Source organism: Cibotium barometz, chromosome 3 (assembly GCF_041138505.1).
Source record: "Cibotium barometz isolate CiBa-2024 chromosome 3, ASM4113850v1, whole genome shotgun sequence".
Taxonomy (NCBI): domain Eukaryota; kingdom Viridiplantae; phylum Streptophyta; class Polypodiopsida; order Cyatheales; family Cibotiaceae; genus Cibotium; species Cibotium barometz.
In genome coordinates, this window is record NC_141048.1 from 24584399 (window position 1) to 24656487 (window position 72089).

The 72089-nt window shown below is 40.5% G+C and overlaps 2 protein-coding genes across 3 annotated transcripts; both read right to left on the reverse strand.

Moving 5' to 3' along the window:
• Positions 1 to 25506: 25506 nt before the first annotated feature.
• Positions 25507 to 36498, reverse strand: LOC147639867 (ubiquitin-conjugating enzyme E2 8-like). The gene is made up of 4 exons (XM_086774879.1): positions 36301 to 36498; positions 35699 to 35826; positions 26083 to 26187; positions 25507 to 25982 (listed from the first exon to the last, which is right to left on the reverse strand). The coding sequence occupies exons 1-4, from the start codon at positions 36368 to 36370 to the stop codon at positions 25839 to 25841; spliced, it is 447 nt and encodes a 148-aa protein (XP_086631005.1). The 5' UTR covers positions 36371 to 36498; the 3' UTR covers positions 25507 to 25838.
• Positions 36499 to 46011: 9513 nt separating this feature from the next.
• LOC147639868 (uncharacterized) lies at positions 46012 to 48667 on the reverse strand. Of its 2 annotated transcripts, XM_086774897.1 has the most exons (5): positions 48481 to 48667; positions 47721 to 47809; positions 47404 to 47574; positions 46392 to 46530; positions 46012 to 46229 (listed from the first exon to the last, which is right to left on the reverse strand). In XM_086774897.1, the coding sequence occupies exons 1-4, from the start codon at positions 48584 to 48586 to the stop codon at positions 46408 to 46410; spliced, it is 489 nt and encodes a 162-aa protein (XP_086631023.1). In that variant the 5' UTR covers positions 48587 to 48667; the 3' UTR covers positions 46012 to 46229; positions 46392 to 46407. The 2 variants fall into 2 exon arrangements, with proteins under 2 accessions (XP_086631023.1, XP_086631016.1); XM_086774890.1 differs by having other exon boundaries at positions 46012 to 46530; positions 48481 to 48666.
• Between the last annotated feature and the right edge of the window lie 23422 nt (positions 48668 to 72089).

Here is a 72089-nt window from a genome sequence, read left to right on the forward strand (position 1 = left end):
ACATTGCACCATTTTCCTCCTTTTCATGAAGCACTTTACATGCTCAACCAATTTGAGCATTCCATACCGAACAACATACTTGTAGAAATACGTTGCTTCCCATTTAAGCACTCTCCAACTTGCTCAAATACATGGGCATCTTAATATAAATTGCAACCAAAATTACAACACTGAACTTGCACCATACCAAAAAATTATTTTTAGCACCAACTCCTTGATATTATTGATTATGGTAGCCCCCCCTTCTTCTTAGCATCCCAAATGATGTAGCCTCCACATGATAAAGAATGTGCCATTTTTTTATCTCCCTAAAAAACATAAGGAAAATACCAACCACCACAAATAACCTAGGCTTAGCTAAATCTTGCTTTGATACCATATCAAGAAAGTGAGATTGTGCTAAGCCTAGTCTAATCACATGATTAGCATATACTCAAAGAGGCTCAAAATAATCTAGAAATTCCATAATAATAATTAGCACACTAATGCAAAGTAGGCAAGATAGGCACTCAACTCAATCTCTATTGTAATGTGTTGTAAACCATATGATGAGAGGCTTCTAATATAGATAGCCTCTAGCCCGATCTCCTTTACATGTGTCATGCCATATGGCAACCCCTTTTCCACATTCTTTCATGTGGCTCTCACCATTCACATAATATCTCATGTGGCATTCTTATCTTTCCATAACACACAAGATAATATCTTACACCTCTAAGGTGTGTTCACACACTCAACCAAATAACCTGAGCTTACATATTTCAATAGGAACCATTGACCCTGCTCGAGCATATCTTAGACCCTATATAAAATACAACCCATGAGGGAACATCAAAGCCTACCAAAGGACTTATTTAAGCAGAACCATAAGCATTCACAAATGGTTTTAAGAAAGAGCTAAATCTTTGCCTCTAAAACCAATCCAACCAAACCCTGATTGTTGTAGATGGAGTGAGAGAGCTTAGTGTGGGAGGTGAAAGTTAGCCTTTTATGAGTCATCATAGCCACCATAATAATTTCTTCGAGGTAACACCTTCATTTCTCCCCCCCCCTTTAGAGGAACCACATCCTAAGGAAGATTAATGCACGTCCCAACTTCTTAGCATCATAGATGTGTCAATGAGCATCACTTCCATAGCACATTCCATTGCAAGAGGCATTTTGGAGAGAAGATTGGCACCTCTGAGTGAGTGCAGTGCAAATACTATCCACCACAAGACATTGTAGACCTCATAATTGTCTTATCCTGAGAAGTCTGAGTCATCTCAATAAGTTCTCCTTTTTGTAAGCGAATTCTCAACTTTGGAGAGACATGCAATTCAATGAATGGGAATCACCTCATAACTTTATTATCCTTAGAAGTCCAAGTCATGTTTTGCAAGGAAATTCTCAACTTTAGAGAGACTTATCCAACTAGATGAATGGGAATCTAAGAGCCCACATAACTTGACATGAATAGGAGAAGGATGAGCCATGCCCCCCATAGAGCACTCTCCTTTGATTGCTAAAACCAAAGTTTTATGGCTTACTTGCTTAGCCCAAAAACAAGGTGCTAAAAGAGCTAAATGGAACACATAATATGAGACCCTCATTACAAAACACACATGTAAGGGCAAGAGCAAAAGCATTGTATTCCTTCCATTCTCTCTAGCCACCCATTATATCCCATATAAAGGGCTTAAAATAGCCATGTCCATGTGACCCACTTCTTGCCCTACATCTCCACTCTCATATAACTCCCACACGTCTAACACATAACCACTTCTTTATTTGACATCTTGTAACTCCTATGGATAATGACATAATCCCACGCTTTGTTATGCGAAGTAAGCTATGTGCTAACCTTAGGAAAATATGACCATAGGATATGGATGGCTAACACACTCTTAAAAGAGATGTAGTGGCTAAGTTTAGCCAGTGGTCTTTGTTTCAAGCTCACTTTGATTTCATTTTGTGAAGGGTGCATCTACGGAAAAGCACACCATCCACACTTTCCACGATCCTCAACATTAACAACCCATCCCCTTCAATTAGTTCATTCAGATCTGTGTGGCCCCATGAGCACCCTCTCCATTACCCAACAATAGGTACTAAAGAGAATAGGTTTGAGTTCCTTGCAAGCAAAAACACACACACAAGACATAGCAATACATAAGAGAGAGACGAATGGCTGAATTGTCTTCTATCTTCTTCTCTTCTTTACAACTACTAACATAAAGAGATAAGATGACATACTATAATGGAAAGTGATCTCCTACTATAACTTATAAAGATCGGTCCATTGTGTGAACCCCACTAAATTAGTTGGTGTGCTATAACTATGCCATACTCTAGTAATCCAAATATGGATATCACATAGCTTGTCATCCACCACATTGGTGGTGGCATATCAACCATAATCTCACCAACCATGCTAGTGGCATAAGTGTGGAGTGTAGAGAGTAAGAAATTTAAGTCCTTACAAGGAGGTGCAATAAACCTCTTGTTGACATCAATGTTTGTAGCACTAGTTGAGCTCGATATCTTAAGACTTCCTATTGGCAGCTACCCAAGAGTGGACTGTCACCCCACCAAGCTTATCCATTAGGCAACAATAATAGATATTTCTTGTAACAAACTTGTAACTGTTCTTGCCAACGGGTAGTACAGAAGCGAATGTAAAAGAAAAGGAGAGTAGAGAGAGAGGGTGGGGGATATATGGGCTATGCCTTACTCAATAATACAAAAGATTTTTGGTGTCATCTTCATTGGTAGTTCTGTGCAACCTGTTTAATTCTCAAGTTGTGTCATTGCTCTCTCTATTTTGAACATGTCTTTTAACTCGTATATGTATTCACAGCCAATCCTATTTGGAAGTAATCCCTTCTGGAGACAGGATTGGGAGCTATGTTAAGACTCTCTCTAGGTGCAGGCGCATTGCAACCAACTCCCTTAACCTAAGCAGATCGGTGGCGCAATGTGTTAGTGTTGGCTTATCTTGTTGGGCATAGTAGCATTAGTCGGGTCTCCTCCGAAACCGACTAGGTGGTTCGAAACCATGCAAGTCCCAGGTCATGATCGGACACCGACACTTTTGGTAATCCTGTTAGGGAACGGCACACCAAGTAGGGAGTAGAAAGATAGAGGCTAGTATAGGTTAAGTCCTGCACGGTCAATAGGAAAGCACACACTAACTAGGAGTGGGAATGCTAACAAGAGAGGCATTGAAGAGCACAACGGAGCAGGAATGAAGAACGAAGGAAGCTCAAACAAGGAAATGTCGCCCATAGACAAGTTGAATCTGTACGACAAGAAGCACCACTGCACCACCCTTTACACCGACCAAGAAGGTTGGCAAATGGAATCCCATAGCGGTAGGAAAGACTCATTCTGAAACAACAAAGAAATCTGGAAGAAAATCATCAAGAACCGGACATGAATCCACATCCGCAGAGGAAAGATCGATTTCGAAACCGCAAAGGAATCAGGAAAAAGGTCGTCCAGATAGGGTGTCTCTCAAATATCCAAAATTCAAAGGCAAGAATGCGGAGGATACATATGCTCACATCTTTGCCTTTGAAACCACGTTCCTGGCAAACAGAGCTCCGTCGGGCCAAAAGATGAAATATTTCACCATAACATTGGGTGGCAAAGTCACTAGCTGATATGCCCAGTACGGTCTGGAACACTTCCAGACATTTGAAGAGATGAAGAAGGCTTTCTTGAAAAGATTCAGGAAAGACAAGACCATAATGGAGGTACTAGAAAAGCTGCAGAGGATGACACAGAAAAAGAGGCCGATAGAAGACTATGCGGCCGAATTCACAGAGCAATGCTGATGCACTTGGACCAGCCCAACCGTCCTACCCCAACCACATTGAGCGAGTAGTTTGTGAGAGGATTGAGGGAAGAACTCTAGATGGCACTAGCCTCATACGACCTGGAAGCCCTAACCTTCGAACAAGTGGTGGTGGCAGGACCGGAGTGGAAGGAGTCTTGAAGAAAACTAACAAAGATTCTAGAAAGAAAAAGAAGGACAAGAGGAAGAAACCTTAGAATCGAATTTCAGAGAAGGTGGACTCAAAATCCAGTTAGGAGTCAGATGCCCCGAAAAAACAAAGGCTGAAAGCAAGCAAAGAAATTTCAAGAAGAACTAAGGTCTGCCCTAGCCAAGATTGCCGGAGGACACACAGGATCCGGACTCAGAATAGATATCTGGTGCACGAGGTGTAACAATCAAGGGCACACAAAAGAGGAGTGACAGTTAAGAGGCACGCAGCAAGTATGCACAATCTATGTAAGGGACAATAACTTTGCAGAGACATGTTACTATAACATACAGAAACTAACCCAAGGGTGGTGGAAAGGCAGCAGCAGTAGCAAGCCCCCGCTATTAACCAAGTCACCACAGGACCTCAAATCAACAAACCATACAGAAGAGGAGGTGGAAGATTCGTTCCTAAGGGGAGCTTGTTTCTATTGCAATGACTTGGGACATAGGCAAAATGACTACCCGATATTTTAGCACCATCAACAAGGGCTAATGTAAAAGAAAAGGAGAGTAGAGAGAGAGGGTGGGGGATATATGGGCTACACCTTAATAATACAAAAGATTTTTGGTGTCATCTTCATTGGTAGTTTTGTGCAACCTGTTTAATTCTCAAGTTGTGTCATTGCTCTCTCTATTTTGAACATGTCTTTTAACTCGTATATGTATTCACAGGCCAATCCTATTTGGAAGTAATCCCTTCTAGAGACAGGATTGGGAGCTATGTTAAAACTCTCTCTAGGTGCACGCGCATTGCAACCAACTCCCTTAACCTAAGCAGATCGGTGGCGCAATGTGTTAGTGTTGGATTATCTTGTTGGGCATAGTAGCCGACTAGGTGGTTCGAAACCATGCAAGTCCCACGTCACGATCGGACACCGACACTTTTGGTAATCCTGTTAGGGAACGGCACACCAAGTAGGGAGTAGAAAGATAGAGGCTAGTATAGGTTAAGTCCTGCACAGTCAATAGGAAAGCACACACTAACTAGGAGTGGGAATGCTAACAAGAGAGGCATTGAAGAGCACAATGGAGTAGGAATGAAGAACGAAGGAAGCTCAAACAAGGAAATGTCGCCCACAGACAAGTTGAATCTGTAGGACAAGAAGCACCACTGCACCACCCTTTACACCGACCAAGAATGTTGGCAAATGGAATCCCATAGCGGTAGGAAAGACTCATTCTGAAATAACAGAGAAATCTAGAAGAAAATCATCAAGAACCGGACATGAATCCACATCAGCAGAGGAAAGATCAATTTCAAAACCGCAAAGGAATCAGGAAAAAGGTCGTCCAGACAGGGTGTCTCTCAAATACCCAAAATTCAAAGGTAAGAGTGCGGAGGATACATATGCTCACATCTTTGCCTTTGAAACCACGTTCTTGGCAAACAGAGCTCCGTTGGGGCAAAAGATGAAATATTTTACCATAACATTGGGTGGCAAAGTCACCAACTGATATGCCCAATACGGTCTGGAACACTTCCAGACATTTGAAGAGATGAAGAAGGCTTTCTTGAAAAGATTCAGGAAAGACAAGACCATAATGGAGGTACTAGAAAAGCTACGGAGGATGACACAGAAAAAGAGGCCGATAGAAGACTATGCGGCCAAATTCAGAGCAATGCTGATGCACTTGGACCAGCCCAACCGTCCCACCCCAACCACACTGAGCGAGTAGTTTGTGAGAGGACTGAGGGAAGAACTCTAGATGGCACTAGCCTCATATGACCTGGAAGCCCTAACCTTCGAACAAGTGGTGGGTGGCAGGACCGGAGTCGAAGGAGTCTTGAAGAAAACTAACAAAGATTCTAGAAAGAAAAAGAAGGACAAGAGGAAGAAACCTTAGAATCGGATTTCAGAGAAGGTGGACTCAAAATCCAGTTGGGAGTCAGATGCCCCGACGAAAAAACAAAGGCTGGAAGCAAGCAAAGAAATTTCAAGAAGAACTAAGGTCCGCCCTAGCCAAGATTGTCGGAGGTCACGCAGGATCCGGACTCAAAACAGATGTCTGGTGCACGAGGTGCAACAATCAAGGACACACAAAAGAGGAGTGACAGTTAAGAGGCACGCAGCAGGTATGCACAATCTATGTAAGGGACAATAACTTTGCAGAGACATGTTACTACTATAACATACAGAAACTAACCCAAGGGTGGTGGAAAGGCAGCAACAACAGCAAGCCCCCGCTATTAACCAAGTCACCATAGGACCTCAAATCAACAAACCATACAGAAAGAGGAGGTGGAAGATTCGTTCCTAAGGGGAGCTTGTTTCTATTGTAATGACTTGGGACATACGCAAAATGACTATCTGATATTTTACCTGAAACAAGGCCAGCAAGGGAGAAAAACATTGTAGGAAATGATGTGGCTGTGAACATGGTAACTGACAAGATCACAAGGACTTGCCGATTTGCTAATAGGAAGGAATGCCAAACATGAATAGAAACAGAAGTTAGAGCAGTGGGCAACTTAGCAGACAGTCCATGATTAGATAACTAACCTAGTACAAAGTGCACAAAGAAGAAGACCGTACAATAAGACCCATGCCTAGGGAATTCGGTGGGAAATCTGGACAGGCCAAACCTGATCAAAAAGGGAGAAGAGATTGCAGCAAGAAAGAAACCATCTTGCAAAGAAAGGGCAGCTAGAGGACATGCATTGAAGTGCCAATCAAGAGCAAGTGTAACCCAAAGCAGCAAAAGCGTTTGGACAGAAGAAAGAGGACATCCGAAAGAAATCCGGAGAGGAATACTGACAAGAGGAAGTCGGTGGTGGACGCTGCTCTTCCTTCTAGGGGACCAAACTCCAGAGTAGATTTGGAAATCAGGCGTTCGATGGAGAGGCATTCAGCCGTTGCTATGAGATGCACCCTTCCCAAAGGCGACCATAATTGCATATCTTCCCATGATTGTCCCAAATCTCCCTCATTTTTTGACCATCGATCCCTTTTGCGCTCTTTTGAGGTCATTAATGGCCTTTACACGTCCATGCTCCCCTTTTTTTATGGTGACAACCTCAACTTTCTCGTTTGCACCACATTGTTGCCACCTGGCTCCTTAGTATTTGTACACACTGTTATCATATTTACATATGGTGAACTAACTTTTGGGCCATTGGCATTTTCAAAATCTCAAAAATCCTACCCTTTTTCCTGATCCTAGCCGAACGTAGATCCTGGCATCAATTACCTCTGGATTTGGATTTCGATTCTCTTCTCGACAATTTCTCCCTTCTTCTGGCATCTTTCCATAGTAGGTCTTTAGCCTGTATCTTTTTACAAGTTTCTTGAGTTTTTTACCATCTAGACTTGCCAACTCAAAAGTTCCTGTCCCCATCTTCCTGATGATTCTATATGAGCCCGTCCATCTCATTTTTTATTTTCTTGGGTGGGTTCCCATTCTTGATGAAAACAGTAGTACTGCATCTCCTTCATCAAAGATCCTGAACCTTGTGTTCATGTCTACCTGTAGCTTCCTTCTTTCCTATACAATTTTTGCTGTCCATGCACTGTGGAGTCTTCTTTCATTAAGTTTCAAGAGCTGTTTAATCTTGTGCATCTCTAATTCTTCCGGAGAAAGCCTTTCGGCCACTACTATCCTGAGACTCTGTGTCAAGAACTCCATGGGTACCACTGCTTCCAGTCCATACACCACCCTCAATGGTGTAAGCCTTGTTGCATTCTTATAAGCTATCCGAAATGCCCATAATGTCGAGTGCAGTTTCGTTTCCCAATCGTTCATGTTCTCATTCACTGTCGTGATTAGGATTCCCTTGAGGATTTGGTTGGTGGACTCTGCTTGCCCATTGGCTTGTGGGTAGTAGATTGTTGACTTCTTGTGTATTATCATGTGCTGCTTTGTCAATTTCCTGATCACTTCATTGATAAAATGGGTTCCTTGATCACTGACTATCTCTATAGGGCATCGAATCTTGTCATTATGGTTTCATAAAGAAACTTCTCCACAGATTACACCTTGCAGTCTCTAAGGGCCTTGCAATCTACCCATTTAGTGCAATAATCAAAGTCCACCAAAATGTATCTATTTCCTATCATGTGAGCAGCTGGTTTGAATGGGCCCACAAAGTCCAGACCCCATTTCTGGAATGGCTTGAGTGGTAGGACTGGATTATGGGGCATTCTGTCTGCATTGCTTGGTTGCCCCATCCTCTGGATTCTGTCTGCATTGCTTGGTTGCTCCATCCTCTGGCAGATGTCACACTCTTTTGAGAACTTATGTGCATCTTTTAATGCTGTTGGCCACCACAAACCTGCCTGTAATATTTTTCATCCTGTGATTTCTCTAGAAAAATGCCCACCGTTTACACCTTGATGTGCTTTTGCTAATATGGCCTGCTACTACTCATGCTCGAGAACACACCTCCTGAGAATCTGGTGGATGCCCATTTTGTATAGTTGCCCACCCGCTACCATGAATGACTTACTCTGGAGAGTCAGCTTCTTCCTCTGATCTCTGGACATGTATTCTGGAAATGACACATCAGACAAGAATTGTAGCATTTCGTCATGCCATTTGGGCCTTTCGTCTATGAGGAAAAGGTGTGCATCTGGGAAATTATCTTCCACCCCGTCCAGTTCTTCTCCTATTTCCAATCGTTGACAAGAAGTCTACCACCGCATGTTTGTTCCCGGGGGTGTGCCTTATGTTGAACTCAAATTCCTGCAATAAGAGCATCCATCTGGCCAACTTCCCTGCCAAGTCTGGTTTGTTTATTAAGTACAGGAGAGCTTTATGATCTACATCAAACTCAAACATATTACCTAGCAAAGTAGTGCCTGAACTTCTTGATGGAGTAGATCATTCCCAGTGCCTCTTTTTTGATGGTGGAGTAGTTCTTTTCTAGTCTGGACAATCTCTTGCTTGCATAGTACACTGGTCTGTATCATCCCTCTTGTTCTTCCTGCATTAGGGCACTTCCAATGGCCACATTCGAGGTATTGAAAAACACATGGAACACCAAGTCATAGTTGGGTTGTTGTCGGATGGGCGCAGCTGATAGTATCCTCTTTAGATTTCGAAATGCCTCTTAACAGGATCCGGACCAGACATATTGTGCATCCTTCACCGTTAGGCTGTACAAGGGCACTGCCACATTAGCTAGGAACCTCATGAACCTATTGTGCCAATTGATTAGTCCTAGAATTCTTGCAAGCTCTTTGGCATTCTTGGGAGGTTGCAGCTTCACGATGACTACAACCTTGGCCAGATCCACCACCAGTCCTTCTGCAAACACTATGCAGCCCAAAAGAGATCCACTGGTTACCGCAAGGCTATCAGTAATACATAAGATTTGTGGTGTCATCTTTATTGGTAGTTATATGCATCTTGTTTAATTCTCAAGTTGTGTTATTTCTCTCTCTATTTTGAACAGGTCTTTTAACTCGTATCTATATTCACAGCCAATCCTATCTGGAAGTGATCCCCTCTAGAGATAGAATTGGGAGCTATGTTAAGACTCTCTCTAGGTGCAAGCACTAACTACAGCTCCATTGTAGCCAACTCCCTTAACCTAGGAATATTGGTGGCGCAACGCATTAGCGTTGGCCTATCTTGTTGAGCACAGTAACAATAGTTGGGTCTCCTCCGCCGAAGCTGACTAGGTGGTCTGGAACCATGCAAGTGCCGGATCACGACTGGACACCGACACTTCGGCTCGACCTTAACTCCATATGTTGTAATCCAAGTAAGCTTCTAAACCTACAAAGATTCTCTATAACAATTTCCTTCGTAAAGATGTCAGCCACCTAAACCTTTGTGTTGACATATATTAGATTTATATCACCTGCTCTACGACCTTCTCCCTCACAAAGTGATAATGCACCTCAATGTGCTTTCTTCTAGCATGGTATACTAGATTAGTGGCCAATTTTATGCTACTCATGTTTTCACAAATAAATTATAACGGCCCTATCCATGGGCTCACCCATATCACCAAGTAGTTTCTAAAACCAAGTTACCTTATAAGCTACAGTATTTGCACCATTGTACGCTACCTCTGTACTTAACAAGGGTGACTATTGGCTATTTCTTTTTGCTCTAGTAGATGATAGTAACACTCCCAAATATCTCTTGTTTGCAATACTACCAGCCCAATTAGCATCTCTGTACCCATGTGTAGCTGTATCTCTCTGCCAACAGCCTCATAGAAAAGTCTATAATCAAATGTGTACTTTATGTACCTAAGAATCTGTTTAAATATGTTAGTAGATTAAGCTCCTCTATGAAGTTATAACCTAGTGGATCATGCTAGGGCAAAGCACATTGAGGTGCATTATCATTTTGTAAGAGAGGAGCTTAATCTACTAACATAGAGGATTAACATATTAACATAGAGAGGAGCTTAACATATTGAAGTTATTAACATAGAGGATTAGGCAACTGACATTTGCATAAAGGCATTGTGTATAGTAAAGCTCTACACATTTAGGAGCTTACTTGGAGTGTAGGATATGAAGTTGAGCTCAAGGGGGAGTGTTAAAATATCATGCTCGACTAGTGTGCCTAACAAACCAGGATGACACCTTCACACTTATGCCACTGGCATGGTTGGTGAGATTATGGGTGTGCCACTAGTGGTTTACAACAACCTGTGTGACATAGCCACTTTGGCTCACTAGATTTATGGCATAGTTATAGAAAATTCATTTATAACTGTTGTGTGTAATCTCAAAAATTATTTTTTACAATTTGTCTATCATAAAAATATTTTAAGACATATACATATGTTTGTCTATGGTTACACTTCTAGCCTAGATTAACATTCATAAATTACAATGTTATTCTTTGGAATTTCATTGTATGTTTATATGTATTGCGTAATCCAGTTTATCAAGTTCAACTTTTTCCACTGTGAGTTTATTTTTAGACATATCCTACTAGATATTCACTTCTATAATTGAGTTATTTGCATATATTTTAAAAATAAACACTTATAATTTATCAACTTTTAAACATGTTTTAGTGATCATGGCCCACACTATAGAGAAGTTTTAAATTATCTTATGTATTAGATCATGGCACACACTAGAGAGATGAGAAAACAGTGAGAGCTATCTAAGCCCAAGCTTAGATGTTTCACTAACAGCATTATAGACTCTATTCTAAAGTTGGAGGATCCTAGACTGGTAGCAACTTTCAAGAGTTTCAAGAGCACCAATAATTTCAGTGTGCTCTTTGTTGATTTAAGCAATGAGGGCTTTGCATTCATGACATCCAAGTATTCAAGATACTTGGAAAAGACTGGGTTAGTATAATCGTGTTTGAAGGGGAAGTGTCAAAGGATTCTACGACAATTAGATGCAATAAAGTTATCAAACACGATCATTGATACCTTGTGAGCTAAGGTGCAGCTTGGGGAAGTACATCAAATGTTTCAAGCCTTTAAATCCCAAGCCGCAATGGGAGAACCTCCCTCCTCCATTTTCGTCCATCTTCAAGAAGAGGAGAGCCACCAAAGTGAGCATTTTGCTGAGCCTACATCCTCTAGCCATACAAAACACAGTGACACGCCTCGAGGACCACTCTTCTTGTGCGAGATAAAAACTTTTCTCTCTCAATGAAGATTCTATGTGCAAGAGGGATGTGTAGGCTACTTTAGATACACACCTAGGCCAGGGAAATTCTAGCGCTATATTAAAAGTTAAAATTTCTAAGGACTCATTCAAAGATGAGTTTTATGCTATCAAGCTATTCAAGAGCGAAAACAATGTATAAGCACTGGATGATGTTCCTGTGGGCTCTTGAGGCCACATGTCTCGATTTTTGTCACCCAAATGTTTTTGGTCCATTATAGCGCTCTTTTGACGCCATGTAACGAAGCCAATGGTCAATTTTTATATTTGAATGGCTCCAATATAGAGCACTGGCATACTTTGGCTTGGTTGGATGGATCGCGTCCAACCATAGGTGACTTTATTAGTGTCCCTAAAGACCTTGAGTGGCTGGCCACAGTTCGTAATCAAAATTTTCAAATCATTTGTGGCTTTGTCTCTAAAATGCATGCTATGCATGAAAAAGGTGTTCTTCACAATGACATACATGGCAAAAATCTTGATTTCATTTTTTAGAGAAATCTAAAAATATTTACATCGGTGTGATTGACTACGACATGAGCATAGACGAGGATGCATAAGACATATAGATTTAGGCATCAAAAATAATTGCTTGGATATAAAGATTCAATATCAAAGTAAATTTAGGCATGTGGCGTAAGAATGCTTCGACAGCACAATGCCCCCTCTTTTTCATCATCATCAAGAGTTCTACTCCGTCGGCTATCAAGTCAAGAGACTCATCATCATCAAGAGTTCTACCCCGTTGGCTATCAAGTCAAGAGACTTCTTCATTTTATCTCATCTGAAAATATGGTTTATATATATTTTGTTGGGATCAACTTGAAAAAATATCCAACCTAGGATCCAAACAAATGTCCCGAGTCTTATGAGCTTTTGTAAGCGTTTACATGTGCATCTAGATATCAAATTTAGATGTATAAGCACTGGATGATGTTCTTGTGGGCTCTTGAGGCCACATGTCTCGATTTTTGTCACCCAAATGTTTTTGGTCCATTATAGCGCTCTTTTGACGCCGTGTAACGAAGCCAATGGTCAATTTTTATATTTGAATGGCTCCAATATAGAGCACTGGCATACTTTGGCTTGGTTGGATGGATCGCGTCCAACCATAGGTTGACTTTATTAGTGTCCCTAAAGACCTTGAGTGGCTGGCCACAGTTCGTAATCAAAATTTTCAAATCATTTGTGGCTTTGTCTCTAAAATGCATGCTATGTCTCTAAAATGCATGCTATGCATGAAAAAGGTGTTCTTCACAATGACATACATGGCAAAAATCTTGATTTCATTTTTTAGAGAAATTTAAAAATATTTACATCGGTGTGATTGACTACGACATGAGCATAGACGAGGATGCATAAGACATATAGATTTAGGCATCAAAAATAATTGCTTGGATATAAAGATTCAATATCAAAGTAAACTTAGGCATGTGGCGTAAGAATGCTTCGACAGCACAATGCCCCCTCTTTTTCATCATCATCAAGAGTTCTACTCCGTCGGCTATCAAGTCAAGAGACTCATCATCATCAAGAGTTCTACCCCGTTGGCTATCAAGTCAAGAGACTTCTTCATTTTATCTCATCTGAAAATATGGTTTATATATATTTTGTTGGGATCAACTTGAAAAAATATCCAACCTAGGATCCAAACAAATGTCCCGAGTCTTATGAGCTTTTGTAAGCGTTTACATGTGCATCTAAATATCCAACCTAGGATCCAAACAAATGTCCCGAGTCTTATGAGCTTTTGTAGGCGTTTACATGTGCATCTAGATATCAAATTTTTATTTGTAGAATTTTTGGTCTTTGTCTTGATGATGACAAATAATTGTAAACATTTATGATCTATATGAAAATTTGCATGTGCCTCATATCTATATAAAATGGAATCTGGATATGTATTCAAAAGATGTATTGTCTTTGTCGTTTATGATATGGGTGTTGTCTTTGTCTTTGTGAGACAAGCTATATTGTCTTTGTCTTTGTCATTCATAAGTGATATGGTAATACTGAAGATTCATAAGTGATATGGTAATACTCAAGATTCGTAAGTGATATGGTAATATTAAATATTCATAAGTGATTTGAAGATTCATAAGCGATTTGAAGTTGTTATGTATTATTATGTTAACATGAGAACGTAACAATTTGGAATTTACATTTGTAGATCGTATGGAGGCCAACCAATGAAATCATGAAGATCATATTAATCACAATGAGGCCAAATGAATCGGTAAGGAAAGTTTCTCAAATCTTGGGAGATAAAGTCACCAGAGTTTATTTGGTGGTCCCAATGATTCGGAATGTGTCGACTTACCTTCCTTGGCATTAAAGGAGTGTTGCGAGGTGTTTCTAGAGAATTTTGCTAGCAAAACGGAGAGGCAGATCGAATGGCTCCCATCACTTTGATATTTGACACCCATGAGCGCATGGTACACCCAATGGCCTTCACTTGCAAACATGGGTACAAGTGTAGAGGAGATGTAGACAAGGACCATGAGGCAAAAAATGTACAAGTTCAAGAAGATTATCGACAATTACATATTGCACTTGAAGATTCATAATAGGGCCACAAACATAGGCAATGTTTTGGGTTTCTTTTAGGGGAAGATTTAGAAGCTTTCTTCAAACAAACTTGGATTTCAGTCCATAAGAAGATGTGGAGCCTTCCCAGCCTCCTATTGAACCTTCGCAAGCTAAGTGAAGGTGTAACCCAAGCCACCCCACCAATGGAAGAAGCATGAGCATTATTTTCTATTTGTAAACTGCAAGCTCGTGAATGAGATGTAAACCATTTTGTTGATGACATCATGTACGGCTCTTGATATTTATATCAATGTGATTTGAGGATCCACAATCTTTTATAACCATAAGCATGGCATCTATTTGTTAACATTCATTGTGCAAAGAAAAACACCAAACATTATAATACTTTCTAGTTTGAGGAAATCTCTCATAATATCCAAAACTTTCCACGTGAAAAAGAGTAGTCATTCATCGCATGTATGCAAAGATCATCCATCTACAAGGGCTGGCATAAAATCATCAACCTCTTCCATGTCACTGCATTCTAACTGAAACCACTCGTACTCATCATCTTCAATTGTTATAATTTTTGAGATTGCATTGTGGGTATGTTTCATAAACATTTTTACATTGTCTAGCTACATGAAATGCCATTGAGCACGCATTCTCCAAGGACTTATATTAGAGAAAATATACACAAGGTCTGCAGCTCTTAATGGCTTAAATCTGTTGTGACATTTTGAATTAATGAAGTCAAACATTGGCCAATTTCATTCACAACTTCCTAAATACGTAGCCACCACTACTAACACAAGTGTTGCAATATGCTAAAGCTCGACGAATTCACTTCCAAACTCTTTCCACCACATGGGGGCACACATCTTGTTTGCAACTTTAAGATGCCATGGATCACCAAACATTCCCTCACGATGTGCAAAACGTCACACATTGTACATATGCCTTGATCACCAAGAAACAATTTCGTACAAATAGTCTTAAAGTATTTCATTACCTCGGCATTGCTAGACTGTTGGTAAAGTTGAACCTACGGTTCCAATACAAATGTAGCTCCGTGAATAGGCTTATACATCTACGTCCAATGAAAATCTTCTTAACTTACAATCATAAGTTTCTTTCTCTGTTAGTAGAGCATTGTGACTCCTTCACTTTTTCAATGGCATCATGCATCCTCTAATATAATTATAAAACTCTCTGTAGTATCAACCATGCATAAGCACATAATAAATGGTTTTATAATAGTTACAATCTTCTCAATGTTTCTTCAAAAAAATAGATTTTGCATCAAGACAGTGCATTTGCAACAAGAAGCCTCAGGAAACTTGCCATTTTTTTCCACCCATTGCTCAAATGTCAATCGACCACACTATCTCAATTAAACTGGCTTTGATTTTTTACCAAACCCTCCAGCATAAGAAAAGCAGTGGTAAATCGAAGGGCTAGCACAAAAGGTCACAAAATACAAATTGAATGACAATAAAGTAAAGCATACGTAAACTGATGCTCTTTAATAAATTTAACCACAAAGTTTACATCCAAAAATGTATGTTGCACGAAATTGTAAAGCATACGTAAACTAACGCTCTTTAATAGATTTAACCACAAAGTTTACATCCAAAAATGTATGTTGCACGAAATTAAACTTATCAATATCTTTTAGCATGTGCAACAAGTTTGATGTATCTGCAAAGTAAGTTGCAGCACATGGAACCCAAGTGATTTCTAGGTCATGTTTGACCTAGTATCTTGTAGTTTGATTTATTATCTGGTACAATAGTTATTACATTTTTGGGCCCACCTAATCTTACGATAAAATACTCGTATATTTTTTCAATATATAAAATAATCTTTTTTCAATATAGAAAACAGTCTTTTTTTGGGCCCACCTAATCTTACAATAAAACGCTCATATATTTTTTCAATATATGAAACAACCTTTTCGTAGAGAGAAGTATCAATTGTTTCTAGAAACACAGTGCCACACAGACAAATGCATATACAATTTATCAATTTCTTACATTGGTTATTAGTCCAACAATCAATAGCAATGGTGCATCCATATGATGGTACATAATCAAACACTTTACGTTTCGAAGTCTACTCCACCTAATCTCTTACTTTCTCTAAACATTCAGTCCTCATTTTATTATAGCAAGGGAGTGTAAACCCTGGTCTGTCTATGGACATTAAGGCATCTTGAAAGATGGGATTACTTGTATCACATTAAAAGGAATTCTACATGCTAAAAATGCTTAACCTATGCACTTTAAATCCAACTGTAAATTGTTTTGTTTCTCAAAGCCAGCTTTCAAATTGCTTTGTCCTACAAATCTATTGGTATCATGTGGCATATGACCTTCTGCTCAGGCACATTAGATTGCGACTGAGAATTTGCACTTTATGGTGGATTTGGACATTTCTCCACATTAACACCAATGCCACATAAATGTTATTTAATATGAGTTGCCCCACTAGTAAAGTAAGCTTGTGATTACAAGATTGTACTCACAACATAACTTTAAAAATGTAGTATTTTCTGCAGTTTGATATCATGATTCTTCTTGATGCACGATTACTACATGGAAAACACATCTATTATTTATAACATAAAATATAAATTCCTTCAAAAATCTAAAATTATATTTTAAGTCATACTTTTTTAAGTCATCACAATATTATAAAGATTTAAACCAATACTAAGAAAATATTGTAAACATTATTTTTTTAATGATAACAAAAATATTTAAATATTCACATTTAAAAAAATTAAAAGATAACAAAAATAATATATATTTTTTAAAAATTACTTCTCACTTTCTTTCATAAATATGTTTTTAAATAAAAATTAAAAATAGCATGAGAATAATTAGATGGAGAAAATTGTAAATTATCTTCTTCAAAAAAAAACTTTATGATATATAATCCAATTTTCTTTTTGGAATAAAAAAAATTACGTACTTTATTAAATATTATAATATATTTTTCTCTTATTTAAATAAAGAGCAAAAAAATCAATTAAGTATCCAAGTAATAAGTGAAAAGGTTATATATAAATTTAATAAAATGTAACATAATTAAGAGACAAATGATTTATCAATTAGTATTTCAATTAAATTTTAACTCAAATTTTTTTTTTGAGTATGAAAGGGGATGTAAATTGCCTAGTAGTTCATTTGTATTGCTCAAGAAAAATTACTTCATTAATGAACAACGGTTTTATAATAAAATTACTTATAAATGTAAAAAATCTTTAGCATATATAAGAAAAAAATTATCCTACTTGGGACTTACCTCTCTTCTCAATGCAGAGAAAAGAATACATGGTTACACTAGAAAACTAGTTGTTTAAATAGCTATCCTGAAATTTTATCGTATGATAGACTCTCGAGGGGTTCACCTCAAAAAATGTTAATGTACTACGTGAGTTCAGTAAGAGGGGTTTTTTAATTAGGTACATTGAGAAAAATTAATAGGATTACATTAATAGGAGGGGTTTTTTAATTCAACTTTAGAAAAAAATTTGTTAGTTCATAAGTAAAGAGGGGTTGTTTTATTGGGGGGGTAATTTCACTTAAGGGGTTTTTTTAATACCTCTTGAATGCTTTCTAGTAGTGCACCCCCTGACGATAGACTTTATCATATGATATGTCAGGCTAAACATGAATTGTACCAAATTTGATGACCTTGAGCCGAATTATACATTCAAAATAATTGGAACTTAATACGATTTGTGAGAATTTTTTGACTGATTCGAATTGCGAAGTAATGCAACCTGCTATCTCGACAATAGCATGATTCGTGCACTCTACAACACCATTTTGTTGCGGTGTGTGAGTAGTAGTGAGCTATCGCTTTTTATGCCTCTTTCTTTAGCAGATACCTAAGAATTCATCAGACATGAATTTTCCTCCTTACTTTGTTATAGACTGCTTCAATTTTGTTCCTGACTCAATTTCAATTTTAATTTTGTTCTTGACTCAATTTCAATTTTACCAATGTAATCTATTCCTTAAATTTTCTAAAAGCTTGAAACTTTCCTTTAAAAAATACACCCGAATCTTCCTACTATGATCATTTATCAATGTGAAAAAATAGGAAGAACCTCTAAGTGCAATTGTACTCATCTTTCCATAGAGATCAGCATGTACAAGCTAAAGAGGAGCCTTGGCCCTAAAACTGGCATCTTGTGGAAAGGGTTTCTAGTGTTGCTACTTATCCATCATGGAAGCTTCACATACATATGGACTATCATAATTAGTGGCAAATGCTTAACTAACTTACCTTTCTACATCTCTGAAAGGGTCTACATATACTGAGATGCCCATATCTCTCATGCCAAAGTTTGTTGCTACTCAAGTCGATCGAGACTACAAACACTGCGAAGCTCATACAAGTTGTTCCTCTAAATGCCCTTTGCAATGCCCTTATCATCTCTATCAAGAATGACTACACCATTTTTTGTCAAAGTGAACCCGCAAGTCATGGTCTATGATGGCCGAGATAGAGAGGAAGTTTCTCTTCATATCTAGAATATAAATAATATTTGAAAGACTTTTTATACAACCTTCTTTTTAAACATAAGTGAAATAGTACCTATACCTTTTATTGGGCACTTTGCATCACTGCCCACCACTGCCACCATGATATCATCTCCCACGGTCTTTCTGGAGGAATACCAATCCTTTCGATTAGTCATGTGTCTAGAAGCCCCACTGTCAAATGATCCCAGAATCATTATGTGTGTTGCAATATTTAGCTATCTCACTGCACACTTCTTCAACAAATAGATCTATTTTTGCACCATGGCTAGATTCTTCCTTGGTCTTTAGAGTGCCATTCTTGGCCTTTGATTACTTTTTCCTCTACATTCTTTGGCTACGTGCCCTTTCTTGTTATAATAAAAGCTTTAACCTTTTTCTTTTGATTTGAAGAATTTTAAGAAATAACCCTTCTTCTTTGTGTTAGCAAAAAAAGCTTCGTTGCCACCATTGTGACTCTACATCCTCAGCTCCTCATCCCGAAGCAATGAGAGCTAAACTCCTCTAGTGTGAGAGGAATAGGCCTGACACTAACATTCAAATATGTAAAAAAACTATCATACTTAGGCGACAATACTCTTAGACAGTGATAACCAAGATCCAAGGACTACACACTCATGCTGATTGTAGCTATCTAGTCACAAAGATCTTTGATTTATGTGAGAAACACCTCCACTATTTCACCTTCATTCAACTTCTCTTGTTGAAGCTGATTTTTGAGATTCTAAATCCTTGAGGGATTTTGGTCTCATAATCACTCTACAAAACAGGGCCCATGCTTCTACTCTAGCAGCTGTGTTGTGGATACATGTTGAACCATGGTCAACACACTAGCTTCCATGCTCGTGATGATGGCACAGACAATATCTGAATCCCTTCATCTCCAAGGTCGGTAGTGGTTACCTTTGCATCCCTTGTGGTGGGTGAGTGAACATCAACACCAATAATGGTGTCCCAAAGTTCATTAGAGGAAAGAATAGCCGTAAGAACTTCCAAAGAGGATAATAGGTGCCGTTAAGCTTTCCATCAACACCAAATGGTGGTGAGTGGGGTCGTGCAAAAGTTGCCATTTCTCTAAGGGACTACTAGACAACAATTAGAAAAGATGTTTTGTATCGAGCCATTCCTTTAATATTATCTCAGAGGATATAAAGTGTGGTTCATACAAGAGAACACTCACAAGAAGTAGGATCTTTCACAGCATAAAACTTTAAAACTCAAATTGCACAATAAGGAAGAAATAGAAAAATATTGTATACAACAGATGACAAAGCCCCACATCCATGTTCTCCTCTAAAGGGAGCTTTAGATGTGGAACTGCTAAGAATGGAGGTTGTATGCTAGTAGAAGCTAGGGAGTAATCTCATAGTGATGACTGATGAACTATATGGAGAAGGGGTTGGTTGTGTATCTTTATTGGCCTGTATATACGCGAGAGCTATTACATGACCATGTAGGTCCATGGCCATAGTTGATGCCACCATTTAGGGTGTAGAGTAGGCTTAGGTGAGCCCACGGCCATCTCGGCTCACCTTGAACTCCATTCAAGCCCCACAATGTCAAGTTAGGGTGTCCAAGAGCATGGTCTACCTACTCCATGTGCTGGTGCCCATGTTGCTCAACCATGGCTAGTTCTCAAAATGGGGGCCGTACAAACATGAGCTAGCTGGAACCTGGATAATACAATATGAGGGTGGAGCATTGATATCCAACAACACTACATTCCTAGTGGGCATTTTAAGTTTTTTTTTTAAGGTTGAGAGGCCCCCTGCATTCGTGGTGGTGTGGGCGTTATAAGAAGGGCAAGGAGACTCAGGCCTTTATTTTTGTGTATAGTTTGGACAAGGGAGAGGGGACTCCCATTATTTTCATTCATGATTTGGCCCATACGAACCAAGGGGAGTCCCCCTACATTCTTCGTGGACATTAGAAATTAAAAACAAAAAGGCCCCCCCACCCCCACTCGATCCAAGGTTTGATTGAGTGGGGGGATTTTTTTTCTAATGCCCACCAGGCATGCAAGAGGGCCTCCCCTTTGTGCCTTGGAAACCCAAGCCAAATCATGCAAAAAATAAATGGCCAAAGCCACATAACTTGGTGCGGCGGCTAGGGTATTTTGACAACTATCGAAATGCCCATGGTCGTGTCGTGTTTCCATTACTCTTTTTTTTGTCCAAGGCCTCCCAAGCACGAAGGGAAGTTGTTATCTAGCCACGTATATGGCCTCCTTACACATATATATGATATCAAATGGCCCCCCTCAAAGGGTGTAACACTTAGCACATGCTTACCAATGAAATTATTTTAAAAGATAATAAACATATTAAAAAGCATAGAAAACACATTCATTTCGTAAGAAAAGTTGTGGATTACATGGTGGGGTTTACAAGATATATTATATAGTACCATATGTCTTATCCAAGGCTATAGTCACCACATTTGCCTCACTAGTTAGATGTCCTTGTCTTGGATTGTTATCGTGTGGGCATGGATGGCACGTAAGTTTGTATCCTTAAATAGATCTATGAAAATGAGCATTTGTCTTGGATCGTTACCGTGTGGGCATGGATGGCACATAAGTTTGTATCTTTCAATAGACCTTTGAGCATGAGCATTTTCTCTGATGCTTCCTGTAGGGATTCTATTACCTCTTCTGTGTTTCTTATGCCAAATATGTAGTCATAAGTGATCTCAGAGACTAGTCGTTTGGAATGACACCCTCCTCTAACAAACGAGATGCTAGGTCTTTTGGTAGAACCTGATCTCTCTCTCGATACCTTGGTGCCCTGGTCTCCATCTTCTCTTCTATGTTGGTGCTTAGTCCTCCCACTTCCTTGCCCTCACTATACTTTGTTGTTTTTTAGTTGATGGGACCCTAGTTCCTTGCCCTCACTCTACTTTGTTGTTGTTTTTTTGTTGCTGGGACCCTTGGGCCTTGCCCTTCTTCCCATCCTCTTTATATTGCTGTGCCTCGCCCTTCTTTGCACCCATTGCTTCCTCTTTCTATCATTGTTGTTGGGGCTCTTGGGTTTTGCTCTTCTTCGCACCCTCTTGAACTTTAGCCTTCTTTCGACCCTCTGGTTCACCTTCTTGAGCTTTTCTTCCTCTTCTTGGTTGGTTGGCTCTCTAGCTTCTCTCCTTCAACAAGATCTGAATCGAGGATCCTATGGTGGGAATGGCTTTCTTTCTGCTTTTGTGGAGACTTGGGTGGCTCATTGAGGAGTCCATGGTCACCTTCCGGTGGGGGTGGTTCGGGACTATCACGCTCATTGTGCACTTCAGCCATGATTTTTTTGTGATGCCTTCGTAACTATGCCACCCTGTCCTCCTTGAGCCTAGTGTTCTCTGCTACCTTAGTCCTTTGCAAAGCTTGCTGATGTGCAAAGTTCACACCTCCATGCCCATTCTTCCTTGCTGTATCTTTTGTAGACATGCAAGGTTGCCCATTCTTCCTTATTGTATCTTTTGTCCTCACCATAAAAATGAGGATGGACAACCCTTTTATAACTATAAAAAATTCTTTTTTAGTAATTTGTTAAAAAAATTATTTTTAAATTTAAACATTTCGATATAAAATAGAAAATTATAACTAATTCAAACCTTTGAGCTTCAAATTCTTGGCATGTGTCTCATCTGTAAAACCAATTGAATAGTTCATGCTTAGATTTGCTTCTTGTTTTTCCGTCACCGTGGCACGTAGTTTGAAAGTAATTAGTCCATACTTGATAGTTTGATTTCTCCATGCCTTGAGTGTTCCATACAGACAAGGGCTCCTAACGAAATATGGTCTATGCACATAGAGAATGTGCTTCATATTCAAAAAAAAGTGCACTAGTTACATCATATCCATCAAATATATTATAAGACATTCTTACCCTTACCAAATAATATAGTATGTACTTTTATCCCCTTTCGTGCTTCATATACAGAAGAAAAGAAGTACACTAGTGATCTTCTATCATATCCACTAAATATTTTGTAAGACATTCTTACCCTTACCAAATAATATGTTATGTACTTTTATTCCCATGCATCCGCAATAGCCTTTATAAGCATCTTGATAGCCATCATGTAATCATCCGTGTAGTTTATGAGCTCTTAGTTGTCTCAAGAGTTTGATGAAGTTATCCACACTTTCAATCGATTAGCCATCTTTGGATGGCTTGCTCGATTGGTTGTATGCTTGCATAGAGATTTCCAATATTCCCACATCTTTGTCACTTGCTTGTCATCATGGCTCGACAAAAATCCCCTAGCTTTCACTCCTCTGATTGATACATCCACTAGCACATCCCCAGTGCTCCCTGGTTTCTTCTCACCCTTCTTAAGTTGTACATGTCCTCCATGGAAACCCATTCTAGAGAGTAAACTTTCACATTGTTGTATGCATCTGATAGATGTGGTGGCCTAGAGTAAGTAGCCACAATAGCTTATCAAGTATCCTTATCTCTGCATGCAGTATGCATTGTCTCTAGATTATTGGATATAAATTAGGATCCTTAGGGACAAGTTGTGATTGTGATTGTGAAAGTTGCTCCATGTTTCTTGACTTTTTTTTACCTTGGTCTTCTTTTCCTCCAAACTCCATTTGGTTCTTGATCTCTAGTTGGAGGTTTACCTAGAGTCAGTACAAAAGAGCTGCACCAATTGGTTGAGTTCATGCTTGCCATATCCCAATATCTTTCACACACAGAAGCTCCCATTATTTTGAGCATCATTTCAATGTGCAAGAACAACCATTTGAGACTCTCATGACTCTCATTTGGGACCTCAAATAATGCTATCCACCAAAGTTCCATTTCTGACTGCACATGATAGCATGGAGCATCTCTTTTTCCTTAAGAGCTTTATTCATCAATCCATTCCATTTTTGGTGTTTAAGGATTTGAGCCTCATCAAGCTTAAGGACAAAAGCAAGAGTAGCATCACCCTCAACACAAAGTGTCATTTTGTAGAACTTCACCATGCCAACATGTACTCGTCTCACAACCGCAAAGACATATTAAATTCAAATGTTCTCTTCTTATTCTTTGTCTTCTCTAGTGGGATAGATTCTTTGATGTGTTTACACTCACTTATTATGTCTGGAATATCCAAGTTTTCAATCTCACCTTACCCACAGTATATGGCCGTGGTAGACCAAATACCTTTAAGTGATGAGGTTTAAGACCTTTAAACAACATCTTGGAGATAGAAGATATCCCTTCCTACTTATTTCAAGTGTATCACAAGCCTCCACCACCTCTTATGGCTTCATCAAATCATAAAGATCGTGCAAAACTTCTTTAGCAATCATCTTACGGATGTTAGAACACTCTGGAAGCTTAAGCATCTCAATCACATCATGGTTATTGACTCAAGACTTGAGCATAGTGATCATGTCACTACATCTTGAAGGTAGAACGTTGTAACTTTTCAAGATAATCTCTAGCTAGCTCCATCCTTTTCTTCTTGGCACCCCTCACTTTGCCAAATTGCTAATATTCTTCATTTTTTTACACCACATCCTAAGCCCCAAGGGAGGTGGCTAAATTGTCTTGAACATTCCTTCTCCCACTTCTTGTTTTGTTCTCTCATGTGATTCACCTCTTCTTGAGATGATTGGAGGAGTGAATATAGCTCATCCACCTTCTAGTAGTGGGTTTTCAGATCTTCTTGTAGAAAATTAGCTGTCTTACCAAGCCCTTGAATGGCTTAGTTAGACATGTCCATCATCATCTTGGTATGGGCTCAATGCTAATGAGCAATATGAGCTTGATGGCTGAGCCTTGTGAAATAACCCAATAACCATCACCAATTGCAAGGTTTCAAAGAGGCTTACTAGTGGATGGGTTTGAGGGATACAAGGCTCCTTGTACCCAAAGATCTATGTTCTCTTCTTCACATAACCTTTGTGCTTCGACCTCATCACACAACCAATGCTTTTTGATGTGTAGTCCTCCATGTTGCATACTCACATCTTATCATTTAATTAGCAATGAGAAAAGCAATGCCTTGGACACCACTTCTAAGTCCGACTTCCCAACTTTCATCCAAGATGAAAACTTTCTAATTTTTAAGAAATTAACCCTTATGAAGCCCAAACACCAATGCAAAGCTTGAATACATATTTAATCCAAAACTAATTTTTGCATCCAAACTTTTAACACACTGCATATTTTTCTCTTAAGTTAGAAAATCATGTGTTAGGGTTACACAATAGAGCAGAGGGACACTTTTTATCAAACTTTCCCCCTCCTCTCTCTCATGTTTCATAAGGATGCATGCTCAAAACTGTTCATCAAAGAAAATGGAAAACGAAAGTATCTGCTCATAAGAATTTGATTCGAATTTAAAAGCAAGAACAAGAATGACCGTAGATGACATACATGCACATCCACTTTCACATATTGAAAACGTTTATGAATCTTATCTCCGAATTCCCCTTCTTCTCTCATCTCGACCCCAATAATGTCCATCACATGGAATCTTATTGATTAAATAACTTTGAATTAAACGCACATTGTAGTCACTATTTGACAAAGTAACATATGTACAATGACATCTCAAGTATAAATTCTTTTGGTATACCATTACATGGGTGCTAGATAATGTGTGGTCACTGTAAGAGGCAAATGTCGCACCCTTACATTCCTGAACAAGTTTAACAATTCCCATTTTAAAAAAAGGGGTGTACACTTCAAGAGGGCATCTCTCATAGGCAGTCAAAAGCAATCCTGCCAATTTCATGGGAATTAAGCAGAGCACTATACAAGCATGCCTACAGAAAGGTAAGCACCACATTTTAAATACTCAGGTGTAAACCTCCAAGAAAATGCGGTGTTGCTAGTTACATATGTTTCAATCATAGCATTCCAAACCCAAATGCCGAAAGATAGATTTTTGTATGGTTCACAAAACCTGACTTGATAACAGTCTTGTGCAGTTGAAGCTCGAAGCAACAAACTGGATGTACATAACACCTCCCAACAATTGGCTAAAACTTCAAAAGCTGGCCATCAGAGGTGGAAAGGTACAAAACCCTCAAGCAAGTAATAAGACGGGAAAACAGTAACGCGTGTCAAGTTTAATTACAAAATATCATTGCATGTGTTTGCTATTAATTTAAAATCACAAAGCCGCTGAACCTCCTCAGCCCATGGCATACTTCTGAGTCCAGTTCCTTGCAGTTGCTTCATACTTCCCTCTGTCTGTCTTGTACATGTGTGCAATCTCAGGAACGAGGGGATCGTCTGGGTTAGGATCAGTGAGCAGAGAGCAGATGGAAAGAAGAACCTGCAATTTGAGTGGGTGCTTGAACAGTCAGGAAACGTTCCTCTAAATCTTCAAGAGACAGCATGAAGGCCTCATAAACATAGCAGTTGACAAACCTTACCTTAGAGATGGTAAGGGCTGGACTCCATTGTTCTTTCAGAATATCTAAACAAATACTTCCATTGCTGTTAATGTTTGGATGGAACACTTTCGTTCTGAAAGCAACCTGCAAAAAGCACTTGAAACAATTACATACACATACAGTTGCTTGCACAGCTAAAAGCAGATAGGTTTCGTCAAAAACATCCTCCTCTCCTAGGCAAAACATGCATAAGCATGCATACACCCCCTTTTAGAATTTTATGTATTTATGTATGTGTGTGTGGGATCTGGACCTTATATTGGGCAGACATGTATTTTCTCTCCTTTTTTATGAATGATGGCTGATTTTCCAGGTCGTGGGCTGCTGTTGGCCAGTTAATGGCAGAGTTAGCCAGCTTCAAGGCCTCCCCCTCTCACTTGTTGTATCTAAGCAATCCCGGTGCATATCGTCTGAAGCCCATCTGCTGACTGCTGTACAACCTCTTCTAAATCTCATGCTATGATAATAGAACTTGATCATTGCCTACTCTCTCCCTCTCTCTAACTCTCTCTCTATTTTTGTCTATATGTTGACCGATTCTGCCTGTGCATACATCCACATGGTATCAAACGTCTAGGTCCTGGCTCTCCACCTCTCTATGACCCCTTCCCTCCATCTGCGTTTTATGGAGTAAGAAGTGCTGCTGTGTTTTTTTCTTCTCCGACGTGTCTTCCACATCAGTGCTTCTGTGGGGCTGTCCCTGCTGCAAAGCTTCCGGCTAGGTGTCAAGGGGCAAGCTACAAGTGGCTGCATTTTCTGCTATATTGCCCCTTCTTCATCAAGCGTTGTCTCTTCTGGTGCTCCTGCCCTGCATTTTCCTTGCAGAGTCCAGGTGCAATCTGGGTGGGGGGCTATTTTTCTACAACTTAGATAGCAGTGAAAGGTGATTTCTTCGCGTGTGGTGCAGCCCGATAAGCGGCTTTGACAGTTTCTGCTTCCTCCCTTTTTGTTGGGTGTTTCCCAGATGTCACGTGCACGCCCATGCCATGGCTAATTTTCGGCATGAACAGTCTTAATCCCTAATTAGTGCAACAGTTGGGACAAGCATTTAGGTCACCATCAGTAGCATGAGCATTAGCATCAGCAGTCACATCATCTACACCATCAGTATCTATCATCATCAGCATCAACATCATCTTGGGAAGGGGGGGGGGGGGGGGGGGCATGGAACCCTGTTACGGCAAACACACAGACAGCTGTCGGCAGCCAGTATAGGGTTCCAAGCACTAGGCAGGACATTGCCTGATTGGATGGCTAGCAGTGGGACACATCAGGAAAAAGCGTAGCATTAAAGACAAGGAAATCTGAATATTTGACCAGCATAACTAACTGACATCCAGGGGAACTGTCTGAACTGGTCCTCCAACATATATGTAAGCATAAGTCATAATTCAGTCCTGGCATTCAGTCATTCCATCATCATTAGTTATCAGCATAAGGGGCCAAGGTCACCCCATGGCAGTGACCATAGCCCTAAGTCATGTACAAGCATCATGTAATCTTTTTGTACCATATTAATACAGAAAACCCTGACACCCAATCTCTCTTCTTCTCTCTCCTCTGTCTTAATCATGTTAATTAGCATCAATGTTCTTAATCTGCATAGGGCTGTGGATCAGTACAGCAAGGCTTCCATGCATGCAACACCGGAGGGGTTTTGTGGACTGTTTTGCTGCTGTCCAGCCCCTTATTTCCTCAGTTTTCTGAGGGGGCTGATAGGTCCTCGTGCTCTTATCCGTTGGATATGCTTCAGAGAAGTCTTGGAGTGTTGAGATCCGAGGTTTTCAAGCGGTTTTCTTGCAACAGTGGCGTTTCTTTTGCTGTGGATATGGCTCCCCTGTGTAAAACACAAGAGGACAAGCTTGATGGGACACATATGGTCGCCAGAGCTTTGCGATGCCAGGTCACTACCAATCTTTAAGATTTTGATGACCTACGCTCCCTCCTATTGGCAGAGGAATCAGTCCTCATGACATAGGGTAAGTTAAAGGTTTTGTATCATGATCCGGATCATGCCTTAGCATCACTACAAAAGAAGATTTGGAGTCGTTGCTACTTGTGTGGGAAGAAAGGACAGTCCAAGAAGAAGGACAAGGGCCAAGGCAAGTATTCATCCCAACAACAGGGCAAAGACAGGACACAGGACAGTGATTCAAATGTTTCTAGTAACTCATCTAGGGCTCTTAAGGAGCTTCCGGCTTGAAAAGACTAAGATGGTGTTCGTCTCTAGTTATACATATAGTTTCCTCCCGTGTGCTTCCGACCAGAGAAGGCTTGTGGGCAGGAGAGGAGGTTGTCAACAGCTCCTCATTTTTGGTGCATGGGAGTTCCAAGCATGAAGATCTGGCACGTAATGGTCAATTTTGATAGCCATGGATCGGTTGTGTTCCAAATCCATTGCTTGGTGCAACCGATAGGGAACCCGGAGCAGAAGAGAAACGCTTCAATAGCAAACAGAAAATAACAACAAGAAGCACAAAATATAAATAGACTCTTGAGTGTCACGTGCACGCCCCTGCCCTGGCTTAATCTTCAGCATGAAGAGTCTTAATCCCTGATTAGTGCAACAATTAGGACAGCATATAGTTTCACCATCAATATCAAAAGCATCAGATCAACATCATCATCATCATCATAAGCAACATCACATCCAAGGTTGTTAGAGGCGTCAGAGGCATTTGGTACGAGGCGAGTATGGTATGCACCTCGAAAGACTCGTATTTTTTAGAGACGTTAGAGGCGTGTTAGAGGCGTCTGTTTTATATATATATATATATATATAGTGATAGATAGATATAATATATATAGTGAAAGATATATATGTATATATATATATATATGTATATATGTATATATGTATATATATGTATATATGTATATATATGTATATATGTATATATATGTATATATGTATATATATGTATATATATATATATATATGTATATATATATATATAGTGATAGATAGATATAATATATATAGTGAAAGTTGAGAGAGAGAGAGAGAGAGACTAGAGTGTGTATGTATGAGCCTTGAGGGAGGGAGAGGAGGGTGTGTATGAGAGGGAGAGAGAGTGTGTGAAAGAAAGAGAGCTATATTAAACGTCTGCAAAAGGCCAAAATGACCTATGAGACAAAAATAGTCCATCATCATCATCTGGATACATCGTCAAGATTCAAGGGTACAAAGTAAAATGAAATGAATTGAAATGAACCGGTAAGAGTATAGAGAGAGCTCCAAAAGTGGGTATCAAAAACATCATCATCCTAGTGTGTGTGAAATTTGAACTTTGAACTTTGGGTCTTGAGAAAGGCTTAAGGGAGGGAGAGAGAGAGTGTGTGTGAGAGGGGCTGCCTTGGGCCCTTAAAGCCCCCATCCAAAGACTCAAACCAGCCAAAAATAATAATTATATTTATTTATTTATTTATTTATTTATTTTAAATTAAATTTTTTTTGGTGGACGAGGCAATCGTACGCCTCGAACGCCTCTAACTGTTAGAGGCGCGCCTCATAACAACTATGATCACATCATCATCATCATCATCACGGGACTGCATGGAGGCCTGTCGACAGGCAGCATGCAGGCGGCCAAGGCTACAAAAGGCAGCAATAGGTGTGGGCAGCACAGGTAATAAGCGCAGCATTCAATAAAGAGTTTAAAGCATAAAACATGTCCACACAAACAGGCCAACTGTTCAGCTGGCCGACTGGTGTCCCATCCAAGTATATAAGCATAAGTCATAATTCACCAAAGTCATTCAGTCAACCCATCATTCTTGTTAGCACATTCATCCCTAGTTTCTGCCCATTTTTGGTGTCCTTTTGGTCCCTTTTGCAAGGCCCTTGATTGTGGGCTGGCCACCCCTATTTTACATATTTTTTTGGGATTTTTCCTTGCCCGTATGGTTTTTTCCCAGTCGGCCAGTTCAATCCTCTAGTCGGCCAGCTTCAGTGTCTCCAGTCGGCCAGCGTCCAACCTAAGCTATAGCTCTAACCATCCTCTTCCATTGGTCAGTCCTCAAAACATTGAAGGAGATATTGCACTCTATGAGAGTGCGAGCAATCTCCATCTCAGCCACCTTTTGCCTTTCTTTGACCCAAGACTGTGCATGCACACGAGAAGGCAAGGTGGTTTGCCTTGCGTAATGTATCACCCTCATCCCAATCTTGCATGACAGAAGGTCTCTTTCTGGCAGACGATGCCTGCTCAGAAGAGGCAGGCTGAGATTGTGAATCCTCATCAACCTGCGTGGATGGACCGGCCAAGTCCCCAAGAAGAGCATCATGAAGCGCATCCTGTGTCTCTTGCGTGCCTCTTCCTCTTCCAGCTACCCCCATTGCAGGGAAATTTTCAGCAATCAACTGATCTCTCACTGCTTGTGGCACTCTCTTGCACCCTGCACAATTGTTGGTGGTGCCAATGCCTGTGAGGTGCTTGATGACACAAGTAATTGTACTCGTGAGGGTGAAATTGCAATACTTGCACTGCCATTGTCGAGTGCCACTACCTGCATGCCCTGGAGTAGTCACAATGCGAATGACGTTTGTGTGCTCCTTCGAGTATGGATTCTCTCGCTTCGGCATGATTGCTCTGACAAATTCAATGCACAGTGCCCTACAATTTCAATCAGGATTCAGCAATCATGCAATGCATAATATTTAGTGGGCAGCTCAACTGAGAGAGAGAGAGAGAGAGAGAGACTTGAAGAAGAGAGAGGCTGAGACCTCAGTGCACGGTCCTCAGATGGTGGGCTAAGGCTCTGAGAGAGAGAGAGAGAGAGAGAGAGAGAGAGAGAGAGAGTTATGTTGCTGCCTTGGGGGCCTGAGCAAGGGTGGGTGGGGAAAGGGGGGGCGGGCCAGCATATTGCCAGCCGTATTGGGCGCCAGTTTGGCGAACAGAGAGGGCGGCTATGCACAGAGGCACGAAGCGAACAGGGGCGGTGAGGGCAGAGGCGAACTAAGGCGGCGGTGAGCAGGGGGCGGCCCAAGGAGAAGGCGACGACGACAGTAGCGAACAGAGACAGTGCGACTGTAGAGGAGAGAGAGCATGGCGGCTGGCCCTTACCGGAAGGTTGAGGTGGTACGGCCTCCAGAGTCCAGAAGCAAGACGCAGGCACGCCGCACAGAAGGACAAAACGGCGAAACATTTATCGCAGGTGAAACCCCAAAAAAAACGTACGGATCGATCCGTGCGTACGGATCCCCATACGGTACGGATGTACGGTACGGATTGGATCCGTACGTGCGTTTTGATCCTACCTTCAAAGTGCCTATGACAGAATGTCTACCAGTTGGGATATTTTTAGAGATAACGTTTATGGAAGGACCCATCTCTTAGATTGGGACATGTGACAAGAAAGTGGACCAAAGTGAGACAAGTGGCCTGACACTTGTTAGAAAGTGGATCAAAGTGAGACAAGTGGCCTCACACTTGTCACTTCAGCTATTGTGTGGCTCTCCACTTGTCATTGTAGCCTTCTCTTGCCATGAGCTACATTTTAGCTCATGGGAGGTCCAAATCTATAAATTGGAGCCCTCTCTCTTTATTAATAGAGGCTCTCTTGCTGCACACTAGCCTCTACCACCGTTGAAGGCTTCCCTAATGATGGCTACTCTCTTTCTCTCTCTCTTGAAGCCTGCCCATGAAGAATACCGGCTCAGTACCCACACGGAGATATATGGATTATGTTGTTGGCTCGACATTTCTACAGCTTGTGTTCTGGCTCGGTTGCCTCGTGTTGGGCTGTGTTATGACATTTGTATATGGATAATCCGGCATCTCCCGTGGGGAGAGTAAGGTCCTCAAAGCTTGTACATGATATTATTCTCCTTGGGTAATAAAATACTCCAAGGGGGGGGTCGGCCCATTCCGGCCTCTATGCGGTGTCACACGTGCAAGCTCCATTTTCAGCATTTGTGGATGTTTTGTCCAACTTTATGTTTTATGCAAAGTGATGAGGGATATGTGTTAAGGCTGTGGCCATGTTTAAATATTTTAAAATGCATTGATGGTATCAACAAGTGTGTCAAAGGCCCTAGTCCCCGGGCACCCGCCGGGAGTTTCATCTCCTCGTAGAGCAATCCTGAAACAAGACTCGAAACCTGCAAAACAAAGCCATAAAACGTGAAGGGGGTGCAGGCCTGACTCACCACCCAACCATGACAGCCGTGGGAAAAACCCACAAGACCTAGCTGTCCCCCCCACCAAGCCAGCTAACTAGCAAGATGCACCGACCAATCTCTACTCCAAGACGTCCCATACCGCCATGGAGCTATCCTTGCGGACCTCAAGACTGCTGCCGACCTCGACTACATGAAGTAAGTGCACGTCTGCACTAGATCCAAGCTCCTGACCGCAGAGCTCTTGCAAAGACTCGCGAGACTCTACTAACTGACTGACCTTGGCCACCCTTTTATAGGCTCTTGGCCGGTCACCAGGTGTCCACACTTGGATGTCCACCCGTCAAGACATCCCCACTTGGGCGCCCGCCCGTCAAGACGTCCCCACTTGGCGCCCGCTCGTCAGTCCATCCCTAGCCCAGCTTGCCTAGCTCCAAGCTACCCCAAGCCTCGAAGCTAGTCCTGTGTGCATGCTGCACACAGTAAATACACTCTATGCACATGACAGCGGTGGATCAGTACAGCAAGGCTTCTGCACATGCAACACTGAGCCGAAACGGCCGACCTCCTGTAGGAACTCCATTATTACGTAGAAGCTTTTACAAAGAATCCAACATGAGGGTGCAATCAGCACCGGATTCCACAGTGTACTGGTCGGCTTTCTACAAAGCATACAAGAAACTCTGACAAAACCCTCTTCACAAAAGTGAGGCCAAGTCAATGCCACAAAACAGTCCCAAACCATCTTCAAATCAGCCCCAAAACAGCCCACTATTGACAGCTTCTTCTAAGCACAGCAAATTGAAGCAAACTATAAAATCAGCTTGTACAAATTGCCATAAAGAGTAGCCAGCTGAGAGAGCTTCACAGTCTACTATCGGCCCGTACGTGTCGACCAGCACAGAGAGAGAGAGAGAGAGAGAGAGAGAGAGAGAGAGAGAACGTTGCTATATCAGCAGAGATAGAACACAACTATCAACCAATTCAAAGATAGCAACAAAGCAAGGGGGAGAATCAGCTCCTATACGGCCAACGCAGAAGGGAGAGAAACAACTCTAGTACGGCCAGCCCAGAAGGGGAGAATTAGCTCCGGTATGACCAATACAAAAGAGAGAGAGAAAAGGAGTATTCACTTTTGCCGACATGTACGCATCCCCCAAAAGCAGCCTCTTCCTCATGCCTTTTACGATTCAGCCCCCTCCTTTAGATAGAGTTGGCCAGTCTAAAAATATGGCTCAAGCTCCAAAAAACAAGTCGGGCTAAAGATGCTTAGGGAAGTCACTTTTAGTATCCTCTGACTTCATGCCCAAGCTTTGTAAGCCAAATTTGGCCCTCAACCATAGGTGCCTTCTTTTGTCCATGAATCCAAGCCCAAATAATAAGATGTCCGGCCAACTTTAATGATGTCTCAACACATTGACCCATAAACCTTGTAAGTCACATAAATGATTAAAATCCCATGATACTCATGCTTTTGTTTGTGACCATCGTTCAGGCCAATCCATGCTAGTGAATGCTTTAGCTTAATCCCCCTCTTCTGTGGAAAATCCCCGTTCTCACCTTGGTTTCGTTCTATGTGTGGCCTTCCCCCAAAACATTGATCAAAGCTGGTAAAAGGACCAAATGGTGACATCCCTCCGCCTTATAAGCAATTGTCCACAAGTATATAAGTCTCGTAACACCATATGATCCATTTGTAGTATTCAACTACAACCATAGAGAAGAATAACAATATCCGGATCCTTCCAAGATCTTTGCCCTTCTCCAATCAACCAGAGAAGCTGAGCGCTGATACCACTATAACCGATACGGGACCCAGAGCAAAAGAGAAACACTTCAATAGCAAACAGAGAATAACAACAAGAAGCCACAGAATATAGGTAGACAGCACACTGAGCCGGAACGTCCGGCCCCCCGTAGAAACTTCTTTATTACGTAGAAGCTTTTACAAAGAAGCCAAGGTGAGGGTGCAATTAGTACCGGATTTCCACAATGTACTGGTCAGTTTTCCACAAAGCATACAAGAGACTCTAACAAAATCCTCTTCACAAAAGTGAGGCCAAGTCAGTGCCACAGAACACTCCCAAACCGTCAAAACAGCACCAGATTTTCACAGTGTACTGGTCAGCTTTCCACAAAGCATACAAGAGACTCTAAAAAAACCCTCTTCACAAAAGTGAGGCCTAGTCAATGCCACAAAACAGTCCCAAACCATCTTCAAATCAGCCCCAAAACACCCCACTGTTGAGAGCTTGTTCTAAGCACAGGAGATTGAAACAAACTGTAAAATCAGCTCATACAAACTGCCATAAAGAGTAGCCAGCTGAGAGAACTTCACAGCCTGTTGTCGGCCTGTATGTATCAACCAACAACGAAAGAAAGAAAACGTTGCTATAACATCAGCCTGTGGGCGACCAGCAGAGATAGAACACAGCTGTCAACCAGTTCAAAGGCGGCAGCAAAGCAAGAGAGAATCAGCTTCAGTACAGCCAGCGGAGAAGAGAGAGAGAGAGAGAGAGAGAAAAGCCCCCTCCTCCTTTAGATAGAGTCGGCCAGCCTAAAAATATGGCTCAAGCCCCAAAAAGCAGGTCAGCCAGCTAAAGATGCTTGGGGAAGCCACTTTTAGCATCCTCTAACTTCATGCCCAAGCTTCGTAAGCTAGATTTGGCCCTCAACCACAGGCGCCTCCTTTTGTCCATGAATCCAGGCCTCCATTAATGTCAAGCTTCCAAGTGTGAACATGCTCAAACACTCTATGCTTCACATGGCTAGAGACAATGTGACCTATTGGCATCACATGAATATATACACCAATGGAAAGTTCAGATTATTTCCAAAATTAAAAAAAACAAAGTGCGACCTTGACTCCATGAGCGTCCACTCGCAAGGCTTGGAATCTTTGACTCCATCATGTACAGCATAGACTACGTGCTATGACATTCCACTCATATCATCAGCGTACAAGAGTAGGTGCAGGTTCATGCATAAAGATATGCCAATCTTAGTGGACAAATCTTCATAGATAAACCACCATACTGAATTCTATTACTTTTCGGAATGAAGGCTTGCATTAAGGAGAACACACACACACACACACACACACACACATCAACCATGCAAGCCATTATACCCAATATGACCAGCCAACACCTCAGCATTGCCTAACTGCAAATATAAGATTAACCTTAATAACCTTTGTTCAGTATTGGAAATCCCATGGTAGTGCCGTTACCAAGAGCAAAGTGCTATGGAGATGCGGATCTAAACGAACACCATATGTATCCACACAGGGAGAAACAAAATGAAGAACTTCCTTTGACATCCCCTAATAGGATCTTAAATAAACCCATCCTGTGATTCATAACCACAAACTTCATCTTCTAACAGTTCAACTTAAACGCCAAGTGCAAGCAATGCTAATACTATCCTCACATGCTTTCCCCCTTTTAAAGGACCAAAACACTAAGTGTTTACCTTGGGAGGCTTGAAGGGATAGTCTGGAGGGAAGTGAATTGTGACCAGGAACACTCCTCCAGCGTAAGGACTGTCAACTGGTCCCATGATTGTGGCCTGCCAGTGGAACATATCTTCCGCGACAGGACCTGTCATTAACACATACATTCAAGCCATCGATACACATGTACTATCCCATCAAGAAAACATGCCAGGAGATGCAAAAAAACCAGGCTAGCTTGAGCAAGACTTCAAATTTTATTGAACTGCTCAAAATGCCCGCAAAACCATACTTGAAAGACCAGATCAGGATCTGGCACGAGATAGGTTGGGTGCCTGAGAGGTGGTCTCTTCAGGGGGGAAAAGGGATGTATCTAGATCACCTCAATCGCCTAGCTCAAAAACAAACAGGCCCCTGTGGACTTGAAGCTTCTAATACCGTACACACAGACGGACCCCTAACAGTTAGCCCTAAACCGCCTTAGAAATCCAAATAGCAGTAAACTGCAGACCAAATCCTCAAATCTCCAATCCTAAACCTAGAATAAGAATGACCCTATCATTAAATTCCCTTTCTCCGTCAACATATAGGGTGATTTCGAGGCATGGAAAGGGCTACATACCCGCACTGCATGAGGTCGGAGGATCTTTCTGCAGGTCTTTAAGCTCCTTCAGGATGCGTTTGGACGCCATGGAGAGCTTAGCAGCTGCGGCGGGGGCGGGGGCGGGAGCGGGGGCGGGGGCGGGGGCGGCGGCAAGGAGAAGGCGATGAAGACGAACACTGCCGTTGAAGATCACAATCAGAGCAAAAAGCAGCTTTGACAGCAACAGACACTACACCAGATCCTTTATATTAATTCACACCACCTTTACTTGTGGTCGCCCAATTTCCAAAAACAAAATCGATTTAAATCAATAACTTTGCATTTCCTTTTTGTTTTCGTGTCATTTAATAACTTTGCATTTCCTTTTTGTTTTCGTGTCATTTAATAACTTTGAATTTTTTCTGTAAGTGTGCATATTAATTCGTGCCCACTAATATAGGTGAAGACTTTAGCTACAGCTAAGATGGAAAAGGGGGTGTTAGAACATTACACAACACATATTATATTGCATTTTTTTTAAAAGGACATATGATATTGCACGATAGATCTATAAGGGACCCACACAAAGAGCATAGTGGGGCAAAATGACTACACTACAGAAAGGCCTTGCCGCTAAGATCATGCCGTGGAGGGACAGGCATAAAGTCTTCCCCTTCGCTCACAGCTCTAATGAACTCAACGGCCCTCTCTTTAGAGGAGTTGATGTACAGATCGTTGGGGTCGACGTCCAGTGGACTTTCCTTGACAAAGATAGGATTGGCTGGACCACCAGGTTGGTCGCTTGAGAGGGTATCGGGCTGCTCCTCCAATTGGCCATCTCCTTGCTCTGCATGCTCATCTGTCTCTTGATTCTCATTGACAAAGTACCTGGCTGCTTCCCCCTCTATGTAGTGATCGCGGAAGAAGACCTTTCTGATATTCGAGATATCAGCTAAGTCCGGAGTTTTGAGGCACTTCCAAACAACTCGAGCTCTAGCAGAGTCCATGTCATTCCCAGCTTTAGGGATTATCCATTGTGCACTAGGGAAGTATTTTCCACTTCTCATCATCTTCAAGAGTGTGACGCCAAGAGTGAGAGACCACTTATTGAGAATATAGTTTTCCATGTAGACGAAAGCTTGCTCAAACACATTTACCAGTGTCAGGCATACCCGATTTTTGAGGTCTCCCTGACCGAACTGCGCATACAGTGTCCTTCCTCTGGACATCTCATCTGCAAACACATTATGAGCATGAAAACGAAAATGAGGTTTATGAAGATCCTTAAGACAGTAACCCACCATTCCCTCGAACATGTGCATTTTAATCTGGCGAAGCGCCTGGCACATGATAATCGCTCCAGCACGCTTGCTCACATTCCACATGAGGTGTTCCTTAACAAACTTGCCAACCGCAATGGTAGAAGTAGACAGGGTGCGAGCCACCATTTGAAAGTGCAAATGGTGAAGCATTCCACATGAGGTGTTCCTTAACAGACTTGCCAACCGCAATGATAGAAGTAGACAGGGTGCGAGCCACCATTTGAATGTGCAAATGGTGAAGCATTCCACCTCTTTCGAGGGAGAAAAGTGCTTGTATACACTGTTGCCGAGAAAACTCGACAAGGTTATCCCACAAAGAATTGTCGACATCAATGTTGCCGATGCCAATGGTCATAGACACCTCGAGCAGCTTCAGATTGCCACGAGTCGGGAACTTCGGAGAAGGAGGAGAATGGGTTGGATGACCAGTACACAAAACGGATAAGTCCTCCACCATCTTCCTCTTCGTGGTGGCACACGACGTGTCGCTACTGCTTGCAATCCACATACACATACAGCCGAAGATTGAACATAGAATATACAGAATATTAAACATGCAATAGTAAAAACCACAACACAACACCACCTGAAGAACGGGCTCTCCATTTGACACCCTTGAGATTCTGCAAATCAGTCGAGCCTTCGAGCGGTGTGAGGATGCGAGGAGGAATATTTTCCTTGTTGGCCTCACATAACGTGGTGTCACAAGGAACAGGGTTGCCAGTCGGAGGCATGGAGGGCGCAGAAACGCCACCAAGAGTGAAAGGTGGCAGTACCGGAGACAGGACCATACATGCAGGAGTAGAGTTCACTTTTTTATGCACACGCTTGGATGGACCCATGAGACAGCAGAGCACTTGGACATAGCGCAAACGCCATGGACATAGGTATGCCTAGCAAAAGAACATATAACTTACCGAAAGGCACCAAACATAGCACCATGACACCAATGTGATGAGGACAACGCAGCACATCCAAAGAACTCCAACCTGCACCGAGAAGGCGAATCCCGGCAAGACGTGAAGAGCGTGCACGCCTGCTTCGCGCATCCAAAAAACTCCAGAGAAGCAGAACCTCCATCAAGAAGGAGAAATATCTTGACGACGCATGAAGAGCATGCAAACAATGATGCTGACGCGTGTAAAGAGCACATGCTACTCACATGTGCCAGCATCATGCTCTCTTTAAATTTTCAATTAAGGCTCACACATGGAATCGATGTCGCATCATATTTGTTAATTAAATAAATACGAGCCCAAAAGAACATTTGTCCACATATTAATTCGTGCCCATGAATATAGGTGAAGACGTTAGCTAAAGCTAAGGTGGAAAAGGGGGTGTTCGAACATTACGCAACAACATTTTATATTGCATTTTTTTAAAAAGGACATGGTATTGCACGATAGATCTGTAAGGGACCCACACAAAGATCACAACCTAGGGCCGATATTTTATTCATACCAAAACACACGGGAAAAAACATCTCCTGTCGAGACCATACATGTAGATTATTTATTTACAACAGAGTGGGGCAAAATGACTGCAATACAGAAAGGCATCGCCGCTGAGATCATGTCGTGGGGGGACAGGTATAAGGTCTTCCTCTTCGCTCCTCACACAACTCTGACGAACTCAGCGGCCCTCTCTTCAGAGGAGTTGATGTACGGATTGTTGGGTTCAATGTCTGATGGACTTTCCTCAACAAAGATAGGATTGGCTGGACCACCATGTTAGTCGCTTGAGAGTTTATCAGGCTGCACCTCATATTGGCCATCTCCTTGCTCTTCATGCTCATTTTTCTCTTGATTCAAATTGACAAAGTACCTGGCGGCTTCCCCCTCTATGTAGTGATCGCGGAAGAAGACCTTTCTAATATTCGAGATATCAGCTAAGTCCGGAGTTTTGAGGTACTTCCAAACAGCTCGAGCTCTAGCAGAGTCCATGCCGTTCCCAGCTTTATGGATTATCCATTGTGCACTAGGGAAGTATTTTCCACTTATCATTTTCAAGAGTGTGACGCCAAGAGTGACAGACCACTTATTGAGAATATAGTTTTCCATGTAGACGAAAACTCGCTCAAACACATTTACCGGTGTCAGGCATACCCGATTTTTGAGGTCTCCCTAAGCAAACTGCGCATAGTGTCCCTCCTCTGGACATCTCATCTACAAACACATTATGAGCATGAAAATGAAAATGAGGTTTATGTAGATCCTTGAGACAATAACCTACCATTCCCTCGAACGTGTGCATTTTAATCTAGCGAAGCGCCTGGCATATGACAATCACTCCGGCGGGCTTCCTCACATTCCACATGAGGTGCTGCTTGACAGACTTGCCAACTGCAATGATAGAAGTAGACAGGGTGCGAGTCACCATTTGAAAGTGCAAATGGTGAAGCGTTCCACCTCTTTCAAGGGAGAAAAGTGCTTGTGTACACTATTGCCGAGAAAACTCGACGAGGTTATCCCACAAAGAAGTGTCAACATCAATGTTGCTAGTGTCAATGGTCACATACACCTCGAGCATCTTCAGATTGCCACAAGTCGAGAACTTCAGATAGGGAAGAGGCGCGTCGGCCGGACGACCAGTACACGAAACGGATAAGTCCTCCACCTTGTTCCTCTTCGTCATGGCACACGACGTGTCGCTGCTTACGATCCACATACACATATAGCCGAAGATTGAACGCATAATATACAGAATATTATACATGCAACAGTAAAAACCACAACACAACACCACCTGAAGAATGGGCTCTCTGTTTGACACCCTTGAGATTCTGCAAACCAGCCGAGCCTTCAGGCGATGTGAGGATGTGAGGAGGAATATTTTCCTTGTTGGCCTCACATAATGTGGCTTCACAAGGAACAGGGTTGACAGTCGGAGGCATGGAGGGCACAGAAACGTCACCAGGCGTGAAAGGTGGTGGTATCGGGGAAAGGACCATACATGCAGGAGTAGAGTTCGCTTTTTTACGCACACGCTTGGACAGACCCATAACATTAGAGCACTTGGACATAGCACAAACGCCATCCAATGTGAGGACAATGCTGCGCATCCAAAGAACTCCAACTTGCATTGAGAATGTGAATCCCGACTAGGCGTGAAGAGCGTGCACGCTTGCTTTACGGATCCAAAAAACTCCAGAGAAGCAGAACCTGCATCGAGAACACGAATTCCGAGACGAGGTGTAAAGAGCATGCACGCTTGTGAAGCACTATGAAGCAGAACCTCCATCGAAAAGGAGAAATATCCCGACGACGCATGAAGAGCATGCAAACGATGATGCTCACACATGTAAAGAGCACATGCTACTCACACGTGTTAGCATCATGCTCTCTTTAAATTTTCAATTAAGGCTCACACATGGAATCGATGCCGCATCATATTTGTAAATTAAATAAATGCGAGCCCAAAAGAACATTTGTCCAGATATTCACATTTTGTTTTCGTGTATTCACATTTTATCAAAAGATTGTACTATTCACTTACGTGGCATCTTTTAATAAAATTGCTACCTAAGGTGTCTATCCTCATTCGTCTGTAGCTCTCTCTCATGGTAACGCCCCCCGGGCTCCTGCCTTGCCCTCCCCCCTATGTCTCTCTCTCTCTCTCTCTCTCTCTCTCTCTCTCTCTCTCTCTCTCTCTCTCTCTCTCTCTCTCTCTCTCTCTCTCTCTCTCTCGCGATAACTAACAACATGCAGAAAATAGAAGATGCCTTTTTTGCTTTTCTAGGAATAAAAACAGGAAGAAAAAGTAGGGTTTCAAGGTGAGAGAGAGATATAGAGAGAGAGAGAGAGAGTTGAGCGCAACTCTCTGGTTTTGAAGCTAGGCTAAAGCAAGCTTTATGGAGGAAGGTAGAGAGAGAGAGAGTCCATGGTTGCAATCGTGTTCTTTCTGAGAGAGAAACAAAAAAAGATGGATTCCATACCATGAAAGAGAGAGAAGAAAAAGTCCTGAATTAGAAAAAAACATGCAGCACACAATTGTCAAGACAAACTCACAAATTAGAAAAAAATAGCATGCAACGCACATTTGTTAAAACCAGCCTCCGTAAAATGCAGCAATTAATTTTTTTTCTACCTAACCCCTTGAAAGGTTTATACATCAAATTAGAAGTATTAATTCGAAGTATTTAATAGAAACACGATGTTGGCCTATTGTGTTTTATTTTCAGTTTTGTAAGGAAGTTTGTTTTGCCCGCCCTATAGAGCTTTATTATTTCAATTTTTAAAAATGTCCCCAAGAATTAGTTCTTATTGAGGAAGCACTCAACATATCCCAAACTACAAAGTGTGCATGCATCATACCCTCACCATCACTATATATCCATGTATATTTTTGGATGGGCATGGTACGACCCATCCCCCCGATTTCCTTAAAAGGTACATGCATAAGTGGTTCTTCTACCATTCTTTTGGACAGACCATCCTTGCCAGCAACCAAACACTCAAACGATAAACCTCAGCGTGAAAAAAGCCCCTCATCTTTTCTCGCAACCAAAGTGAAAAAATGTCGAGGAAAACAACTATAAGAGTCAAAGAAAGCAAAGAGTTAGAGCTGTTACATTGAGAAGAACACACACGGGTAGAGCCCACATAGCCCATGCACGATACTTGCATTACTTTGCAAGGGCTTTGCACTTCATAAGAACATCTTGCATATATAGGCACTCACGCTAGCTAGCACTTACACTGACCCTCATCACCAATAGCCATTCTGTATATCTCTAAATGGGGGAACATATTGGGCAAAAGCCTTGTCCATGGTACGACCTAGTGCCCGAATACCTCCAAAGATCTTCAAAGAAAACAGTTCCATGCAGTCTCACATCATTTGCCTCTTCTTTGACTTTCTTCGCTGTCATAACAAAAGGCCAACTTCAAGTTAATAGGATGTTTGAGATGCCTCTTATACAACTTCTTTCATATAATCTTATAGTGATAATTGTAATATAAGTAAACAATGTAATCCACACAACAATTTTTTAACAATATTGTTGTGTTAATTACATTATAAGTAGACAATGCAGGTTAAAGATATAGGCTTTTGTTGTGCTAATTACAAGTTTAAAATATTATTATGTTATTTACATTATAAGTAAACAACATAGGTTGAAGATATAGGCCTTTAATGGTTATAATTTATTCACATCAAGAGCTTACCTTAGCCTTTGCCAAAACAAGTATTGTTTGGTCTTGCCTTAGAGCCGCAAATGCAACTTCCTTATGTGGGTGTGGTAGCTTATTGTCTCGCAACCTCACTCCGTTGTTACACCGGAATACTTCCTTTACTAAGGGGGTGAAGGTAGAGTAGGTTTCCTACACTATGGATCAACAATCACACAAGCGGTGGACAGACAGGAGAAGCTCAAGCAAGAGAGATTCTACAATCAAACCTAACTAAGCAGTCCCATCAAGCAAGACGATTTAATAGAACACAAGCAAGAGGGTAGGGAGAAGAGGGAGAGGTCACAAGTATTCTATTGTAAGGGACTGAATGTCTATTGCTAAATGTTAAAAATAACTTATATACAAATGCCTACTGTTCATACTTGGTCACGACCATAACTTAAAAATAGTCATGGGCCACTAGCGCTAGCCTAAAGTAAGTATATATAGTGGCTTCTTGATTTGGCATTAAGCTTGGGGTAAAGCCACTTTATAAACTCCACCGCCATCTTACAAAGATGATGGACTACTTCCATTACACACGATAAGATAGTAAAGTGTCGTACAATAGGCCGGGCGAGTGAAACCATGTTAATTTGTGCAATGGTTAACATACCCCCCTTCATGATAGTGATTGGGTGCTCATGCCACATACGGGTGGTGAAGATGCTGCCCATTCCAAAGAGGTGCGGATGGTCAAAGATATAGTTAATGAAGAGACCAACCAGTCCTCGTGCTTCGAGGCATGTTGGAGATAGAGTTTGTTGCTCCTCTTGAAACTACGGTTTAAAGCCAAGATTTCATCCAATTATTTTGGGGAACACATTTTAAAGGAAAAATGCACCAAGAGAAAAAGCTAATAAAGAAAGATTGAGTTAGAGGTTGGGCTTTCTCGAGGAATCAATAATATAAATATACATAAGCTTGAATCATTATAAGTGTGAGAATGGGCTCTCTTTGGGAATAAAGGTGAACGAGCAGATTCGAAACACTAGAGGGAGAAAGAGAAGAGAATAAGCATGGGATAGGGAAGAATATAAAGTGGAGAATGAAAGTGAGAGAGGAGAGAATAAATTGGACATTGGGGAGAATAAAGGTTGGAATTATATCAAGCATTATAGTATTTGCAAAGGAACATCACTCCTAAACCAGAAGAGTAGAGAGGCAGGCAAGGGTCCTTTTTGGGTTTTTAACTGTTTCTATGCATACGCAGCACCTATCAGTGAGCAGAATACATTCGTGCTTTGTGGTTGGCTTTAGGTGTCGTTAATTGCTTTTTGACATAACCGGGTGGGCTTCTGACTAAGCATCTATGTAATGCGCTCTAGATTGGTCTTTGAGAGACAAACAAGCAATTGCTAGTGGACATTTGGGACAATGTAATTTGCTAAGAAAAGTCTCTGATCAAAAAGCTTTTTTAGAAAATGGTAATCTTCATGGTGGCTAAAATGTGAACAAAAGATCTCACTACCACAATTTGGCGATGAAAAGCTATACCCATCTTAATTGTGAATTTGTCCAAGATCCAAATTATCTGGAAACAGGGAAATTTCGCATCTTGAAAGCCTCCCTCATTGGCAATCAAAGAAGCCATCTTAGAAAGGGAAGGAAGCCCAGATTTAGGAATGTTACATTCAAACCAAAGCATCTTCAAAACAGTATCCAGATTATGATGACCAGCTTGAAGGAAAAGGCTGGAGCCATCGGCAACGCATTGGCCCATATAGCATGTGTGTGCCTGCATGCATGTCCATGAGCGTGTGTGAATAGATATAATGCTGCACACGTGCATGTGTGTTGCTAGCCTTCGTCATGGTAAAGTCTTCTGGAGAAGTGATATAAACTTGGTCTGATGGTTAATTAATGAAGATTTTTCTAGTAAAACAAAACTTAGTGTTGATAATCTTCATACAGTGGATGAGGCCAACCTCAGTTGCACTGTCCAAATGGAGCATATGAGCGTGAGTACAAAAAACATGAAAGAGCTGTAATAATGAGCATCCTTGTTTAACAATTCCATGCAAATTAAAATTTCCACCACGGAGCCATTCGGAAGAAAATTAGAAAAAGCTCCTTCAATTAGCAGGCAGATCGATTTGATGCATAGCGATTCCACTAAAGAACCAGTGAATCTTGTCATACAGTCTATCCATATTTTATAGCAAAGAGGCAAACTCGATCCTTAAATAAGTAAGGTAAAAAAACTCCATTGCAATAATCTGATGAAAGAAAAACTTATTAGAAGAGCAGGGTTGCTGTAGTATGCATCCTGGATTTGACTCGAGATGTTTGCAGGCTTACAACCTACTGGTACTTATGCTGTTTGAACGTCGTGTTCAGAAACACTTATGACTGTTCCCTTGCACGTTGATAAAAAATAAAACAGTGAATTTTTCACCCTTTGAAGTCTACAAGAAGATGAATAGATACTTTGATCTTAGATTTGAAAATGCTTGGCCAATTCGCGGTTTTGCAACCAATTTTTTGGCATGAGCTTTAAGCACAAGTCTCTTCACCTATCTTACACTCTCTTGTAAGTACATACAAGAAGCTCTAAAAAAAAGATGGTTCGAATGCAGCCTCCTGTCTTGTTGGACCGTTCTCAATGTTAAATATCAAATCTCATTGCATTTTTTTCCCTCTTCCTTTTTCCGAATGGCCTGAGGCCCAAAATCTTCCAACAATTACCATTTTTCACCACCCGTACATGCACACTTTTAGGCACTATAATACCCGCCCATAAGGCAATGCCGCACAGGTATCAACCATGTGAGGTTATGAACCTATGACCTCCTGGCCCTAGACAAACACGTCTACCACTTGAGCTATCACATCATTGGCATCTCATCGCATTTCACACACGATGTTTCGACAACCATCTCTCGTGTACACAGGCCTTGCAATATGCAGCTACACTAATCTAGATGTAGATTAAACATCTTTTAGAAGAATTTCCTTGCCGATAAAATCTTTTTGCAAATGGACAACTTGAATAGTAAAAACTTAGGAATAGGAATATACTATCACGTTTCAACCTGTAACACAATTGACATGGCATATCCCTCCTGCCAAGTTTTTTTGAGTCAAAATCTAAAGAGTAACACAAGAACTTTATCTTAATGAAAAGAATTTAGGCAAGGCTTAAAACATCACCAATACTCTACCACTCTTCAAAGGTATCATCATAAATGACTAAGGGGGTTACATCATTCCATATCGACTGTAAAGACGGACATCAATTTTCAAAGCTCCACTCAGAGTAACGCTTTGTTCACCCATTCTCATTAAGCATAAAGACTCCACATCAGGTACAAAAGGTACAAAACGTGATAATGGTGAAAAAACAATTAGAAACAGCTCTTGCTGTCAAAGTACAAGAACTAATCTTTGGAAGCACAGTGCTCACATAACAGGCAACAGCAGAACAGTCTGGTGCCAGTAATGGATTTCAACGCACTGCCCTTTTCCAGGTCTGTGGCAGAACGACAGTGCAAGTAAGGCCTATCTATACTTGGTACTTTAAGGCAACATATCTTCCAAAACACTCCGTTACTCATGTGAATTGTGAGAACACACTTTCGAGTGAGATCACAGCTAATGGAAGCTACTGCCACTCCCTAAGGGCATTATTTACCTTTGAGAAACACCTATCAATGCTTCTCTTTCTCCACTACCTCGTGATAAGCAGCTGCGCTCAGTAGTGACTCCAAATGTTTTGGATCTGCCAGTTTTAGCTTGACCAGCCAGCTCTCACCAAATGGATCCTTGTTCAACTGCAGTGGTTCAATCACATCACGGCTATGTTAGAGCACGCACAAGTCATAAAAGCTAGTTCAACAAGAAAGATCGTTGACCATTTATCACAGGCAGACATCACGGACAAAGGGCTGTCCGAAACCTCAGCTTTGCCTAAAAAGCTTCATCTTATCACTGCACACTAACATGCCAGATGTTCCAACAAAAAGGCCTCAAAAGTAGTTGTTCCTCAGGTCAAACTCTAAAATTTTGTCTACTAAACCCCTCTTCGGCACACGGGTGACTGCAATGCATCATCATCAAAGTACTACAACCTTAATAAAAGCGGCATAGAGAGCAACACTAACACAGCGCTGCTCATCATCAATCCCCACCTTTTTTTCTTTTTCTTTTTCTTTCCAACCATAGATACCATTTTTTCACCGCCCGTAGGCACATTTCACGCTTTCCTCCCGGTCCCAAGACATACATCTCACCACTTGAGCTACCACCTCATTGGCCATCAACCCCCAGCTTATAGAAGGGCCCACAGCATTTTTTCCTCATAATACTTCTTTCTACCCATGCTATTCAAAATTGTACCTTCAAACCATCTCAAGGAACAGCTTATCTCACTCTAGCTTAACTGATGACTCTAAATGTAACAAGTCTAACTCTAGCAAAAATATCGAGTATGCATGCAAGCATGCATGTGCCACATGTTAGGCTCAGAAGCAGCAGCTTTCCAGTTGACACCAACCCAAAGACTATCTTAGTTAGCCTTCCAATTAATCACTACTTTGACGGTTGACAACTCTCAAATGCCCACCAACGTGAAGGGCTTGGAGAGATGTAGCTTGGAACTGCCGGTACACCATACAATAAACCAAAATATTGGACTTTGCACCCACCTTCTCTGGAGCCTCTTTGACGCCAGTATTGACTTCCACAACTTCACCACCTACTGGCGAATACACGGAACTGGAAGCTTTCACGCTCTCCACCGTGCAGATGCTATCTCCTGGTCCATATTTTGAACCCACTTCAGGTAGCTCCACATACACAACATCACCCAGCTCGTCCTGCCAACAGGAACCCTTAAATTCTTGAAAATCATAAGAAAGATGGGCAATTAACCAAAAAAAAAATGCAAAACCTTTTGCAGTATCTCTTAAAAATCTTGGTTACTACTGACATGAAGACATAACAGCAATGGTTATGTTCTTACCACAGCAAACGAGGTCAAGCCCATTGTACCATGTTCTCCCTCCACTTTCACCCATTCATGTGATTTTGCATACTTTAGATGTTCGGGAACTGCAGAAACCAAGACGAGAGAGAGTGAAGCTTTCACCCAAAAAAGCATCGACTAGCAATATATTCTCAGAGGACCAGTCCATCAGATCCAGAAGCAACAGCATAATAGAATGACCGTGGGTAGCTTGTTTTCCAAAACTAGGGCACTACCTATCAAACCCTTGTTATGGCAGAATGACAAAATGCAGAACAAAATGGATTGAATCGTTGTAAGAAATAAGCTTATCGACATGAAAAGGGAACCTAGGTCACAGACGCAAAGAAAACACAGAGACTCAGTGTTATAGGCAACCTCAACGATCGTATACGCCTGCATGAGAATGCAAACGAAGCAATAAAAGACGAGGTTACAGCTCCTCAACTGTAGCAGAGTGCCAAAAATCTAACTGACACAGAACCTGCTTCACAGAAAGGGAAACGTCGATTCGAACAGATTGTGCAACCTCCTTACACGGTGACAAAAACCAAAGATCCTGCTTGGTATTGCTAACCCTGACCCCAACCCCAACGCTGACTGTCACGAGGTGGGAAGTGCACAGTAGCAAAGGATCCTGCTTCACAGAGCTAACCCTGAACCCTGACTTTATCCCCCCACACTACACCCAACCCCAATCCTAGCCCTAACCCGAAAGAAATGGCACGATAACACAGCAAAGACAAATTACACATACATTTGGTGGAGAAATGTCGTAGGAAGAAGGGATCTGCCAGCAGCCGAGGACGCGAACTGATGCGCAGCGCGGACGCAGCCTGCGAGGCGAAAGTTCGCAGCGCCATGGCAATGGAGGAATAGGATGCCAAATTCTGTAGGCAAACAAGTATCACTCCTCTTTTTTTTTTTTCCTTTTTTTTTTAAATTGCCAACTTTTTCTCCACCCAAGCATTTGGATAGCCTCATCACTCTCCTTAACCTCATGATCTTGAGTGTTCCCGTCTCACATTCTTTTAAGTGCCCCTCTTTGGGCCCAAACATAATTATTAAAGACCCTTTAGGGTCCATATCATCTAATAATTAGATAAATAAGACATACTGTAGCCAGCAAGGAAAGTGTCCAAGATCCAAAGCGCCATTGTGCACAAGCGATCTTAAAACCAAGAGCTTTGTAGAACCAAACGTGATCAAAATAACTGCATAGCCAAAAGTTGTTTTTGAAAATCTTGATGTAACCCCCATCTAGGGCAAGTAGCAGAACCAAATCCCTTTTATTAGGATGCAATTTGTGCTTAACAGGCAGGTAGCTGCTGCAGTTAATTTCCATATAAATGCTTTATAGAGTTAAAAGGTAGGAGGAGTATCCACAATAGCTTTTCCATCAAACATGAATCTTCTAGGCACCTTGATTTACTACTGCAAGTTGCTTTTCGATCCCCTTGACGACTTTCCACACTCCATCCCTCTCATCACAAGAAGCGACTTTCCACACTCCATCCCTCTTATTCACAAGAAGTCTGATCTTTGTCTACCAGGTAGGAAAGTTGGAGTCATTGAATTTCTCTAATGCAATGTTGCTTCTCTTGGTCCTCATAGCTCACATATTTTAAAAGTGGAGGTTGTAGAGGTCTCAACAATGGGTAGTGGCGATGAACATCAATGGGCGGCGACAGTGGCGTCATGTGGAGGTGCACACTATGGCAGAGCAACCAGCTAGGTAGATCAGCTCATAGCAAGCAAAGGGGTGACAAGTAGAATAACACAACAATGAAGTTATATTAAAAATAGCAAGTGATATTGGTGAATGTTTCGAGTAAGGGGGGAGTGTTGTGTGACCCTCAAATGAAGTGGCAATTGTACTAGTCATCATATGACTTAAGACTTAAAGGCCCAAAACGTGTACAAATGTGAAGGAGAATGTAGAATGTGCAGGTCAAAGGGTGCCCAAAAGAAGGTGCCTAGAATTAGGTGAGACGAGGTCCCAAATGGGTGCTAAAGGGAGGTGGTCCTAAAATCTAGGCAAGATTAAGGGTGGCTTAATCAAGATTATGAGTCACAACTAGTGGCTAAAGGAGATGTATTCAAGCCTATATAAAGGCCTCTATCTAATGGAAACATGTGTGAGTTTTTTGTCAAATCTCTTATTATGCCATAGTTTTTGTCATTTGCCCTAATAACATTCTTGCATTCTTATTATACTAAAAAGTTACCCTAATAACATTCTTATTATGTCAAAATGTTGATGTTAATCCATTTCTACTCACCCTAATCCTCTCTAGGATGAAATTCAAGTTGGTATCAAAGCCAACCATCATACCTTAATCATTTATGTATCCTAGCACAGTCTAGTTATCATTATCATCCTAATTATCCATTAATTCAGGTTTTCCCCTCTCTTCCCAAGATCACAAATCCTCAAAATCAAGGTGTTTAGGCACATCCATAGAAAGGAGACTTCATTTGGAGCATCTACATAAGCTCAAGAGGCTTTAAGGCATCAAAGGAGGGGAGGTGTGATCAAGATAAACTCTCAAACATCACCCTGTAGGCAACGGAAAAAATCCAACAAAAAGAGGGTAAAATTACTTCTTTTTTATCATATCTTGGATAGATCTTGAGCCGTGGCTTCATTATATATCATGTGGAGGATGTGCATGTCACTTTATTGAGCACAAACAATAATCTTCAAAACATTCTCTACTTTGTTAACAAAAAGTTACCTCTATTAACAACATGATTAGTGCTAATCACAATTGGTTTTATGAGCTACAACTCTACCATTAGGGTGATGCTAAAGCCTTGTGCATCATCACAAAACTCATTTTCCCTTTGGTTTAGTGCTCTAATTTGCTCTCCCAAAACAAGGTATTCTCTAGTTTGATAGCTTTTTTTGAAATTGGGAAGAGTTAATCATAAAAAATTACTCCTATTGCATCTTGCTCTCTTTGTAAGGGAATGGCAACTCCACTCATAATTGGAGAGAGAGAGAGAGAGAGAGAGAGAGAGAGAGGGAGGGAGGGAGAGCTAGATTGCATAACTTAATGATGGTTTGATTCATGTGTTAAACCTTCACCAACAAGAATGTTTTGACCCATAGAAATCACACATATACACACATTGAATTTGACACATGGCACACTTATCCTATCCACACACATAGGGGGTGATCATAACTAAGAGGGTGTTCACACCTGTTGAGCCCTAAATCCCAACAACACGCACCTCTCAAACCATGCTTCCCACATACCATTTTATGAGAAACTATAATATTTTCCTTGAGCATCTTATAATGTTCGTTTCTTGGATAACATCTTCAACCACTTACCAATCTTCTTGGATAACATCTTCAACCACTTACCATTATAGTGATATCTTCTTGGATAACATCTTCAACCACTTACTATTATAGTGAAATCTTCTATTATAGAAAGCTAGCAGCCCACTAACTTAGTTGATTGATTCAAATTAACAATGCTTCCCACATATTATTGTATGAGACTCTAAGATTTGCCATGACCATCTTAAAATGGCCATTTCTTGGGTAACATCTTCAACCACTTACCATTTTAGTGACAATATGTGTGCTTATTTGACACAAAATAAAAAAATTATTAATAAATTTAAAAAATGTATCTTGTATACTAAGGTGATACTCCTATGTGAGATGTTATTATAATTTGTGCTTTGTTCAAGCTTAAATGGGATAAAAACAATCCAAAGCATCCTTACTAGTATGACATTTTCTAGAATTGCACCTCACCAACCCTGTACTTGCCACTCTTTTTTTCCTCATCTTTCATCATTCCATACAAGTAGTTGGTTCCCACCATCACACCCACCTCCATGATTAGTCTTGTGTATCTGCCTTACCCACCGCCATGATTAGTCTTGTGTATCTTCCTTACCCACTCCTTTTGTCCCATTTCTCTATCATCACTACTACCATCTACAATATATTAAAATTTGCAACACTCTCCTCATTCTCTAAGCAACATGGTATTTCTTTAATTGATGTAAAATGAAATTCATGATCACAACAAGACAAAATCTAAACATAAAGACTTTGTGACCTAAAAGTGGTGTGAATACATTGAAGATTCGAGCCATATGTATGTGTCTCTTATTTTGCTAATTTAACTAAGACCATAGCTCGTGCGAATTTCATTAACACTAATACTCTTCTTTTTAGAGATTAATATGCAATATGCATATGCATGTGTCTCTTATTTTGTTGATTTAATTAAGACCATATGTGGTGTGCGAATCATTAACAATAATACTCTTCTTTCAAGCCATATGCGTGTGTCTCTTATTTTGCTGATTTAATTAAGACCATAGGTGGTGTGCGAATCATTATCATTAATACTCTTCTTTTTAGAGAGTAATTATATATAGGTGGGTTCCAACCTTTTTAGTAGAGAGTAACTATATGTAGGTGGGTTCCAACCTTGTATGTGCACATCAATAGGACAAGGTGTTACCACTCACCCTAGAGCTAGCTATAGCGAAAAATGAATGTTATAACTCTTAATTTGATTGAAACACAATAAAAGGATTAAGTCGTGTCCATGCTTACTTATTTAATCTACAAAGGTGAACTAGTAATATCACTTTAAAAATGTTAAATTGTTCCTTTTTTTGACAAACCTTTTGGTGCTTCCCATATTGGGTGGCCTTGAATTGTAACGATACAACAACCTAGCCAAAAGTGCAAGCTAAAGAATAAAGGAATGGGAACATTCCTTGTCTACTACAAACTCACCCCCCCCACAAGGATTAGCATGCATTGAAGCACTTGGTGGTGTGGGAACGTAAGGATTCTTTGAACGATATCAAACTTAGAAATCTCCACAAAAATGTGCTACCCAAAGATGGTGGGTGTCTAACATGTTTCTAGTGGCCCAAGTGTATTATGAATGTAACAAAAGCATTTGGGTCCCTAGGATTGCATCATTGGTTCCCCTCAACCTCCTCAATCACAACAAAAAGCACCAAGGAGCGATGGCAATGGCAACCCAAGGTTCCCAGCAACACGGAAACCCTTGATGCAAAGAGTAAGGAGAAAATTGACCAATTCATGGAGCCCTATAACCATCTCCAAACATACCTAGGATATGATATTCCTTCCACCTTGACCTCAATAGCCTATGGTGCAATAGTTGAGGCGGCGGGCTTGCACCACCCATTTCCTTATCGCCACCCGCAACTACATCCCCCTCTCAAGCCTCACTAAAGTGGGCCAAAAATAGGTACCTCACCCATGCAGATAAAGAAGGATACCAATCAGAAGAACTCATGAACAATGTTGGAGAAAGAAAAAAAAGAGTCAAGGACAGTAGTGAGAAGGAGAAAAGAAGAAAGTAGAGGGAAGGAGATTGGTAAAGGAGAGTCTGCAAGTTTTTGGCAATTACTATTTATGTCAATTGGTTCTCTAATCACTGACCTTCTAGGTCAAGTATCCAAAATGTTGCCAGTTTTTTTCCAAAATCCTCCCTATCTTCCAGCCCTCTACATCCTCCACCATCCTCATGGTGTTGGTGCCTTAGAGACTTCTTCAGATACTATTCTCCTTACACCCACCAAGTATAGGAAGGCCATGAAAGTCACCAAGCTCTTGGAATACCAACACGTAGCCATGAATTTTCCCCACTAGAAGTGGAGATACTCCATGAAGTTGGTCGCGGCAGCCACCACATGATCCATTGCCGTATCTAGTATGACAAGAAGATGGAGCACAAGCTCACTAACCACACCGAGAAGTGTTACCAGATCACTAGGAAACCAAAGGTCATGGAGCATCTCCATAGACTTGGACTTGGTGGGTTGTTTGCTCTTCCCACTTGAGGCCCCGACCTCACCACATAACTCCACTTCTTCATCTCATCTTATAATACCCATCTCAGCATGGCCTGGCTGCTCTTCCCATTTGGGGCCCCGACCTCACCACCTATTTCTACTTCATCTCACCTTATGATACCCATCTCAGCATGGGCATAGTCCATGATGACATAGGTGCCATTGAATTGACCCTAGCCCTCACTGTCAACGTGGTCTATGAGGCTTTGCACCTACCCCCAAGCTATAGAACCTTACTAGAAGCTAAGGGGAGCACAAAGCATGGTCTGAGAGATTATTAGGGGCTTGATCAACAAGGATGGAGTCAAATGGAAGGATATCACTCGCCCGGATCTACGGACCCCTACCTGCATCCTCACCATGCTCACCAATCTCTCTGATAAGATGGACAAGTACAATAATGCAACCTATCTCTCCTCACCCGCCTCAAGCAAGATCTACGAGTGAATTGGGTTAACCATTTCCACTATGAGCTCCACAACATCTATGCAAACTCGGTTGGCAAGTTCACAGCTACCATGATTCTTAACAAAGTTATCTACTATAGTACGGGTTGGGAAGAGCTCCTCGAACCTCATAGCTACCAAAGTGCCACCACCTAAGTAGGCCTCCTCCACAGCCTAGAGTAGGTCCATTGCCTACTGCCACCGACTCTCCGAATCCTAAGAAGTAGAGGATGGACCAAGAGGCCACTCCCAACAAAACTTTTGCTGATTTTTTAGAAACCAACCTGATAGATACCCCCACATTGCCCAGCAACATCCACAGGCCCAAGTGCCAGCCACATCAGGGCCGTGCAAAGCTAGCTCAATTCAGTGGCCCCTCCCATAGCTCAGTCCCTCTCACCAAGAACGTACCCAAAAGTGCCAAGAGGGCGGTCCATTTTGAATGTGGCCTCTTTTTTAGTTCTCATGAGGCACATAACATTATTGAGACCCACCATGCTAGATACAGGAAGGACACCTCTCCCTCTACAGGAAGGACACCTCTCCCTCTACAGGAAGGACACCTCTCCCTCTACAGCAGAAAGGTTCTTGCAAGCCCTCATCCACTCACATGGGGCACCATCCAGACTTCTCGATCACCTTTTCCTTGCTCTAGAACGTTGTTGGAAACATGACTGCTTACATGGCTTGCACAAAAGAAGCAGATCAATGCAGTGCAACAAGCTCTCCTCCAGGCGCATGCAAACATTTCCCAACTAGAGACTCAAAAGACGCTGCCATCATTGATAGGTTGCATGTCTAGGACCTTTAGGCAAACTCCACAAGATCTCCCATCTTTGCAGTGCGAGTTGGAGGTCATTCACACAACAGAGATGGACGGGGCCAGAGCTACCAAAAAACAAACCCAAGAGGAGCTCACCTACACTACCACAACACTCCAGAGAGCTAAGACAATGGCATGCAATTGATAAATAGCTTGTGGAAAAGGTCTCCACAACTAGATGTCCAAGCACCACACAAGGATTTTTAGAGGGCCATCGATGTAAAGGACGTGACCATTGCTCAACTCACACAACACATATCAAAGCTCAATGCTGGACCCCAACTAGAGTAGGTCACCTTGACAACAACCAAGAAAAAGGTGGATAGCCTCGAGCTGTAGAACCACACCTCCTCCAACTCAACCTCCTCCAACATAACATGTTCATCGATGAGGAGATTCCCCACCACCACATTTTCCACCATCCTCTCCAAAAATTACTCCTCCCACACCACTCTTGCCATGCTCTCCAAAAATTACTCCTCCCACACCACTCTTGCCATGCTCTTCTTCCAAAATGCCATCTCCCTTTTTTATCTCTCCACCATCTTTCGCTTCCCTTACCATGTCCTCTACCTCAACCTCAACCTCCTCTAGTCCTTGTGTAGAGTCCTTACCTTCTCTGACCACCTAGATGAGGGGACTTCATTGTTCCCACTACGTTATACCCATATCCCATCTCCACTAACATCATCAGCAAGGAGATCCAGTGGATGCACGCACATAGCTTGCATGTCGTGGATGAAGCCTATTGCCATTTCACCATAGACGACAACACTGCTTATGTACCCATTTTATTATACCATCGAATGTGGAAATGTGCACTAGCAAAGTTCCATCTCTTTGACACACGGTCCTTGTAGCTTACCCCCAAGACATTGCTGACAAAGAATATAGGGAGACCCTTGAATTTTATTAGTCCATGAAGCTAGCACTCAAAGTAAAGGATGAGAAAGAGGACACCATGGATGTTGCCATGGATAAGGATGAGAAAGAGGACACCATGGATGTTGCCATGGATAAGGATGAGGAAGAGGACATGTCCTTGCTAATAGCAAGATATATCTGAAGAAGGCCCCCTAATAGAAACAACAAGAGGTCTCAGTAAAGCTTCACATGGCCCTTCAACATCAAGAGGCCCCACTTTAGATGCACTGCTTTAGGATCTTCTGCCACCACAAAGGCAAGGAGAAGGAACAAGCCTTGACACTCTTCCCCCTGGACCAACCCTCTCCATTGCCACTCCTCCCTGACTTTCCCTGTTAAAATCACGGGTATCATGTGCATGTACAAAGTGATTAGTACTAATCTTTTATGATTAATTTATTCTAATGTGGGTGGTGTCTAAGCACACACATGATGAAAAAATGCTAATCTAATTAAGCACAAGACTCAAGCACAATTAGATTACAAGATTGAGACTTGTACTCATAGAGAAGCTTAAGAGCTTGCTTCATCTTTCATTGCTTGAAGATAACCCCTTTTTACATGAGGGAGATACAACTTTGCTTTGCTAGCTCATGTTAGATAATTTAGCTTTGCTCATGTGGCTTCTTGCTAGACAATATCTTCTTGTTGCTAGACAATATCTTCCTTGGCATACTCAGCTCACTCCCTACTAACTCCTGTGCTCAATGGCACCACATTTCTAAACACCCCCCCTTGATGCCATATTTTTTAGGCTACTGCAAGGTGGTCAGATGCAAGGTTTACAAAGATCCATCACTCCCCCTCAATGATACATTGCTATTGGGTGGTCAGGTGGATTAACATTCAGATTTAACATTGTACATCTCCCCCCTTGGGTGCTTGAATAGCTACTCTGAGGTGGTTATTAGGAGTGGTTACATTTGCATCACTTCCCCTAGGTGCTCTCTAGCTACTCATATGTGGTAAAGCGTGCTTACAAACACATACTTTTCCCTACTCATTTGGTGGCTTTACAACATATGGATTGATGAGGTTAGGGTAGTGGTTAGTAGCTCCTTTGTTGCTTAGTGCTACTGCTTGTTGAGATCTTCTTACTTTTTCTTGATGAAGATCCCTTGCTGCTTCCTCTGCTCTCAATATTTTCCTCTTGGATTTGACTCTAGCTTTTGACTGCTTTTTCCTTGCTTGTTGTCATGTCAACCTTTTGGCATTGTCTTCTTTATTGTGCCTTTGATTTAGACCTTTCTCTTGATGCCATGGTGCTTCTACTTGGTGCTTTTCTTCTTCCTTTGATGCTTTGTAATGCATCCACTCCATGCATTTGTGCTTCCTTTGATGCTTTGTAATGCATCCACTCCATGCATTTGTGCTTTTAGCATGCTTAAGTTAATTCACCTTTTCTTTGCTTTTAATGCTTATGCACGTGTTTTCCCATGATGAGTTTCCCAAGGATTTAACCTTTCCCCAAATAATGCTTTTGAAGTGCAAAATGCTTGCCATTTGAGAAGTTCTTACCAATGCTCTTGTGTTTTGCTTCACTAGCAGTGTCTAATCTCATACAATATTGGTGATGTGCTCTAGATTTTCTTACAATGATGGTTTTCAAGCTGATGCGCAAGTGATTAAAATGCAAACTATGTGCTAAAAAATGAACTAAATGTGGTGAAAAATAACTTAAATTTCGTAATGCAAGAGGATAAGATGGATTTTGATGCAAGAGAGGGTTTCCCACCACAAGGTAATAATACTATGATTTTCCATTTTTTACTTTAATTAAGCTCAATTTTTTCTAATTGACTACTAATGATAGTGATTAACAAGGCTAAAACTTTAAGTCTTCAATTGAGCTTATAGAAACCAAATTTGATGCGGCTTTTTGCATAGGCTTCTTGCCCTTGATGAGGCCAAGTGGCACACTAAAAATCTCCAGCTCAAATCATCAAAAATTAGGTCATAATGGCAGAAACCCATGACTGTGTTTTTACTTACTATGGCTCACACAGTGGATGAAATGGCACAAGATTTTGTGCTCAATAAATCAATGGATGCACTCTATAGCATATGCATTGAACCCATGAAGTAGATGATTACTAGTATAGGTAGCTTATAGTACCCCTAAGAGGAATTAGGCCAATACAAGTGCGGGTGGATAATGAACAAAAAAACCACAACGCCATTTTTTTGCCATGTTTCGGTTATTCCTCCGGGCTGTAGCTTCACCTAGGTTGAGAAATAACCTCCTAAAAAGGCTTGGCAAATGGTTAACACAATAAGAAAATGCCAAGCATGTGAAGTTTGGGCCCAAAAAGAGGAAGATCGGATAAGGTTATGATTAGTGGCTAATTAGTTGATTAGTGAAGTGATCAAGCTAATGTGAGATGACATAAGTGATGTCGAGATAGGGAAGGCTTTGATACCATGTTGAAATCATGGGTATCATGTGCATGTGTAAAGTGATTAGTACTAATCCTACACTTATCTAATGTAATTAATCTAATCTAATGCAGGTGGTGTCTAATCACACACATGATGAAAAAATGCTAATCCTACACTAATCTAATATAATTAGTCTAATATAAGGTGGGTGCACGATGACAAAAATGCTAATCTAATTAAGAAGAAGACTCAAGCACACAAATAGGTTATAAGATTGAGACTTGTACTCATAGAGAGGCTTGAGAACTTGCTTCATCTTTCATTGCTTGAAAATGACCCCCTTTTTACATGAGGGAGGTACAACTTTGCTTTGCTAGCTCATGTTAGATAATTCAGCTTTGCTCATATTTCTTCTTGCTCGAAAATGTCTTCTTTGGCTTACTCAACTCACTCCCTCTACCAACTCTCCTGTGCTCAACGACACCACATTTATCAACATTCCCCAAAGAAAGTGTAAAGCCTACAAATGGTTGGTGCATATGGTTCATGCAACTCATGCAACTAAAAATAGAGCAGAGGAGTCTCTAAATAAGATACAAGTCGTGATCAAGTGATTATGTAAGTTTGGTTCATGTCTAATTATAATTAGTGTCTTCTTGTATTCTTAAAGCAATTTTTTACATATACCAGTTTTTGTCTCTCATATTCATGATGTTTTGTACAATCTTTGATCCACCTTGAGTATGTTTTGATCAATCTTCATAGTTGAATTATCATATCCAACAGTGAATTGAGAATTTCTCCATGAGAAGCATCAATTGAATAGAGAATTGGTTATAGGAATGACCATTCTTTGGGGGAGAGAGAGATAAACATAAAAAGCATCCTAATTAAGCATAAATGTAAACTTTTCTTAATTATTCATTACAACTCTTAAGAAAAGCTTGATTTGCATTATAAATACTTAATTTAGAAACTTCTCAAGCTTGAGAGGGGTTGAAAAGTGAAAACATTGAGAATAGTAGAGAAAAAGCATAAAATTACACTTTACCTCTTGTTTTTGCTTGCTTCTCTATCTTAGAAGAAGCCCCCAACCAATCAATTGGTTAGTGTGTTGAAAGGAAAGCTCCAAAGATGGTTGAAGAGAGAGAGAGGTTCCACTCTCTCTAAAAGTAGAGGATTTTTAAGGGATAATAAAAAATATCATTATTTTAATGTAATACTGGCATGGTATAGTTCACAGATTTTTTTACAAAAGACTAAGGATCTATTTATAGGTGAGGGAGGCCTCTAACCAAGTCCAACTGGGTTCTAGAATTTTCCAGGTTCAGTTTGGTTGAATTTGGACAAGATTTGGACTAGTTTGGCTCCCTTTTTGATTTGGTTTGATTCAAGAGAGAGGAGAGATAAAAATATCACAATTTTATTGAATTAAAAACTCCACCACATGTGTGAAATAGGCACCTCCTTGAAGTCTCTCCCCCTCCTTACCAAGGTGTCAAAAATGTATCATTATACCAAAATATCTCATTTTTTTTAGTAATATCTCATAGTTTTTAACTAATAAACCTTGTACTCAGTCAAACTCTTCATCTTATGTGGGCATTTACTCATTTTTGGGTATTTTCTTTTATTCATTAGATTTATCTCCTCCCCACACTTGGATTGATCCTATTGGCCCATAGGAACCCAATCCAAATTTTTTTGAAAATCTAGGCCCTTAGGCTAAGGTCCTTTATACACATTTTCAATTAATTCCAATTGCACATTGGAAAGTTCTTTTTGAATTTCAGGGGAAACCATTTTAGACACTAGGAGGATTTTTCTATCCAAAAATATCTCAATTTTGGATTACCTCTCTCTAGGCATTTTCTCTCTCCAGGTCAAAACAGGGTAAAACATGATCTTTCTTCTATTTCAGAGAGGGGAAGAATTACAAGATCAGAAGGGGAGGTTCTTACACCTGTACACCTCAAAAGCTAGAGGGAGGAATCTTACATCCTACCCCACTTAAAAAACGCGAGATTTCCTCATCTCGCAGTTGGAGGACAAACTCTTTCCCTTAAGATCTAAGTGATTATGGGGTTCCTTATAGTCTGGTCAACCCAAGAGAATCCTGCGATAAAGATCCCTTCATATAGAACTCATTATCAGATAACAATTCATTCAGAACATATCATTCATATCCTTAACACAATAATGGTCCATTAGATCGAAAATTTCATCTGAACATTCTTCCATGGGAATTTCAGTTATGCAGGTTTTTAATTTGTCATGCCTTAACTTGATCCACTAGGTCAAGTGTTAATAGTAGCAATCTGTTCAGCACAATCCACTTGTCTCATAGGGATTTGCTGAAGTCTCAATCATAATTCTAGTTATTATCATCATCACTGGGATTCGTCCCATTCATCCTCATTGTGGCTTTGTTAAACTTATCTTCTTTGAACTAGAATTCAAGAATCATTATCTTTCAATCAGAATCCAAATCAACTCATCAATTCTCAACCAGAATTTTAAAATCATATCGACCAGCATTCGAATTCATCATCTGGATGGCATTTTTGCTTATAATTTCAAGGTCTTAGATTTACTCGTAGCAAAGAGTTGTACTTTAGCCAATTCGCTCTGATACCAGCTGAAAGATCCCTGCCCCCTCCACGCAACGAATTCGGGGGTGCTAGCAGTGGAAGTAGCACTTCTTGCATGGGGCAGAGCCTCTCACTCAAGGCCTCACCCACGGATATCCACACAAGAGACTAATCCCTCGGTTCTTCCAAAACCGAACCCGAAAAAACTTCCCTCGCCCAGAAAGCACGGGTGATTCCTCTAGGATATTTTTATTCTAACGTAGTCAAGGTCATCACTAACCAAATTGATCCGACCAAACCCGTAAGTCACATGGTCAGATCAAGGAAAAGACTTGCACTTGGATCATAAAGACTATTGCTTTTTTCCTCATCGAGAGGCACAACCGTTGATTCTTTTCCATAGAACAAGGACTGTCCGAGATTTACTTTATCTATCATACCATAATAGAATTGAGTCTCTTTTTAGGGATCCATCAGTCCAGCCTACCCCATCCAGTCCCGTGGGTTAGCCAACCGCCCAACTACTGTAGTGATGAGATCCATTTAGGAATTTGGTTAGGTTTTGTCTGGGGTACTAGGGAAAAGAGTTCCCAAGTTCCCTAGCCGACGCTTCATGCAAACTTCAAGATAGTCACACCACTTACACACAGAATATGAAATTGCCTTTTTCACCACAGATTCAGCTGTCTTCAAAACAGTATTTTAATGAAACCATAGTATCACTGATCATAATCCTCCAAAATATCCAGATTGATTTCTAATGTCCAATCATTCCTTCATCGGTGTACCTATCGCATCATTGGTATAACGAGAACGCTCACCACCTGTTCAGTCTCAGGGGCCTTTTCAATAGTTCCCGGCAATATATTCACTTATAAAAATCCAGATCGACTCTCCGTTAAAGATCAGCAAGATCAACCAACATATCCAAAATAAAAGAGCCATGGACTCATCCGTTAAGGACTAGCAAGGTCAATCAACCAGATCCATGCCCGAATTCAGAAAACAACTCTTACTCCTTGTTCCAATATCTTCCTCGATGCACGCATGGGTATATTCGGTGACCGAGAGCCCGAGCACCATATGGTCAACACCCTCTAGGATCCTTTGCAGGTCACTTACTGCTTCACTCATATGCCGCTTCCTTGGCCCCTCATCCACCGTACTGGAAGCTCACCATTTAAATCAAACCGAGGCTGGTCAAGACCTCGGCCGACCATGCTACATGCGAGACGTCCTCCGTTGACTCTCCGTCAGTTGTTGCAACTTTATCACTTAGGTCTCCACGACCTCATTCACAAGATGGTTAAAATGCTTCCCTAGCATTCTTGACATAAAACAGTCATTTAAAAATAGGTCATAAATACAGTTTCTATAAACGAACTCTCGTCTTTCCACATTGTACCACATCAATCCACATTACTTAATCCAAGTCCAATCATATGTATTCCCATCGTTCTTCATCCATTCTCATCCAATCACATCATTTTCCATCTCATCACATCTTTTTACATTTATACTCATCACATCTCATCCACTCGCATCCACTCGCATCTACTCGCATCCACTCGCATCTATCCATATCATCCACTCGCATCTATCCATATCCACTCTCATTCACTCGCATCTATCCATATCCATATCCATATCCATATCCACATCTTTTTACATTTATACTCATCACATCTCGTCCACTCGCATCCACTCGCATCTATCCATATCCACTCTCATCTATCCATATCCACTCTTATCACATCTCGTCCACTCGCATCTATCCATATCCACTCTCATCCACTCGCATCTATCCATATCCATATCCTCATCTCATCTTATCACATTCATTCACATCTCATCCATTCATATCTACCCCGATCCACATCACATCATTTTCCATCTCATCACATCTTTCCACATTTATACTCATCACATCTCATCCACTCGCATCCACTCGCATCTATCCATATCCACTCTCATCCACTCGCATCTATCCATATCCACATCTCATCTTATCACATTCATTCACATCTCATCCATTCATATCTACCCCAATCCACATCACATCACATCCATTTCACCTCACCCTGATTCACATCCCATCACATCTCATCCATTTACATCACATCTCATTCATTCACATCTATCCCGATTCACATTCCATCACATACATATCATCCATTCTTATCTATCCCAAATTACATCATATCACATCACATCCATTTCACATCACATCTCATTCATTTACATCTTTCTCGATTCACATCACATCACATCCATTCACATCATATATCATCCATTCGCGTCTATCCCAATTTACATCATATCACATCACATCCATTTCACATCACATCTCACCCATTCACACTTATCCCGACTCACATCACATCACATCCATTCACATTCATTGTATCCCCATTCCATCACATACATTCTAACCACATTACATCACGTCCACATCTATCCACATCATATCTCATTCATTCCATCCACTTTACATCACAACCACATAATATCTCATTCATTACATCACGTCCACATCTATCCACATCATATCTCATTCATTCCATCCACTTTACATCACAACCACATCATATCTCATTCATTCACATCCCATCTCATTCATCCACATCCATCCAATCATTCACATGCACGATTATCCACATCTATCCATACTTCACATCCACATATTTTCACATCACATCACATTTCATCCACATCTCTTTACATCACATCACATCTCATCCACATCCACATCACATTCACATCCACATGTCTTTACATTACATGACATCTCATCCACATCCACATCACATTCACATCCACATCTCTTTACATTACATCACATCTCATCCACATCCACATCGCCTTACATCACATCACATCTCATCCACATCCACATCACATTCACATCCATATCTCTTTTCAGCATATCACATCTCATCCACATCACTTTCACATCCACATCCCTTTACATTACATTCTTTCACATACACATCCACATCCATTTACATCACATTCTTTCACATACACATCCACATCCCTTTACATCACATTATTTCACACACACATCCACATCCATTTACGTCACATTCTTTCACATACACATCCACATCCATTTACTTCCCATCTCATCCTTTCACATATCCTCTCATCTCATTCACATACACATCCACATCCATTTACTTCACATCTCATCCACATTCATTTTCATCACTCCACATCCTATCACATCCCATTCACATCTTATCACATCCATTCACATCCTATCGCATTCATTTATTCACATCCTATCACATCCCATTTACATCTTATCACATCCATTCACCTATCACATCCCATTCACATCTTACCACATCCATTCACCTATCACATCCCATTCACATCTTATCACATCCATTCACATCCTATCACATCCCATTTACATCTTATCACATCTATTCACATCGTATCGCATCCCATTTACATCTTATCACATCTATTCACATCTTATCATATCCATTCACATCCTATCACATCCCATTTACATCTTATCACATCTATTCACATTGTATCACATCCCATTTACATCTATTCACATCCCATTCACATCTTATCGCATCCATTCACATCCTATCGCATCCCATTCACATCTTATTCCCATTTAGTAGCTTTTCTTACTCGATACCGATAATGGAACTTTTTTCTAAATTTCTACCAATTGTTTGGCTTAGATAAAGGTTCTTTTTCTCGACGACTATTTCCATATTCTTTCTCAATTTCTCAAATGAATTATCTTCAATATTCCTCTTTTAAATAAAAGAATTCATGGGATTTACAAAAATCAATTCTACCCATATTTTCACTTTTGATAAATATTCATAAATTGAATTATACTAAAAATTCATCTTTTTTTCATTTAATTTCTTGGATCTCAAATATTATGGGAATTCCTCTTTTTACATTTAATTGCTTGAATTCTAAATTTCATGGGAATTCCTCTTTTATCATCAAATAAATTCATCTAAAATTTCTCTTTTCTTTAATAAAAATATCCATTAATTCAATATGCCAAGAATTTCACTTTTACTATATAAATGATTAAATTAATGTCATGGAAATTCCTCTTTTATCATTTAAACATTTCTCATAAAATAAATTTATCTAAAATAAAATATCCATAAATCCCAATATGCTAAGAATTTCACTTTTACTATTTAAATGATTGAATTCTAAATGTCATGGAAATTTCTCTTTTATCATTTAAATATTTCTCATGCATAAAATAAATTTATCTAAAATAAAATATCCATTAATTCCAATATGCTAAGAATTTCACTTTTACTATTTAAATGATTGAATTCCAAATGTCATGGGAATTCCTCTTTTATCATTTAAATAAAATTACCATAATTTTCTCTTTTCTTAATTATTTAATTATACATAAACCTTAAAAATTACATTTTCATTGAATGTGATGAAAATCATTCTTTGAACCTAGGATACTCAATCCTAGAATATGGTAGGAAGTCCTCTTTTCACGTTATGCATAAGAATGAATTATGTATCAATTTATTAAAAAATTTACCATAGCTCCGCTCTGTATTACTGATAATTTTTAATATTTTTTAAAAGAATAGAACTTAGTAATGTAATTATGATAGTATAACTATCTTTTAACCTTAAATCCAATTCATGGATTTAACTCATAAGATTACTATAATTTACTAGCATATAAGTATAAAAAACCATTTTCTTAACCTCTAGCTTCACACCTAGAGTTTGATTTGTGAATTGAGAATTTCTCCATGAGAAGCATCAATTGAGTAGAGAATTGGTCATAGGGATGACCATTCTTTGGGGGAGAGAGAGATAAACATAAAAAGCATCCTAATTAAGCATAAATGTAAACTTTTCTTAATTATTCATTACAACTTTCAAGAAAAGCTTGATTTGCAATATAAACACTTAATGTTGAAACTTCTCAAGCTTGAGAGGGGTTGAGAAGTGAAAACATTGAGAATAGTAGAGAAAAATCATAAAATTACACTTTACCTCTTGTTTTTCTTGCTTCTTTATCTTAGAAGAAGCCCTCAACCAATCAATTGGTTAGTGTGTTGAAAGGAAAGCTCAAAGATGGTTGAAGAGAGAGAGAGAGGTTCCACTCTCTCTAAAAGTAGAGGATTTTTAAGGGATAATAAAAAATATCATTATTTTAATGTAATACTGGCATGGTATAGTTCATAGATTTTTTTGAGGGAGGCCTCTAACCAAGTCCAACTGGGTTCTAGAATTTTTCAGGTTCAGTTTAGTTGAATTTAGACAAGATTTGGACCAGTTTGGCTCCCTTTTTGATTTGGTTTGATCCAGGAGAGAGGAGAGATAAAAATATCACAATTTTATTGAATTAAAAACTCCACCACATGTGTGAAATAGGCGCCTCCTTGAAGTCTCCCCCCTCCTTACCAAGGTGTGAAAAATGTATCATTATACCAAAATATCTCATTTTTTTAGTAATATCACTAATAAACCTTGTACTCAGTCAACTCTTCATCTTATGTGGGCATTTACTCATTTTTGGGTATTTTCTTTTATTCGTTGGATTTATCTCCTCCCCACACTTGGATTGATCCTATTGGCCCATAGGAAAAATTTCTGAAAATCTAGACCCTTAGGCTAAGGTCCTTTATACACATTTTTAATTAATTCCAATTGCACATTAAAAAGTTTTTTTTGAATTTCTGTTTCAAGGGAAACCATTTTAGACACTAGGGGGATTTTTATATCCAAAAATATCTCAATTTTGAATTACCTCTCTCTAGGCATTTTCTCTCTCCATGCCAAAACAGTGTAAAATAGGATCTTTCTTCTATTTCAGAGAGGGGAATAATTACAAGATCAGAAGGGGAGGTTTTTACACATGTACACCTCAAAAGCTGGAGGGAGGAATCTTACGTCCTACCCCACTTAAAAAACGCAAGATGTCCTCATCTCCTCGCAGCTGGAGGACAAACTCTTTCCCTTAAGATCCAACTGATTCTGGAGTTCCTTATAGTCTGGTCAACCTAACAAAATCCTGGGATAAATATCCCTTCATATAGAACTCGTTATCAGATAACAATTCATTCAAAACATGCCATTCATATCCTTAACACAATAATGGTCCATTAGACCGAAGATTCCATCTGAACATTCTTCCATGGGAATTTCAGTTATGCAGGTTTTTAATTTGTCATGCCTTAACTTGATCCACTGGGTCAAGTGTTAACAGTAGCAATTTGTCAGCACAATCCACTAGTCTCATAGGGATTTGCTGAAGTCACAATCATCATTCTAGTTATTATCATCATCACTGGGATTCGTCCCATTCATCCTCATTGGGCTTTGTTAAACTTCTCTTCTTTGAACTAGAATTCAGGAATCATTATCTTTCAATCAAAATCCAAATCAACTCATCAATTCTCAACCAGAATTCTAAAATCATATCAACCAGCATTCGAATTCATCATCTGAATGGCATTTTTTCTTATAATTTCAAGGTCTTAGATTTACTCGTATATACTTCCAGTAAAGAGCTGCAGTTATACCCTCGGTATATACAGGTAGTCATGGTCCTTGGAATTATAAGGTAAATACCATCATGTCTAGGTCTCAAGCAAGTTAGGGATTCCATACAATTGCGGTACTTCCATCTGAAGACCGAATTACAAATTTATGAATCTTCATTCTGAATATTAATTTGTATGAGTTTCATGGCACAATTACAACCTTTTACTGCTACTTCATAAATTTTTGACATTTCTGGCTTCTCAGTTGATCCACTTTAGCCAATTCGCTCTGATACTAGCTAAAAGATCCCTGCCCCCTCTGCGCAACGAATTCGGGGGTGCTAGCAGTGGAAGTAGCACTTCTTACACGGGGCAGAGCCTTTCACTCGGGGCATCGTCCACGAATATCTAGAAAAGAGACTAATCCCTCGGTTCTTCCAAAACCGAACCCCGAAAAACTTCCCTCGCCCAGAAAGCACAAGCGATTCCTCCAAGATATTTTTATTCTAACGTAGTCAAGGTCATAACTAACCAAATTGATCCGACCGAACCCGTAAGTCACATGGTCAGGTCAAGGAAAAGACTTGCACTTGGATCATAGAGACCAACGCTTTTTTCCTCATCGAGAGGCACAGCCATTGATTCTTTTCCATAGAACAAGGACTGTCCGGGATTTACTTCATCTATCGTACCATAACAGAATTGAGTCTCTTTTTAGAGATCCATTAGTCCTGCCTAACCCCATCCAGTCCCGTGGGTTAGCCAACCGCCCAAGCCATGTAGTCCCGTGGTTTAGCCAACTGCCCAACTACTGTAGTGATGGGATCCATTTAGAAATTTGGTTAGGTTTTGTCTCGGGTACTAGGGAAAAGAGTTCCCAGGCCCCCTAACCTGACGCTTCATGCAAACTTCAAGATAGTCACACTACTTACATACCCAATATGAAATTACCTTTTTCACAGATTCAGCTGTCTTCAAAACAGTCTTTTAACCATAGTATCACTAATCATAATTCTCCAAAATATCTAGGTCAAATTCTAATTTCCAATCATTCCTTCATCGGTGTACCTATCGCATCATTGGTATAACCAGAACACTCACCACCTGCTCACTCAGGGGCCTTTTCAATAGTTCCTAGCTCATAGTACCCGGCAATATATTCATTTATTAAAATCCAGATGGACTCTCCGTTGAACTCTCCGTTGAAGATCAGCAAGATCAACCAACAGATCCATATAAAAGAGCCATGGACTCATCCGTTGAGGACTAGCAAGGTCAATCAACCAGATCTATGTCCGAATTCAGAAAACAACTCTTACTCCTTATTCCAATATCTTCCTCCTCGATGCACGCGTGGGTATCTTTGACGACCCAGACCTGAGCACCATATGGTCAGCATCCTCTAGGATCGTTTGCAGGTCACCTAGCGCTTCACTCATAGGCCGCTTCCTTGGTCCCTCATCCACCGTACAACCGGAAGCTCACCATTTAATCGAACCGAGGCTGGTCAAGACCTTGGCCGACCGTACTATGCAAGACGTCCTCTGTTGACTCTCCGTCAGTTGTTGCAACTTTATCACTTAGGTCTCCATGACCTCATTCACAAGACGGTCAAAATGCTTCCCCAGCATTCTTGGCATAAAACAGTCATTTAAAAACAGGTTATAAATACAGTTTCTATAACGAACTCTCTTCTTTCCACATTGTTCCACATCAATCCACATTACTTAATCCAAGTCCAATCATATGTATTCCCATCGTCCATCCATTCTCATCCAATCACATCATTTTCCATCTCATCACATTTTTCCACATTTATACTCATCACATCTCATCCACTCGCATCTACCCATACCCACATCTCATCTCATCTCATCACATTCATCCACATCTCATCCATTCATATGTACCCCAATCCACATCACATCACATCCATTTCACCTCACATCTTATTCATTCACATCTATCCTGATTCACATCCCATCACATCTCATCCATTCACATCACATCTCATTCATTCACATCTATCCCGATTCACATCACTTCACATCACATATCATCCATTCACATCTATTCCAATTTACATCATATCACATCACATCCATTTCACATCATATCTCATTCATTCACATCTATCTCGATTCACATCACATCACATCCATTCACATCACATATCATCTATTCGCTAATTTACATCATATCACATCACATCCATTTCACATCACATCTCACCCATTCACACTTATCCCGACTCACATCACATCACATCCATTCACATTCATCACATTCATTATATCCCCATTCCATCACATACATTCTATCCACATTACATCATGTCCACATCTATCCACATCATATCTCATTCATTCCATTCACTTTACATCACATCCACATCATGTCTCATTCATACACATCTCATCTCATTCATCCACATCCATCCAATCATTCACAAGCATGACTATCCACATCTATCCATTCTTCACATCCACATATATTCACATCACATCACATTTCATGCACATCTCTTTACATCACATCACATCTCATCCACATCCACATCACATTCACATGCACATCTCTTTACATTCATCATATCTCATCCACATCCACACCACATTCACATCCACATCTCTTTACATTACATCACATCTCATCCACACCCACATCACATTCACATCCACACATCCCCTTACATTACATCACATCTCATCCACATCCACATCACATTCACATCCACATCTCTTTACATTACATCACATCTCATCCACATCCACATTCACATCCACATCTCTTTTCAGCACATCACATCTCATCCACATCCACATCATTGTCACATCCACATCCCTTTACATTACATTCTTTCACATACACATCCACATCCATTTACCTCACATTCTTTCACATACACATCCACATCCACATCCATTTACATCACATTATTTCACATACACATCCACATCCATTTACATCACATTCTTTCACATACACATCCACATCCATTTACCTCCTATCTCATCCTTTCACATATCCTCTCATCTCATTCTCATCTCATCATTCACATCCACATCCATTTACTTCACATCTCATCCACATTCATTTTCATCACACCACATCCTATCACATCTCATTCACATCTTATCACATCCATTCACATCCTATCGCATCTCATTTACATCTTATCACATCTATTCACATCCTATCACATCCCGTTTACATCTTATCACATCCCATTCACATCTTATCGCACCCATTCACATCCTATCACATCCCATTCACATCTTATTCCCATTTAGTAGCTTTTCCTACTTCGATACCGGTAATGGGACTTTTTCTAAATTTCTACCAATTGTTTGGCTTAGATAAAGGTTCTTTTTCTCGAGATGACTATTTCCATATTCTTTCTCAATTTCTCAAATGAATTATATTCAATATTCCTCTTTTGAATAAAAGAATTCATGGGATTTACAAAAATCAATTTTGCCCATATTTTCACTTGTTGCCATATATATATATAGGCTGTGATGTGTGTGAACACACTTAGGACCGCCGGGGCACTTTTTTCCTCTTTAGGAGGTTTTTTTCCCCGGCTTGTATATATGCCCATCCTTCTAGGGCTAACTTATCTTTTGTACATTGACACAATCTAATACTTTGTGTTGTGTGCATTCTTGCTTCTTCTTCTCCAAGCTTTGTGTGCTTTCCTGTAACCCTAATTCCAACAATTGGTATCAGAGCAAGCATTGATTGATTTCCTCCTTCTTGGTGCGCTTGTAACTTCTTGGCTTGCTGGTTGCGTAGGAGTGTCCACACTTTTGAGATTTATCTACCTTTTGTGTTTCCTCTATGTGTGGATCAATCTAAACACAATGATATATATAAGATAAATTAATTTAAATATAATTAAAAAATAAACATATTAACATGAAAAAACACATCTAAAAATACTTAATCTCTTGAGGGCCATAAGAAAGGAGAAAAGAAAAGAAAACAAGAAAAATGGGGGAAGAAAAGGAAGAAAGAGGGAGAGAAGAAGAGAAGGATGAAAAAGTAAGCAAGAAAGCAAGAGAGAGAAGAGAAGAAAAAAATGGGTTTGTCTTTGTCTCCATTTGTTGCACCCATGCACATTAACCATTGGAACATTGCTGGGGCATTGGTGAGACCGAAAGGCATAACTTTGTAAGCAAATGTCCCCCACATTGTATTAAAGGCCGTTTTATGCTGGTCCTCGGGTGCTATAGACACCTCATTGTAACCTGAAAATCCGTCTAAAAAGTTGTAAGCTTCTTCACCATCTACTCTCTCCAAAACGTGTTCCGTGTATAAGGCAATGGATAATGGTCCTTCCTAGTAGCAGCATTGTCCTTTTTGAGATTGACACAGACCCTAAGTTTCCCATTCTTCTTTGGCACTATCATGATTGGTGATAACCACTCTGTATGTTCTATCTCGTAGATGAAGTCCGCCAGCATGAGTTTATTAATTTTCTCCTTTACAATTGTTGCATATGTACGATTCATCTAGTATGGTTTTTTCCTAGTTGGTCTTGATCTGTCCATGATTGGGATCATGTGTTGTACCACTTCAGGTGGTAAACCCTTCATCTCTTTGTGGTTCCAGGCGAAACAATCCTTAAACTCCTTAAGGAGAGCAACGAGCTCCTTTTCTTCAGCTAGAGTCAAGTCTTTAGTGATATAAACAGGTTTGGTTTCCTCCCCTAGCTCTACAATATCAATTTCCTTGACCTCAATTGGGACATCGTATGATGTGGATAAACCATCTTCCTTAACCCTTTTTTCATCAATCGGACC

What these genes read in the sequence shown, in the direction of transcription:
- LOC147639867 (XM_086774879.1), bottom strand. Translation starts at nt 36,370, where the DNA reads ATGGCGTCCAAACGCATCCTGAAGGAGCTTAAAGACCTGCAGAAAGAT. An exon ending in TCCGACCTCATGCAGTGCGG is followed by an intron (nt 35,827 to 36,300) that starts GTATGTAGCCCT and finishes TGTTAATGACAG; the next exon opens with GTCCTGTCGCGGAAGATATG. An exon ending in ATCCCTTCAAGCCTCCCAAG is followed by an intron (nt 26,188 to 35,698) that starts GTAAACACTTAG and finishes TGCTTTTTGCAG; the next exon opens with GTTGCTTTCAGAACGAAAGT.
- LOC147639868 (XM_086774897.1), bottom strand. Translation starts at nt 48,586, where the DNA reads ATGGCGCTGCGAACTTTCGCCTCGCAGGCTGCGTCCGCGCTGCGCATC. An exon ending in ACGACATTTCTCCACCAAAT is followed by an intron (nt 47,810 to 48,480) that starts GTATGTGTAATT and finishes TGGTTTCTGCAG; the next exon opens with TTCCCGAACATCTAAAGTAT. An exon ending in TCAAAGAGGCTCCAGAGAAG is followed by an intron (nt 46,531 to 47,403) that starts GTGGGTGCAAAG and finishes GAACCACTGCAG; the next exon opens with TTGAACAAGGATCCATTTGG.